The 72,089-nt window shown below is 40.2% G+C and overlaps 1 protein-coding gene across 1 annotated transcript; it reads left to right on the top strand.

Moving 5' to 3' along the window:
- The first annotated feature begins 35,683 nt into the window (after positions 1 to 35,683).
- On the top strand, positions 35,684 to 37,333 carry LOC107768148 (putative xyloglucan galactosyltransferase GT17). The gene has a single exon (XM_016587251.2). It carries the CDS (start codon positions 35,814 to 35,816, stop codon positions 37,218 to 37,220), a length of 1,407 nt encoding a protein of 468 aa, XP_016442737.1. The 5' UTR covers positions 35,684 to 35,813; the 3' UTR covers positions 37,221 to 37,333.
- Positions 37,334 to 72,089: the final 34,756 nt, after the last annotated feature.

Below are 72,089 nucleotides of genomic sequence, written 5' to 3' on the forward strand. Positions count from 1 at the left end.
CCCTCGGAGCTCCTCTGGATAGGGTGGGGTATGTGAAGTCTGAGATGGAATCTCACTATGAGACTCTCCCCGAGCCCTGGTAACTCATGGCGCTCGACTAGTAGTTTCGTCAGTCACGGATTTGCCCTTCTGGGCGGTTGTAGCCTTCTTAGGCATCACTGAAAACATAATATATCGTTAGGGAAATGAATCCTTATATCGCACGATCTAAGATAAGAAAGGAGGATAACATCCTATATGTCCTGTAGTCTCCTGTTTATAAATATGGTGCACAACAAACTCATAAACAAGACTATACTAGACACGGTTTATAGACAACCCTAGGACAGAACTGCTCTGATACCACTTTTGTCACGACCCAAACCGATGGGCTATGACGAGTGCCCGAGTCCTACCTATCGAACATCCCTAAACATGTGTCAAGATATAAACATGAATTAAGGGTAGGTCATGAATAATATCTGTCAATAAACTGCTGAATTACGTGAATAACATACATGAGGAAAACATGTCTAAAAGACATATATACATATACATGTGAAATACGGTAGGGCGAGCCGACAAGGCTTCTATAGACAACTACATATCCAAAACTGGAAGCCGACAAGGCCACATACTATCCAACTATACATGACTGTCTACAGACCTCTAATAGAGTGTACAATTGTATAAAGGATGGGACTGGGCCCCGTCGTACCCATATCTACATACCAAAAATAGCGTACCAAAACTAGTAACAGCTCCAGATCAAGTGGAGCACACCAACTCTCGCTGATCAAAGATCCTAAAAAGGGGGACCGTTAGCCTGTCTACCTGCACCTGCGGGCATGAAACGCAATGTCCCCAGGCAAAATGGATGTCAGTACGAATAATGTTCCTAGTATGTAAGGCATGATAATCAAGACATAAAAGACATAGAAGAAACATGGAGTAAAGGAATCCACCTGTAAGTCTAATAACTTTGTGAATCCTGAAATATTTATAAGTTCATGCATGTGCGTATAAATGTCGTATCATACATAGGTATATGTGTACATAACATCATCAAGCCTCTGAGGGCATCCCGTCATATCATCTCGGCCTCTGTGGGAGAAATCATCAACATATACCAACTGATCAGGTGGTGGTCCATATATAACGCCGTAACCTTTTCCATATCCCATATACATATAATATACGCGTATATAATGCCATCTGGTCATGGGTCAATGTACATGTATAAATAAATGAAATACATAAGAAGTACGTTAATAAGATTTCTTGGAATGTCATAAGATCAATATGTCTTCGAATAAACTTTATCAACTACGTATTTTTCTGAGACCCATGAACAAAAGATATAATAAGACCCATAGGGAAATCAAGAACATAGGCACCCCTAGTGCTTCTATGAATAGAGGCATTTATGAAAGTTGTGCGTTTACTCGTTTCGTTTATATCGTATGGATCATGCCAAAAGGAAAGAAGGGATAGCCTTAACATACCTTAAACATACCTTAACCGATTCTCTTGATAATCCCTCTAACACACGTCAATCGCGACAAAACACATAACGGCGAGATCGAAGTAGGGAAAAATCCATATGATATTCTTGAGAAAGGTTATACCGGGCTCTCTTAGAATTGCAAATTCCGTTGCTATTGTGTAATAAAATCTCGTATGAATTTGCTGAAACTTTCCTCCATTACATTGTAGATATAAGCATCTTCATTTTGTGAATTAGAGAGGTCTTTTATCCTAGTGGGTTTGGGCCCCGTTATGTGATGACGTAGCCACAAAATTCTCTAAATGTGCTAGCAAGTTACATGAATTAAGAGTCATTAATTGGTCTTTGAGTAAGACTCCATTTACTGCCACGTTGGGAGGCTTATCAAGCTTATTCAAAGCTTCTAATTACTTAATTAATCTCCCACTAAAAGTCAATAATTACCTAATTATCCATATAATTAAGAATTATCTCAAATTACTTATAACACTAATCACTTCTAATACACTCTATATACCTTACTATCTTGGTCATGTGGTACCTTGTATGACACTAGTCCATAAATACCGGGTATTATAGCGTGGACTGTATTTTATCCCAAATTGACAAACTTCAATGAATACTCATTCTTTGATCTGTTTACCCTCTATCTTCACGGTAATTACTTATCGCCTGTTATAAATAGCATAAATTCTTATAACCTCAAAAATAATCTCATTCCCGAGTCTACGTCGATTAACTTACGACAAAATTTTAACGTACGAAATGCGGTATGTAACCTATTGATACTTTAGTGATGTAATTTCCTGGTTTGAGCTATGATAGCATACTTTGCACATGCATACACCTTAGCATGTCACTTATACCAGTCCAAGAGTATAAAATTTGATATTTATTGATCATGTATATGTATTCTTGTATATCTGCTTTCTGCGTGATATGGATTGGACGGGTAGCACGTGAGTTGTCCGTGGAGAAGGGCGATTATGAACATGTGGCCACGCCGTGCGGATTGTGATTTATAGCATGTGACCACGTCATGGATTATGATTATGAACACAAGACCACACCGTGCCGATTATGATTATGAGCATGTGACCATGCCGTGCGAATTATGATTATGAGCACGTGACCATGCCGTGCGAATTATGATTATGAGCACGTGACCACGCAGTGCGGATTGTGATTATTAGCACCTGACTACGCCATGCGGTTCATATTTTAGCACGTTACTACGCCGTGTAACATGTGGATAAGGATCCATTCCCCTAGGGTCACCCTCTCATGTTTCTCTCTTGATGGTGTACATGCGGTTTGAGGAAAGCTGATCAGTGGTTTGGTTTGGTTATGGAAATTTTTAGGAAAAGCTACCAGTGTTTGATTTGGTTATTGCATTTCATTTTTACTTGAAATTTCCTTGGTTGCTTACCTGATTTATTTATATGTCTTCTTTATATGCTGGGTTGTCGACAGAACAGAGTACGTTAAGTTATCATGTGCACCAAGGTGGTTTTATCTATGATTCAAGATTTGATCATATTATCGTCCTGTACTTGTTAGATTTATGAACTGTACAGAAGATTAGCGAGTATCATTTATAATTCTTGCTTCTATTACCTCGCTGAGGTTAGTTATGGTACTTGCTGAGTACATGGGATCAGTTGTACTCATACTACACTCTGCACTTAATTGTGCAGATTCAGGTGCAGGACCGAACCACAGTAGCTGAGGCTTGTTGCTGAGTTTAGCTTTGTAGAGTCGAGGTAGAGCTGTATCTCGACTACCGTCATGGTGTGTCTTTTTATTTTAGTAATGTTATTTCCATTCAGACAACATAGTTATTTGTATTTCAAACTTGTACCTTAGTTAGAGTGCATGGCTCTGTATTTACCAGTTTTGGGGGATTTATTATATATCGACGCTATTATGTTATGTTGATGGTTTTAGACTTGTATTATTTTCGTCATTCCTGTTTTTCTGATTAGTTATTGTTATGTTTGGCTTGCCTAGCAAGTGTGTTAGGCGCCATCACGACCAATTGGTAGTTTTGGGTTGTTACTGGTTTTTGTGTGATGGATGGGGTTGTGTGCCACAACGTAGATATTATGAATTCTGGTGTTGGTTTTTTTTATATATTCTTTCTATGTTGTTCACGGATATCATTTCTTCCTCATTGATTTGAGCTACTGAAAAGGTTTTGGTTGTGTTATGCGAGAAATGTGATTATTGCTTTTGTTATTTGATCCTTTTACTATTTTTTGCCTTTATTCTTGTCATATTTACTTTTATATCTCTTGCTATTTCTATTACTTATTAACTGTATCGGTTTATATATGGTAGGTATCTTGTCATAGCCTCGTCACTACCTCATCGAGGTTAGGCTCGATACTCACTGAGTACATTGAGTTGATTGTACTCATACTGCACTACTGTACTTTTTGTGCAGATTCAGACATTGGTACTAGCGGAGTCCCGAGAGATGTTTAGCCATTACTAGTTAGGCGACCGAGGTAGAGCTATATACTGGTCCGCAGGACTTAGAGTCACCTTACAATTATCTCCATTACTGTTTATTTTATCATATAGTATTGTCTTTCTTGCAGAATTTGAATTTAGGACTCTTAGTAGCTCATGTACTATGTGACACCAAATCTTGGGGAATGGATTAGACAATGTTTGGTTTTAGACTTATTATGTATTTCTAAGCTTTCACTCTTTATATATATTAATATGTTGGTAACTATTAGCCTTGATTCTTAATATATTGTTAAGTGTTGGTTTGCCTAACAAGCTGTGTTAGACGCCATCACGACCCTTTTGGTTGGAATTTTGGGTCGTGACATGATGTTTGTTGGAATTAACTTATAGTACAAGATGGAGGTGAATTGTTGCCCTTTGTTTATTTTTTATTAATAGGCAACTAGTTTACCAATTAGTCGACTTAGAAACTAGAGATATGTAAAACAGATAAGGATGTAGAATAGAAAATGCAGAGAATCAAATAACACAAGATATTTTATATTGGTTCGAATTTAATATGAATCCTAGTCCAGTCCCCTTAGGTTGCAAGGGTGATCTCTCTTTAAAGCTCATTTGTGTTCTGAGTACAATTTCGTTGGCGGAAATCTTGTACACGCTAACTGATTTCTCATGCTAATAACTCTCGATTATTTTTATACAATGCCTCCCAATATTTCTCTCTTATTTCTCTCTCATTATTACACGGTAATTCAATTTGAAATACAATGTTTGTAAAGAATAGAACAAAGAGCTCGAGGTTGGTCAGAACAAACATTGTGAGCTTGTATGGGAGGCAGTGTCGGTCTCCAGTGGGTTGGTTTGAGCCGGGCGAGGCTAGGCTATTGGGTACAGACTTGGTTCAGGATGCCTTAGCAAAGGTTAAATTGATTCAAGATCGGTTCACACAGCCCAATCTAGATAGAAGAGTTATGCGGGTCGGAGTGTTCGCGACGTTGCATTCATGGTTGGGGAGCGGGTCTTGCTCCGAGTTTCGCTCATGAAGGGTGTTATGAGGTTCGGGAAGAAGGGCAAGTTGAGCCCTAGGTATATCGAACCTTTTGAGATTCTTGAGAGGATTGGAGAGGTGGCCTACAAGCTTGTACTGCCAAATAGTCTAGCTGGAGTTCATCCAGTATTTCATGTTTCTATGCTCTGGAAGTATCACAGTGATTCGTCTCATATGTTAGACTTCAGCTCAGTCCACTTGGACAAGGATTTGTCTTATGTTGAGGAGCCGGTGGCTATCTTGGACCGACAAATCTGGAAGTTCAGGTCAAAGTATATTGCTTTGGTAATGGTTCAATGGAGGGGTCATCCAGTTGAGGAGGCGACCTGGGAGACTGAGCATGACATGCGAAGTCATTATCCTCATCTATTCACCTCTTTAGGTATGTCCTTATGCACGTTTGAGGGCGAACATTTGTTTTAAGAGGGGGAGAATGTAACGACCCGATCGGCCGTTTTGTGTAATTGTGACCTGTTACCCCTTTTATTTCTTCACATATGTGAGTTTATGCTTTTATGACTTGCGAGGTTGATTAGTTTCGTTCCGGGAGGCTTTTAGGTTGATTTGGACACTTGATTCTAGACTTAGAAGCTTTAATTTGAAAATGTTGATCAAACATTGACTTTTGTAAAAACAACCTCGAAACTATGTTTTAGGACACCGATAGCTTCGTATCGTGATTTCGGACTTGGGCGTATGCCCGTAATTTATTTTGGAAGTCCGTAGGTTGATTTGTTTTGATTTGCCGAAATTTGGCAATTTTAAGTTGAAAGGTTTGACTGTCGGTTGAATTTTAGCTATTGAGATCGAAAATTTATTTTGGGACTTGGAATAGGTCTGTTATGGCATTTAGAACTTGTCTGCAAAATTTGGCATCATTCGGAGTTGAATCGATAGGAATCAGACGCGTAGTTGTAATTTTAGAAGTTCTTGAAATTCTGTTTGAAAATCATGTGTTTTAGAGTTCAATTCGTAGTTTTAGATGTTATCTTTGTGTTTTGATTGCGCAAGCGAGTTTGTATGATATTTTTAGACTTGTGTGAATGTTTGGTTTGGAGCCCCAAGGGCTCGAGTGAGTTTTGGATGCTTAACGGAGTGTTGCTGAAAATGTTAGAGTTGCTGGTTTTTGGCAGGCCTCTGATCTCACATTTGCGAGCTTTTTGTTCGCATTTGCCAAGTCAAGCCAAGCCTGCTGGGTTCGCATTTGCGAACCCAGTTTTCGCATTTGCGAAGTCTTCTGGGATGGGCTAGGATCGCAATTGCGATGATTGTGTTGCAATTCCGAGGGCAACAGTGATCGCAAATGCGATCCAACCTTCGCATTTGCGAAGAGGCCCTCAAGCTTTCAATGCCGCAATTGCGAACCCATGCCAAAATTGCGACATCTGCAACTGATCAAATAGTTGGGAGACGGGATTTTTGAGTTCATTCTCTCATTTTTGAACCCTAGACTTGGTAGGAGACGACTTGGATAGGGGATTTTCACCTACAAACCTTGGGTAAGTGATCCTAATCTATTTCTAATCATATTCCATCAACTTATCTTAGATTATAACATCAAAATCATGTGAATCAAAGTAGAAATTTATGAAACTTTGTCAAGTCTTTGAAAAATAAGAAATTAAGTTTTGAGAGTCGATTTGAACTCGGATTTGAAACTAATCACATATATGAACTCGTGGGGTCATGGGTTGACGGAATCTACCATTGTACTCGGGTTTCGACTGGGCTGGTCCCGGGTTGACTTTTGTTGACCTTTTGGGAAATGTGTAAAAATCTTAACTTTATCTATTGTAATTGAATTCCCTAGCATTGTTTGATGTTATTGAGTTGATTTTGGTTAGATTTGAGCCTTGTGGAGGCGGACTTTAAGGGAAAAGCTATTTCCGAGTTGTGAATTGGTATGAGGTAAGTGTCTTGCCTAACTTCGTGTGGGGGAACTACCCCTTAGGATTGGTTGTCATGACCCAAACCGATGGGCCGTGACGAGTGCCCGAGTCCTACCCGTCGAACACCCCTAAGCATACATCTAAGATATAAATATGAAATAGGGGTAGGTCATGCATAACATCTGTCAATAAACTCCTAAATCATGTGAATAACATACGTGAGGAAACATGCCCAAAAGACATATATACATATATATATGAGGAATACGGTAGGGCAGGTCGACAAGCCTGCTATGGACAACTATATATGAAAATAGAAGCCGACAAGTCCACATACTATCCAACTATACATGATTGTCTACAGACCTCTAATAGAGTGTACAATAGTATAAAGGACAGGACTGGGCACCGTCATACCCATATATGTATACAAAATATCGTACCAAAACCCAATAGCAACTCCAGATCAAATGGAGCACACCAACTCTCGCTGACAAGGATCCTAAGAAGGGGGACCATCAGCCTGTCTACCTGCACCTGTGGGCATGAAACGCAGGCCCCCAAGCAATAGGGGTGTTAGTACGAATAATGCACCGAGTATTAAGGCATAAAAATCAGTATATAAAAGACATGAAAGAAACATGGAGTAAAGGACTTAACCTGTGAGTCTGAATAACTCGGTGAATCATGAAACATTTATAATGTCATGCATATGCGTATAAATGTCATATCATGCATAAGTATGTGCGTACATAACATCATCAAGCCTTTAAGGGCATCCCATCATATCATCTCGGCCTCAGTGGGCAAATTCATCAACGTATGCCATATGGTCATGGGTCAATGTACATGTATAAATGAATGCAATGCATAAGAAGTAAGTCAATAAGATCTCTCGGAATGTCATAAGATCAATATGCCTTCAATTAATATCACAAAATAATCTTTATCAACTTAAATATTTTCTGAGACCCATGAATATATGGTATGATAGTAGGACATATAGGGAATAAATAACATAGGCAACCCTAGTACTTCTAAGAATAAAATCATTTGTGAAAGTTACCTGCTTGCTCGTTTCGTTGTATCATATGGATCATGCCAAAAGGAAAGAAGGAATAGCCTTAACATACCTCAAGTCATTAATGAAACTCAACAACAAGCTTATGACAACTAGCGCGCCAACCCTATAACAAAGAAATACATGTACAACTTAGACGGCGCTAGTATATCATGTATCTCAAACGATAACTCGATTCTAAAATAAAACGGGCAGTATTTCCCCTGATTTTACTGCTTCCTCAAGCCAACTATAGGCGAGATACAAACACATTATAATTAGGAACTCAAAAACAACCCAACTACAATTTGGGACCTTTAATACAACAAAAACCCCAAATATACCATAACACACCCAATCACCAAGTTATCAAGTAGCCTGAAACTGCAACGACGAGCGACCAGCCCACTACCCTACCACATCTGGCATTTCTCCACGCCCTTTATACTTCCAAACTCCATAAATCAGCAGCATGAGAGGCCAACACGAGTGGACTACAAAACAGTCCACTAATAGTGGAATAAATCGAACTCACGGCTTCCGATCACCGTCCCGTGAGTTTTAACTATTAGGAAAAAAATTTATCAACCTTATTTGATATTTAAAAGCTTATATATAGAAAGTAGGAATTTTATTAACTATTAAGTATCTTCCAAAACTCAAACTACAAAGAAAAAGAGAGGCGGTATAATGATTCTTACGTCGTAGGGATTGTTCTAATGTTATTGCTTCTTGATTTCATACCCGGGATGTTAATCCTTTTTGAAACCCTTGTAGAAAGCTTAAGGTTAAGTTTTAGGGTCTTATTTTGGTCATGGTCTGTGGAAAAATTAAGAAAGAGACAACATAAGGCATATATATATATATCCACTTTTGAAAAGTCAAATAGGTGCTAGCTTGGCACCCTAGCATTGTCCCATCTTCAAACGCATATATCTTTTTATCTGGATGTCGTATGAATGAACGGTTAAGAGTGTTGGAAACTAAACTCCAAGACCTTCAATTTGGTATATAATATGTCCCAAAAATACCTGATATAGCACATAAAATGTATTTCTCAAAAAGCTTTATTACAAGGCAAATCCTTAGTCAAGTTTTCCTCAAGTTAAATCCGATTTTTCCCAAACCTTATATTTTATATCCAAACATCATATATAGTCATATTATGACTTTAAACTCATTTAAATCATGATTATAAAGTCTCATATTCATTATACGTCACCTTGGGACACACATGGTGAAATAATCTTCCCCCTTTAGAAACATTCATCCTCGAATGTTAAACTCCCAGAGATCTATAGAAATTTTGGTAGAGTCTTCTCTGTAATGGTACTACTACCAACCTGTCACGCAGAAAACCCAACAATACAAAGCCACACAGGGCCACAATTATCAATAACACCAATGGCCTCACACGACCAATGACAGTAACTAACATAAGAACCCAGTATCATATACGTACATAAAGGCTGTGAGGTCTCAGTCCGATCCTCCCCCGGAAGCGGAAACAAGTGAGGATACCTAGACTTCATGTCTTCTTCAGCTTCCAATGTCATTTCCTCCACATTCTTGTTTCTCCAAAGTACTTTAACCGAAGCTACGTCCTTAGTTCTCAATCTTTGAACTTGTCTATCAAGTATAGCAATGGGAGCTTTCTCATATGATAGCTGCTCTGTGACTTGAACATCGTCAACTAGAATGACTCTAGAAGGATCTCCGATACACTTACAGAGCATAGACACATGAAATATTGGATGTACGAACTCCAAGTTGGAAGGCAAGTTTAACTCATATGCTACCTGGCCTACGCTGCGTATGATCTTATATGGTCCAATGTACCGAGGGATAAGCTTTCCTTTCTTACCGAATCTCATAACGCCTTTCATCGATGATACCTTTAGGAATACCCAATCGTCTACCTGAAACTCCAAGTCTCATTATCGATTATCTGCATAGGACTTCTAACGACTCTGAGCTGCTAATAGCCTTTCCCCTATAAGCTTAATATTCTCAACTGCCTGTTGTACCAAATTTGGTCCTACTAACTTAGTTTCCCCAACATCGAACCATCCGATAGGTGACCTACACATTCGTCCGTAAAGAGCTTCGTATGGAGCCATCTGAATGCTGGAATGATAGCTACTATTATATGCGAACTCAATAAGCGGAAGATGATCATCCTAGCTACCCCTGAAGTCTATCACACAAGCCCGTAGAATATCCTCAAGTGTCTGAATAGTACGTGAGGCATGACCGTCTGTCTGGGGATGAAATGCTATACTAAGACTTACCTGAGTCCCCAATTCCTTTTGGAAGGACCTCCAGAAATTAGCTGTAAACTGAGTACCTCTATTTGAGATAATAGATATAGGGACACCATGAAGTCGTACTATCTCCGTAATATAAAACCTTGCATAATCCTCTGATGAATACGTAGTCCTGACAGGCAGAAAATGGGCTGATTTTATAAGTCTATCAACAATCACCCATATAGAATCGAACTTACACTGGGTACGAGGTAAGCCTGAGATGAAATCCATATTAATTACTTCCCATTTCCAAGTCGGAATCTTTATAGCCTGCAATAATCCACCGGATTTTTGATGCTCAATCTTAACCTGCTGATAGTTAGGGCACTGAGCAACAAACTCCGCTATATCCTTTTTCATTCCGTCCCACCAATATATCTCCCTGATATCATGATACATCTCCGTCGCTCCTGGATGAACAGAATAACGAGAATAGTGAGTTTTTCCCATAACCTGCTGGCGCAACCCTGCCACATTAGGAACACATAATCGACCTTGATATCTGAGGACTCCATCTCCTGTAATCTCAAATGGTGTCTTCTCCTTTTGAGGGGCTGTATCTCTGTAGTGAGCTAGCACAAGATCCTCATACTGGCGTTACTTCACTTCAGTTACTAAAGAGGATGTTTCCGTGTCTTAAATAGTAACTCTGGTATAACCTGAATCCAGTAATCGAACTCCAAGACTAGCTAGATGATAAATGTCATTGGCTATCTCACTCTTCTCTAGATGTAAATATAATAGGATACCCATAGATCTACGGCTGAGGGCATCGGCTACTACATTCGCCTTCCCTGGATGGTATAAAATATCAATATCATAGTCTTTCAGTAGCTCCAACCATTGCCTCTAACGTTAATTCAATTCCTTTTGTTTGAAGACATACTGAAGGCTCTTATGATCCATATAGGTATCAACATGAATGCCATACAAATAGTGCCTCCACATCTTTAGTGCATGAATCACCGTGGCTAACTCTAAATCATAGGTCAGATAATTCTTCTTATATTTTCTTAGTTGTCTAGAAGCATACGCGAAAACCTTACCATGCTGCATCAATACACAACCCAATCCAACGCCCGAAGCATCACAATAGATATCATAACTATCGGTTCCCTCTAGGAGTGTCAAAACTGATGCTGAAGTCAATCTGTCTTTCAATGCTTGGAAACTCCGCTCACAAGCATCAGTCCACTGAAACCTAGTTGCCTTCTAAGTCAACTTTGTCAATGGTGCTGAAAGATAAGAAAAACCATCTACAAATCTCCTGTAATAACCTGCCAAAACTAGGAAGCTACGAACCTCCATCGGTGTCGTGTGTCTAGGACAAGTCTTCACTACCTCAATCTTCGGTGTATCCACCTGGATACCCTCACCTGAAATAATATGTCCAAGGAAAGCTACAGAATTCAACCAGAATTCACATTTAGAGAATTTTGCCTACAACTTCCTTTCTTGTAGAACTCTAAGCACAGTACGCAAATGATCTGCATGCTCAGCCTCTGAACGGGAATAAACCAAAATATCATCTATAAATACAATCCCAGACAGATCTAGAAAGGGTCTGAACAAATGGTTCATCAAGTCCATGAATACTACTGGGGCATTGGTCAAACCGAACGATATAACACGAAACTCAAAGTGCCCGTATCTGGTCATGAATGCTGTCTTTGGAATATCTTTCTCTTTAACCCTTATCTGATGGTACCCTGACCTCAAGTCTATCTTCGAGAAACACCTAGCACCCTGCAACTAATAAAATAAATCATCAATCTTTGGGAGCGGGTACTTATTCTTGATCGCCGCCTTATTCAACTGCTTGTAATCAATACACATCCGCAAGGAACCATCTTTCATTCTCACAAGTAACACATGTGCTCCCCACGGTGATGTACTGGGTTCTGATAAAGCCTTTTTCAAGCAAATCCCTTAGTTGTTCTTTCAACTCTCTCAGCTCTGCAGGTGCCATTCTATAAGGAGGAATAGATATCGGCTGAGTATCTGGTAATATGTCAATAGAAAACTCAATCTCCCGCTTTGGCGGAAGGCTAGAAGCTAATCGGGAAAAACATCGAGAAACTCATTAACCATCGGGATAGACTGAAGGGTTGGTGACTCTGCTTTCACATCCTGTACCCGAACTAAGTGATAAATATAGCCCTTTCTAATCATCTTCCTTGCCTTGAGATAGGAAATAAACCTACCTCTCGGTGATGCAGTATTACCTTTCCACTCTAGAACTGGTTCCCCTAGAAACTGGAACTGAACCATCTTTGATCTACGATCAACGTTAGCATAACAAGAAGTCAACCAGTCCATACCCATTATAACATCAAATTCTACCATATCTAACTCAATCAGGTCTGCTACTGTAGAACGACTATGAACTACAACTATACAATCTCTATATACCCGTCTAACTATCACTGGATCCCCAACAGGAGTAGACACCTCAAAAGGTTCAATCAACTTAGGTTCTATCCCAAACTTACTAGAAACCAACGGAGTGACGTACGATAAGGTGGAACCTAGATCAATCAATGCATATACAGCATATGAGAAGACTGATAATATACCTGTAACAACATCTGGTGACGACTCCTGATCCTGTCGACCCGCTAATACATAAATGCGGTTCTGAGGACCGCTCGAGCTAGATGCTTCACTTCTGCCTCTACCAAACTGGTGACTGTGAACCTTGCCTAGGGGGGCGTACTGATCATGACGAACCAGCTACAGATCCCGCTGGCTGAACTATACCCACCACCTCTTGTCGGACAATCTCTGATAACATGGCCTAGATAACCACAAGTATAACAAACACCCAACCCTACAAGGCACTGCCCGACATGTTGCTTATCACACTGAGCACATCGTGGTAAGGGCGGCCTCATCTGACTTGGCTCACCCCTATACTAAGAACTAGAGGCCCTGGAACTCTGACTGGGCCCTGAATATATGGAGCGATCAAACCTCCTACCGGCAAACTGAGAAGGTGCACTAAACGATGGCTGGGCCGGATACCTCGGGTATTTCTATCTCTGACCACCTCGAAACTCACCAGAAGGACCTGAAGATCTCGCTCTCTTACTCTGGCCCCTATCATGCTCACAATCGGCCCTCTACTTCTTCTTACGCTCCTTTACACCATGAGCGTATGCTTGAATACGAGAAATATTAATGCCTGGCTGAAGTGAGACCGACATACAGTCATTAAGAAGGTGCGGCTCCAACCCCATCACGAACCCATGAACCCGATCCTCCATCTTAGCTACAATAGTGGGAGCATATCTAGCCAAAGAATCAAACTGAAGGCTGTACTCCCGAACACTCATATTACCCTGTCGAAGGGCCAAGAATCTATCGACTCTAGTCCGTCTAAGCTCTGGTGGCAAATAATGATGAAGAAAAGCCCCTGTAAACTGCTTCCATACTACTGGAAGGGCATCCTCAACTCTGGACTGTCACGACCCAAACCGATGGGCCGCGACGGGCACCCGGTACTTTACTCAACCGAGTACCAACATAACATATCTTTCTTATTACATCATCATAGGTAAGTGGGCCAGAAGGGGCGTCATGAGATAAACAGAGTAAACATGAGGGAATTTCTCGACATAGAACGACCCAACATGATATAAAAACCTATACACGTGACATATGAGCCTTTAAGGCTAAAATAATCATTTATAAATTCAAAACATAGGCCGACAAGGCCATACAAATACCCGTACACATGACATCTGTCTACAAGTCTCTAAGAATACATAATTGTCATAAAGGTCGGGACAGAGCCCCGCCATACCAATCAATACATGTCCTAATAATACTGATCAAATAGCAACTCCGGAGCAAATGGAGCGCACCAACATCTTCCGCTGAGCTGATAGCCTACTTGGAGGGTTCTCAACCTGTCTATCGGGACCTATGGGCATAAAACGCAGCGTCCCCAGGCAAAAGGGACGTCATTACAAATAATGTACCGAGTATGTAAGGAATGAACATCAGTAAATAATAGACATGAGAAACATGGAGTAAAAGACTGAACATGTAAGTCTGAATAACTCTATGAATCAATAATATTTACAATGCCATGCATATGCATACAAATGTCATACCATGCATAGGTATATGCGGACATAACATCATCAAGCCTCTGAGGGCATCCCATCATATCATCTCGGCCACTGTGGGCAAATCATCAACGTATACCAGCTGATCAGGTGGTGGTGCGTATATAACGCCGTAACCGTTTCCCATATCCCATATACATATATACGCGTATATAACGCTATCTAGTCATGGGTCAATGTACATGTATAAATGCATGAGAAATACATTAATAAGATTTCTCGGAATGTCATAAAAATCAATATGCCTTTCGGATAAACTTTATCATATACGTATTTTCCTGAGACCCATGAACAGATGATGTAATAATAATTCACATGGGGAATCAAGAATATAGACACCCCTAGTATTTCTATGAATAGAGTCATTTATGCAAGTTGCGTATTTTGCTCGTTTCATTTATATTATTTGGAGCATGCTAAAAATAAAGAAGGGATAGCCTTAACATACCTGAGCCGATTCTCTTGACAATCCCTTTAACACACGTCTTGTGCAAAAATACATGACGGCGGATTGAAGTAGGAAAAAATCTGTATGATATTCTTAAAAAAGATTGTACCGTGCTCTCTTAGAATGGAAAATCCCGTTGCTATTACGTAGTATAACTTCATACTAACTCCTTTGTTGAAGATCCGATTCTTGAAGATTTTGGTGAATTTGATCAAACTCTTATATGGCTTTCCTTGCTAGAACAGTAACGCTTCCATTCCTATCTTTATGAATTGTTAAAGATGCTTATAAAATCTCATGTTACTTTGAATTGTGAAGATCTTTCGTTGCTTATGTTGATATATGCAGATGCATATTAGAAGGTCTCATGTAGTTTATGTTGGTTATTCATGACTTCTTAAGGTTGAGATGTTTTATGACTTCTTAAGGTTATTCATGACTTCTTAAGGTGGAGAATCTCACGTGGCTTAACCACATACCTTGAATCCTTAGTCTTTGCCACATAATCCATAAGATTTAAGAGTCATAAAGCTTGGGTGGCTTGTTTCCACGTGGGGTTCTTCAATTATCCAAGAATTTTAATTAATCTCCCACTAAAAATCATTAATTGCCCAATTATCCGCATAATTAAGAATTATCTCGACTTACTTAAAATACCACTCACTTTTAATACACTTTATACACCTTACTATCATGGCCATGTGTTACCTTGTATGGTACTAGTCCATAAATACCGGGTATTTTAGCTCGGGTCGTATTTTATCCAAAATGCCAAACTTCGACGAAATTTATTTTCTTCGATTTGCTTACCCGCTCACCTTCACGAATTTACTTATCCCTTGTTTGAAATAGCATAGTACTTATAATCCCAAAATAATCTCATTCCCAAACTTACGTCGATTAACTTACGACGAAACTTTAACGTACAAAAATGCGGTGTGTAACATCTCATTTCCGAGCTTTCACCAATTTATTTATGGCATACTTTCACATATAAAAACAAATATGGGGGTGTAACATTATTCCCCCCTTTGGAACATTCATCCTCGAATGTTGACTGATGCACTTATCATTCTCATAACCCATAGCTCTTGCGAATACTGTAGTACTCCTTTGCCATTTAGGAAACTTTTCTGTGAATGAATCCCAAAGGCCAGGGCATTCCCCCATTTAGGCCTCTTTCTCACAGCACGACTCGTGGTCGTAATCCTTCCAATCTTGTAATTGTTGCTACCTTTTATCATCCAGCATGTACGACTCTGACTTTATAAGTGTGCCTATGCGACTCCTCTCTCCTTCTTCCTCCAGCTTTTAGCCATTCTTTAGACCTCACTTTGTAAACATCTACAGAGCTCAATAAGATGTTCTTCTGGGCATCTATAAGTATATCAAAGTTCTTCGCTCGGTACTTTGTTGAACTTACAAATATTGCTATATCTTATTTCCTAGATCCGTTTATCCATCCGTATGACTTTACTGCTCTAGGTAGGTCATACTATACCATAACTCTTACTTCGATTAATCGTTACTGAGGTCTGCTACCAAACTCCAGGTTACTCTCGTTGCTTATCCTATATGCATAAAGCTAAGTCTTTTAACACTTCTTCATTACTGTTCATGTTAAGACTGATGGCCTAATCTCGTCTCGTACTTTGTATCTTTTATCCATCCATTGTCGATTCACCTGAATGTTGATCTTACAATCTTCCATTGATAACTTGACACTTCTTACGTAATACATTGCCGCTAGGGCTTATGTTGCATCGAGGAATATTTGAAGTGATTTTCCTGATCCACTTAGGGGGGATACTGTACTTCCATAGTCGTATTTTATAGTATCCCAATGCGATTCACCTTACATGGGTATTTTAATCCCGTACAATTCATGAAATCCTCTTCAAGTCATTACTCAATCGAAGGCCCAAACGTCATCCTTTATCTATCACAATCACACCCTCATTCTACTACCAGGGCAGCATTCCATCTCTTCTAAATGCTACTAGTCTTAAACTCCTGTGAGTTCATTCAGGCTAGACTAAGCTTTCTATATCTTAGAGAAACCATCATCTCTCTTGTTTTCACTGGCTTAATCCCGAGGACTTATCCATACTTGCCCTTTCTTATCCTTACTCCTATCTTCCTAAAACCTTGCCGTTTTATTATACTTTAGCTTACGACCTATACATATCTATTTATATTGTTCGCAACCTTCCTTCAACTTGCTTGCACCATAGATTTCCTTGTGTTATTCTGGAACATCAAGCAAGATATCACATCATTTCTAACTCTTCTTTACTCTCGTAACTGGACCTCTCGATACCTAGAAATCATCGACTGGAAGATATGTCACTGACGACACCGCTATCATTCCTGGATACTGAATCCCCGTGCTTCTAGCCTTCTATCCGCAGTACGGGCTATTCCCAACCTTCTGCATTTAAGTATCTCGTACGTTGTTCACTTTTACCTTACTTACTTTAAAATCTCGCATCACATCTTCTATCTCTTTCATGACCTCCCTTTCACATAGGTATAATTTATATCCACAACTTGAAGCTCTATTATAATACTTGCACCTCTGGTGCATACACAATCTGGTGGGAGCTTCATACTGACTTCTTATGAGGCTGGTACTCTTCTAACTGGCTTTCTCGTAGAGCTGTTATGGAATACGGTTGTTGTAATATCTCTCTTGTACCTCTGATATTAAGGGTGATTCTGCAATGTTTTCAATCACGATTTCTATAATTTTCTGGGTCCAATAATCAGACTCCTGATTTACTTGGTTGATGTAACTCTTTAGTTTCCTCTTCCTTCTGATCAGCCTTTATATAGACTTAAGCTATCTTCCGATCTGCGGCTCCTGGGATTAGTTATTACTTTAGCCTTTCATGGGTGCTATGGACAATCCATGACACAATCTTCTAACAATTCAATCCTTTGTCTATGCCCTGGGCTCAATTCTTTCTTTTACTTATACCGGAGTCTTCTACGGCTGTATGATTGTCACATATATGCTGCATGGATAATACTCCGAAATCTTACGTGCATTCATAACGTAACTCACTCTGGATCACTGATCGAATAATTCCTTTCGTTCCTTCTCCACTTCCTTTAAATGTAAGCAATTACTTTTCCTGGTCATTTTGCCACTTGTTGCATGTATACTTGGCTTATCTTAGTTCCCATGCATGCCGAAATATTCGTGCAACTCATATGATCTCGAATATTACTTTTGATTTTTCTTCCCATTCCTTAGCCACTGTAGGTGCCACTTCCTTATAGAGTGCATACAATGTTTATGTGAGACTGTTGTTACAAGACCATTTCCTCCTTAGTTTACTGAGCTTAGGTTGAAGCCTTCTTACTTACTTCCTCAGCGAGTCTTTCATTGTAGTACTTAGGGAAGACCCTCTGAATTTTGTAAAGCTGCGAGCTTATTACGTCGTATACCCAATAGAATTTTTGATGTCCTTCCTAGCCTATAATTATCCATAGTTACTTACTTCCACGCCCTTGTGCTTGTAGGGTTGCGTCTGGGCTGGTATTTTGACTGTCTTCTCAGTGATACTCTCTTTTATTTTCGTAATACTCATACGGTACATTTAACTACCTCAACTCTTATCTGAATATTTCTCAAGGATCACGATTTCATTATCTACGATACTGGATGTGCTATGTTGGGGTTCACTATGTTTATCTTGTACGATCTGCTGATTTGTCTGCATCCTCTTGTCTAGCCATAACTAGACTCTTCCTGAATTAATTACTAACTGCTTGTTGGTCCATTCTCATATCTCTATTCCATGTAATCCCTCTTGGGTTATTCCCTTTGTCTTAACTTACGTCTCGCACTGGCTCCTTATCTATCAATAACATCTCGGGGAAGAACCCTTACTTCCCCTCATTGACGTTGTGCTTGTATAATGTTCTAGAATCATAGCATATTTGTAGGATTTGGGTAAGTGCAAGCTCACTTCTTTTTCATTTTCATCACATTCTTCCTTTACCATTCCATAATTACTAAAACCACTTAATTCTGACTTAATTCCACATCACTCCATATTCCCCCCTTTAGGGGAGCACTAAGATTTAGTGTTAAGATGATCTACGTATAGATGTTTTATCTTCTCATCTTTGGCATATTTTCACATCATCGATGATCCTTACTCGCCTCGCGGTAATCCTTCTGTACCAAGGATAACAAAATTCCTCGCTCGCGAGGGTGACACTTAGTGTAACCGGCACATACAGTCCCTTAAGCTTAACTTTACTCACCTTGCTTGCTTTGGGGAAGCGTCTTCCTGAATGACCTTTAAAGGGTATTCTTCTATCCTCCATTCTATTATCGTCGGGACGCAATCTCTGAAATTCTCATGATGTCGACTATTATTCAGTCCCTAGTTCATGTTTAGTTTACCTTGTTCATCAGTCCATACTGATTTCTATTACTCTGGGGTCTAACTTTTTCTTTTGATAGTCACGTTAGAGTCACAAACTTATTTCTCGAAATGAGGATATGACTTTATAGCCTATACTCTTTTGTTGTCTCAAGGCCTGTCACCTTTCGTCTTTTCCTTCACTCGACTATAGACTCTGTAATACTGTCATCTTTTGATCTACCGTTGTCATCCATTTATCACATCTTACTCATAATGCTTCATTAACTCTTTTCTTATTTCCCGCTAACATTTATGTCTATCACTTTATTCTGAAAACTCTAACAAGACATTCTTTTATTCTTAGCTCCCCTTTGCTCCATCCAGTGGCTCTTCGGGTTGCTTAACGTTCTCGCTCTACTAGGGATGCGAGCCACACTAAGGTAATATTTATCCCTTCCAGGCTTTCAGTGCCTATCTTCTGAAAAATAATATTTGATCATGCTAGTGTTCACATCTAATTGTAATATTCTATAGTGCACCATCTGGGTGCCTCACAAGGAGATCTATCAACACCTTTGTAATATCTTTCAGAAATGTCAACTAACACAAACAATCCATTCACCATTTTGGGTTACCCTAACCCAGCCGAATCCTGATATCCCGTCCTTTTCGTAAACTACACCTGTTAGCCCCTAATAGGGTATAACTGAGATGGGTGTGGCCAATTATACATACCACTGTTACTGTTGAAGGTAACTCAAAAGGCTTATATTTCTGTTCATGAATGGTAAATAATGATAATCTTCACTAGCTGGGTACCTCGTACCCTCCTTCATCTTGCTTCTTTTACTTGTTGAAACTTGTATCTATCTTCCGAATCTCTCATTGCATTTCACCATGGGGGTGGATAGATATTCCTGCCTAAAGGCTCCTTATCAAAAGGCTTACACGTCTTAGTACACCCATGATTTGCTGAAGACCTTACATTTATCCATCATAAGCATCATGAAAAATCGAGTTCCTCTGACTCAACTCTTCCACAGCTATATCTCTTACCAACCGTCTTTCTGGATGTAGGCATTGTCGTATAATGAATAAAATAGAAGCTAGGAGTTTGAATTCTTATAAGTGAGCTCTACCACACGATCTAGAGTAAGAAGAAAGAGTGACAGTCCTAAATGCCCTGTAGCCTCCTGCTTATAAGTGTGGTGCATAACACACCCATAAATAAGACTCTACTAGACACGGCTTGTAGACTCCCTAGGACAGAACTACTCTGATACCACTTTTGTCACGACCCAAACCGATGGGCCGCGATGGGCACAAGGTACTTTACTCAACCGAGTACCAACATAACATATCTTTCTTATTACATCATCATAGGTAAGTTGGCCAGAAGGGGCATCATAAGATAAACAGAGTAAACATGAGGGAATTACCTGACATAGAACGACCCAACCTGATATAAAAACCCATACACGTGACATACGGGTCTATAAGGACAACATGATCAACATGATCATTTATAAACTCAAAACATAGGCCGACAAGGCCATACAAATACCCGTACACATGCCATCTGCCTACAAGCCTCTAAGAATACATAATTGTAATAGAGGTCAGGACAGAGCCCCGCCATACCAATCAATACATGTCCTAATAATACTGACCAAATAGCAACTTCGGAGCAAATGGAGCGCACCAACATCTTCCGTTGAGCTGATAGCCTACTTGGAGGGCTCTCAACCTGTCTATCGTGACCTACGGGCATAAAACGCAGCGTCCCCAGGCAAAAGGAACGTCAGTACAAATAATGTACCGAGTATGTAAGGAATGAACATCAGTAAATAATAGACATGAGAAACATGGAGTAAAAGACTGAACATGTAAGTCTGAATAACTCTGTGAATCAATAATATTTACAATGCCATGCATATGCGTACAAATGTCATACCATGCATAGGTATATGCGGACATAACATCATCAAGCCTCTGAGGGCATCCCATCATATCATCTCGGCCACTGTGGGCAAATCATCAACGTATACCAGCTGATCAGGTGGTGGTGCATATATAACGCCGTAACCTTTTCCTATATTCCATATACATATAATATACGTATATAACGCCATCTAGTCATGGGTCAATGTACATGTATAAATGCATGAGAAATACGTTAATAAGATTTCTCGGAATGTCATAAAAATCAATATGCCTTTCGGATAAACTTTATCAAATACGTATTTTCCTGAGACCCATGAACAGATGATGTAATAATAATTCACATGGGGAATCAAGAATATAGACACCCCTAGTATTTCTATGAATAGAGTCATTTATGCAAGTTGCGTATTTTGCTCGTTTCATTTATATTATTTGGAGCATGCTAAAAATAAAGAAGGGATAGCCTTAACATACCTGAGCCGATTCTCTTGACAATCCCTTTAACACACGTCTTGTGCAAAAATACATGACGGCGGATTGAAGTAGGAAAAAATTCGTATGATATTCTTGAAAAAGATTGTACCGTGCTCTCTTAGAATGGAAAATCCCGTTGCTATTACGTAGTATAACTTCATACTAACTCCTTTGTTGAAGATCCGATTCTTGAAGATTTTGGTGAATTTGATCAAACTCTTGTATGGCTTTCCTTGCTAGAACAGTAACATTTCCATTCCTATCTTTATGAATTGTTAAAGATGCTTATAAAATCTCACGTTACTTTGAATTGTGAAGATCTTTCGTTTCTTATGTTGATATATGCAGATGCATATTAGAAGGTCTCATGTAATTTACGTTGGTTATTCATGACTTCTTAAGGTTGAGATGTTTTATGACTTCTTAAGTTTATTCATGACTTCTTAAGGTGGAGAATCTCACGTGGCTTAACCACATGCCTTGAATCCTTAGTCTTTGCCACATAATCCATAAGATTTAAGAGTCATAAAGCTTGGGTGGCTTGTTGCCACGTGGGGTTCTTCAATTATCCAAGAATTTTAATTAATCTCCCACTAAAAATCATTAATTGCCCAATTATTCGCATAATTAAGAATTATCTCGACTTACTTAAAATACCACTCACTTTTAATACACTTTATACACCTTACTATCATGGCCATGTGATACCTTGTATGGTACTAGTACATAAATACCGGGTATTTTAGTTCGGATCGTATTTTATCCAAAATGCCAAACTTCGACGAAATTTACTTTCTTCGATTTGCTTACCTTCTCACCTTCACGAATTTACTTATCCCTTGTTTGAAATAGCATAATACTTATAATCCCAAAATAATCTCATTCCCGAACTTACGTCGATTAACTTACGATGAAACTTTAATGTACAAAAATGCGGGATGTAACATCTTATTTTCGAGCTTTCACCAATTTATTTATGGCGTACTTTCAGAAATATGGGGGTGTAACATGGATAACTCACAAGACTCGTACCAATTAACTGCAACATCTCAAAGTTTATAGGAAGCTAGCTCAACTGACTTAGTCGCAGTGGCCTTCATTACCCTCAAAGTCCTCTTCATCCTATCGATAAATACCTGAGGGTCCTCGTTTGGATCTGCTCCAGTGAATACCGGAGGTTCCAAATTAATGAAATCACTAACCCTCGCACTAATGGCCATATTTGCATGACCAATACCTACCCCGAGCCTGTATGGCCACTAATCGAGTCAATAGCTGAATAACATCTTTCATCTCCTGACCCGGTGCATCTGGCTAAGGAGCTGGCGGTGCTGGGGCGGGCGTTGGAGCTGGTGCCCCTCAGATCTCCTCTAGAGAGGGCAGGGTATGTGAAGTTTGAGATGGAGTCTCACTCTGAGACTCTCCCCGAGCCCTGGTAACTCGTGGCGCTCGACTCGTAGTCTCATCAGTGACGGACTTGCCCTTCTGGGCAGTAGTAGCCTTCTTAGGCATCGATGAAAACATAACATATCATTAGGAAAATGAATCCTTATATCGCATGAAAAATAGGCCCCCAAGCAATAGGGGCATTAGTACGAATAATCTATTGAGTATGTAAGGCATAAAAATCAGTATAAAAAAGACATGAAAGAAACATGGAGTAAAGAACTTAACCTGTGAGTTTGGATAACTCGGTGAATCATGAAACATTTATAATGTCATGCATATGTGTATAAATGTCATATCATGCATAGGTATGTGCGTACATAACATCATCAAGCCTTTGAGGGCAACCCATCATATAATCTCGGCCGCAATTGGCAAATTCATCAACGTATACCAACTTATCAGGTGGTGGTACGTATATAACACTGTAACCTTTCCCCATACCCCATATACATAAAATATATGCGTATATAACGCCATCTGGTCATGGGTCAATGTACATGTATAAATGAATGCAATGCATAAGAAGTAAGTCAATGAAATCTCTCAGAATGTCATAAGATCAATATGGCTTCGGTTAATATCACGAAATAATCTTTATCAACTTAAATATTTTTCGAGACCCATGAACAGACGATATGTTAGTAGGACATATGGGGAATCAAGAACATAGGCAACCCTAGTACTTCTAAGAATAGAATCATTTGTGAAAGTTGTGTGCTTGCTCGTTTCGTTGTACAATATGGATCATGCCAAAAGGAAAGAAGGGATAGCCTTAACATACCTCAAGTCATCAATGCAACTCAACAACAAGCTTATGACAACTAGCGCACCAACCCTATAACAAAGAAATACATGTACAACTTAGATGGAGCTAGTATATCACGTATCTCAAATGGTAACTCGATTCTAAAATAAAACGGGCAACATTTCCCCTGATTTTACTTCTCCCTCAAGCCTACTATAGGAGAGATACAAACACAATACAATCAGGAACTCAAAAACAACCTAACTACTATTCAGGACCTTTAATATAACAAAAACCCAAAATATACCATAACACACCCAATCAACAAGTTATCAAGTAGCCTGAAACTGCAACGACGAGCGACCAACCCACTACCCTATCACATATGGTGTTTCTACATGCCCTTTATCCTTACAAACTCCATAAATCAACAGCACAAGAGGACAACATGAGTGGACTACAAAACAGTCCACTAAAAGTGGTAAAGCAAACTCACGGCTTCCAATCACCGTCCCATGAGTTCTAACTAATAGGAAACGAATTTATCAAACTTACTTGATATTTAAAAGCTTAAATACAGAAAGTAGGCATTTTCTTAACTACGAAGTACCTTCCAAAACTCAAACTACAAATAAAAAGAGAGGCGGTATAATGATACTTATGTCGTAGGGATCGTTCTAATGTTATTGCTTCTTGATTTCGTACCCAGGATGTTAATCCTTTTTGAAACCCTTGTAGAAACCTTAAGGGTAAGTTTTAAGGTCTTATTTTAGTCGTGGTATGTGGAAAAATGAAGAAAGAGATGACATGCATACATATATATATATATATATATATATATATATATATATATATATATATATATATATATATATATATATATTATATCAACTTTTGAAAAGTCAAAGAGGTGCTAGCTTGGCACCCTAACATTGGCCCATCTTCAGACGCTTATATCTTTTTATCTGGACGTCGTATGAATGAATGATTAAGAGTGCTGGAAACTAAATTCCAAGACCTTAAATTTGGTATAAAATATGTCCCAAAAAGACCTCATATATCACACGAAATATATTGCTCAAAAGGTTTCGTTACAAGGCAAATCCTTAGTCGGTTTTTGCGCAACTTAAATCCGATTTTTTCAAACTTTATATTTTATATACAAATATCATATATAGTCATATTATGACTTTACACTTATTTAAATAATGATTATCAAGTCTCATATTCATTATACGTCACCTTGGGACGCACAGGGTGTAATATTGGTATTGTTTGATTTAATTGTGCTAAGTGAAATCCGTGTACGCAAGGTGACGAGTGGGTACTCTTGTTGTACGTAGTATTTGACCGGTTTTGTCTACTTAGACTATTTCCATGCTTTAATTGAAATTCCATATTATGTTATAGATTCTCATAGTTAAATCATCCTTAATTGTGTTAGACTATCCTTAAATTCTTTAGTTGAATTATTTAGTAATTGTCCTACATCTTACTTGCTAAATTTCTCCCATGATTTAGTTGAACTTGTTGCCCCTTTATTGTCACATGTTATCTCTTCATTGTTAATTATCATTGTTGAATTAATTATTCGTGTTCCCCGTTATTTGTTGAATTTCGTTATTTGATACTCATTGTTGAAGATTGTTTCCTTTATTGTGAGCTAGTCTTATCTAATATTGTGGTTACACGTTGTTTCCCATTATTGAGTTATTTTATGTTGAGGTTGTGGAAGTTGTTAATACGTTGAGGCGATGTTGGTTAGTGTTGAAACATCTACCATATTGAGCATTTTCCATTAATTATTGTTGTTGATATTCTCATATACGTTGTGTTGGAGCCGTGGGCTATTGTTGTGGAAATATTGCTATTGTTGTTGTTGGCAAGTTGTGATATGTGGGCACTTGTGGTGCGATGTTATTATTGTGATATGATGTTGATGCACATGTGGCGGTATAAGGCTTGGGTTGATGTGCATGCAGCGGTATAAGGTGGGACTTATGTGCGTGTTGCTTGTAGGGGAACTACGTGAAGTCACACAGCGTCATAAGGTGGGCTAAAGTGTGTGTAGCTATTTCGGGAAAACTATTTTCAAAACCTATTTTCAAATATAATGCTCACGCGGCGGCATACGGAAAGATTATGATTGAAATTGAGGAAGGTGAATACGAGGCGGTACCTCGGTTGTTATTCTTGATTATATGAGGCGGTACCTTGGTTTTGATTTCATTATACACGAGGCGGTACCTCGTTGTTATTCTTGTTGTTATTTCACGTTGCAAAGTGTTTTGGTGGAGAATTATATTTGTTGTTTCATCCTTTAGTGTTCTATAAAATTGTTGTCCGTACATGGTCATTATAGTCCTTTTGTTGTATCTTTCATGCTATTTCTACCATTGATTTTCCCGGTTTTAGATCATGTTATCATCTTGTTCCGTATTAGTTGCTTTTTCACTTCCCATTTTATATCCGTATTTCATTTTATATTGTCTATTTCATATCCCAGTAGGTGTCTTGACCTGGCCTCATCACTAATCTACTGAGGTTAGACTTGATACTTGCTGGGTACCATTGTGGTGTACTCATACTATGCTTCTGCACATCTTTTTGTGCAGATTCAGGTACGTTTGCTCGTATCGGTAGATAGAGAGTTTCTCTAGCTGCTTTTACCGGAGACTTTAAGGTATGTCTGCTCGGCGTCCGCAGGCCTCGGAGTCACCTTCCCTTATTTTTCATTATTGTTGTATTTCCTTTTCGGAAAGTGATGTAGTAGGACTCTAGTAGCATTCTATAGAGCTTATGAGTCAGTTCCACCAGTTTTGGGATGTGAAATTATGGGATCCTATTTACATACGGTTTTTATCTATTATTTAGACGCTTTCAGTATCTTTCACTTATATATTTGTTCAGTGGTTACTATTTGTTAGGTTTACCTAGTCGTAGAGACTAGGTGTCATCACGACATGCTTCATAGGGAATTTGGGGTCGTGACACTTTTAAAGCTAAAAATCACATTTTCTTTAAAATTTCACATATAAAATTTCCGAAAAATGACACCGACCAGGCACGCAACTCATGAATCATCAAAGTGAGCTATGAAAAGTCTCGAAACATAGAAAAGGGAGCTAGTACTCAAAATGACCTATCTGGTCATTACATTCTCCACCTCTAAAAGAAACACTCATCCTTGAATTGACATAAAAATGTACCTCGACTGGCAAAAAGGTGCGGGTATCTACTCTAATATCGGACTCGGACTCCCATGTAGCCTCCTCAATCAGCTGATCTCTTCAATGCACTTTAAAAGAAGGAAAACTCTTAGATTTCAACTGTCTACATGCCGGTCTAGAATAGCCACCGGCTCTTCCTCATAGGTCAAATTCTCATCAAGTTGCATCGTGCTGAAGTCTAAAATATATGACTTATCTTCATGGTGCTTCCGAAGCATGGAGACGTGAAATACCAAATGTACCCCCTCTAGGCTAAGAGGCAATGTAAGCCTATAAGCAACCTCCCCAACTCTCTCTGAAATCTCAAATGGGCCAATAAACCTCGGGCTCAACTTGCCCTTTTTCCAAATTCACATCACGCCCTTCATAGGTGACACTCGGAGAAGAACCTTTCTCACCTTCCATGTAAGCCACATCTCGAACTTTCCGGTCCACATAACTCTTTTGCTTGGACTGAGCTATACGAAGCCGCTCCTGAATCACTTTCACCTTTTTCAAAAGAATCTCGGACCAAATTTGTGCCCAACTATCTAGCCTCATCAGGCTCAAACCAACCAATGGGCGAAAAACATCGACTCCCATATAAGGCCTTATACAGAGCCATCTGGATGTCGACTGATAGTTGTTGTTGTAAGCGAACTCTGCTAGAGGTAGAAACTCCACTGACCCCCGAAATCCATAGAGCATGCTCGTAACATTAACATGTCTCCCAAAATCTGAATGGTGCACTCGGACTGTTCATCCATCTGAGGATGAAATGCGATACTCAGCTCAACCCGCGTGCACAACTCATGCTGTACAACTCTCCAAAAGTGTGAAGTGAACTGCGCGCTCTGGTCTGAAATGATAGAAATAGGCACACTGTACCGGTGGATAATCTCCCGGATGTAAATCTGAGCCAACCACTCTGAAGAATAGGATGTCATCACCGGAATGAAGTGTGCGGACTCAGTCAACCGGCCCACAATGACCCAAACAACATCATACTTCCTCAAGGTCCATGGTAAGCCTACCACAAAGTCCATAGTGATGTGCTCCCATTTCAACTCCGGTATCACCAATTTATGAGTCAAGCCACCCGGTTTCTGATGTTCATTCTTCACTTGTTGAAAGTTCAAACACTGGAGACATGTTCAACAATGTCTTTCTTCATCTTTCGACAACAATACTGCTGCTTCAAGTCATGATACATCTTCGTGACACATGGATGAATGGAATACCGTGAACTGTGAACCTCCTCAAGGATAAACTCTCTCAACCCATCAACATTCAGAACACAAATCCAGCCCCGAAACTGCATAATACCATCATCCCCAATCTTAACCTCCTTAGCACCATCTCGCTACACTGTGTCTTTCAACACTAACAAGTGAGGATTATCAAACTGGAGAGCCTTGATACGCTCCAACAACGATGAATGTGCCATAACACAAGCAAGCACCCTACTTGGCTTCGAAACACCCAACCTCACAAACCGGTTGGCCAAATTCTGAACTTCCATGTTTAATGGCCTCTCCACTGCCGGTAAAAATGCCAAACTAACCATGCTCTCTACCATCCTGTTCAAAGCATCGGCCACCATATTGCCCTTTCCAGGATGATATAATATGGTGATATCATAGTCTTTCAATAACTCTAACCATCTTTGCTGCCTCGAATTAAGGTCCTTCTGTTTGAACAGATGTTGGAGACTCCAATAGTCGGTATAGACCTCACATGGAACGCCGTAGAGATAGTGCCTCCAAATTTTGAGCATGTGAACAATGGATGCCAACTTTAAATCATGCACATGGTAATTCTTCTCATGAATTGTCAAGTGACGAGACGCGTAGTCAATCACCATACCATCCTGCATCAATACCGTGTCAAGTCCAATACGCGATGCATCATAATACACAATCTAAGATCCCAAACTTGTAGGCAACACCAACCTGGGGGTGTAGTCAAGGAAGTCTTGATCTTCTGAAAGCCCACCTCACACTCATCGGGCCATCTGAAAAGAGAACCCTTCTAGATCAACTTGGTCAATGGGGCTGAGATAGATGAAAACCCCTCCACAAACTGGCGATAGTAACCCACCAAACCTAAGAAGCTCCGAATATCTATAGTTAAAGTAGGTCTAGGCCAATTCTGAACTATCTCAATCTTCTTAGGATCTACCTTGATACCCTCGGAAGACACAACATGACCCAAAAAGGCAACTGGGTCTAACTAGAACTTACACTTCGAAAACTTCGCATATAGCTAACGATCCTTCAAAGTCTGAAGTACGATCCACAGGTGTTGCTCATGCTCCTCTCTATTGCGAGAGTAAACTAGAATATCATCAATGAATATAAACACGAAGGAATCCTAAAAGTCGTCTTAGGGACATCCGATGCCCTAATCTTCACTTGATGGTAGCCGGATCTCAAATCAATCTTGAAAAACACTTTGGCACCCTGAAGCTGGTGAAATAAATCATCAATACTAACCAACAAATAGTTGTTCTTGATAGTGACCTTGTTCAACTATTGATAATCTATGCACATCCTCATCGATCCGTCCTTTTTCTTAACAAACAACACCGGCGCACCCAAGGTGAATCACTAGGTCTAATGAATCTTTTGTCAAGCAAATCCTGCAACTGATACTTCAATTCTTTCAACTCAGCTGGAGCCATAAGGTATGGTGGAATAGAAATAGACTGAGTGCCCAAAATGAAATCAATGAAAAATTCGATGTCCTTGTCGGGTGGTATGCCCGACAAATCTGTAGGAAACACCTCTGGAAACTCACTCACAACTAGTACTGAATTCATAGAAGGAACCTCCGCAGTAGAATCACGGATATAAGACAAATACGCCAAACATGCCTTCTCAACCATACGCTGAGCCTTCAAATATGAATCCACCCTGCTAGTGGAGTGACCGCAGGTCCCTCTCCACTCTAATCTAGGCAATCCTTGCATTGCTAAAGTCACAGTCTTGGCATGGCAATCCAATTTAGCCTGATACGGGGACAACCAATCCATACCAAGAATGACCTCAAAATCCACCATATTCAGAAACAAAAGTTCAACTACAGTATCAAAACCATTAATAGTAACAACACAAGACCGATACACCTATCAACTACTATGGAGTCTCCAACCGGTGTAGACACAGAAACATGAACATCAAGAGAATAACGAGGCATACTCAAATGTGAAGCAAAATATGAAGACACATGGGAATATGTAGAACCTGGATCAAACAACACGAAAGCATCTCTATGACATACTGAGATAATACCTATAATAACTGCATCAGATGACTCTACCTCAGGTCTAGCTGGAAATGCATAACAATGGGGTTGAGCCCCACCAACTTATCATCCACCTCTGGGACGACCACTTGCTGACTGACCTCCACCTCTAACTTATCATCCCGCCTTTAGCTAGCTGTGCGGGTGGTGGAGCCCTTGGTGCCAGAACCATGGCACGAGTACCCTGCTATGGCATACTGCTTTGTGACCTGGGGCAAAGCTTTGCAACGTGCCTCAGATCCCCATATGTATAACAAGCCCTTGGCTGACATAACTGCTGACCCTGGAACAGTCTTTGTCGACCTGAATAACCATCTCGGTAACTCTGTATCGGAGGTGTACTAACCGAAGCTGGAGGTGCACTGTATGCTAGCTGCTCAGAACAAGGTCCATAAGTACTGTGGCTTCCTGAAGCACCATGGGTGACCTGTAGAGCTGACTAAACCGGCCTGATAGGATGGCCTCTACCAAAATAACCCTTGCCTCCAGACGAGGCACCACTGAATCCTCCAAAATGACGGGGCCTCTTTCTAAAGGTCGTTTCCCTAGTCTGGCCTCTGATGGGCTCGATCCTCCTGGAGAATTAAATCAGCTGGTTTTATTTCTCAATCTTTCTGAATTTTTCCTACGAAACCAAGGTCGAAAAGATTGAAAATATCAGTCATTCACAGCCACTAATGAAAGATTCCTCAAAAATTTAAGGATTAGTAATCCTTTTTAGAAATCGAATAGATTCGGTATTATACATATTTTTGATCTGAATGCCATCTTTCAACCCATTTTTTGGAAATTCTGTTTCTGATAATTGAACACCATTATAAGTACATTTAATATGCATTTCTCTATTCCATTCCTGCAAATCTTCAGACCATTCGGGAAGTTGCAAGAATAACATATGCCCGATATTTTTGGCTATCTCCACTACCCAAGTAAAAGAAATCTCATCCTCGGTCTCTCTAGCCATCTGAAGCCTGATGCCATAGGTAAGACCATCTATGAACCTCCGCACCTTCTGCTTCTCAGTAGGGATCAAGTTAGCTACATGGCAAGACAAATCCACAAATCTAGTCTCATACTGAGTAACGATCATGCTAGCCTACAAAGGCGCTCGAAATGACTACGGAACTCCTCTCTATGAGTGAATGGGATGAACTTCTCCAAGAAAAACTGTAAGAACTGAGCCCATGTGAGTGGAGGTGAACCCACTGGATTGCCCTGCACATATACCTTTCACACCTCTTGGCAGAACCATCCATCTGAAATAACGTAAAATCAACTCCGTTGGACTCTACTATACCCATGTTGCGCAAGATCTCATGGAAATGGTCCAGGAAGTCCTAGAGGTCCCCAGAAGGTGCAACACTAAAGTGATGGGGATACAACTTGGTGAACCTGTCCAACCTCTTCAGCTCGTCAGCTGATATAACGGGTCTCTCCCCGGGTTGTGTAGCAACAATAGGCAGAACCACCCCAACTAGTAGAACTGTTGGGGTCTGATAATTGTGAGCCATCTGCTCTAGAGTACGAGTAGCAGGAGTCTAGGCTCCTCCCTGACCTGAGAAATGACTGGTGCCACAGGAAACACACCGACCTAATCCATACTCTCGATAAGACCAACCATGTGGAACAAGGTGTCCTGAAGCACTAGGGTAGCGAAGAGCAACTTTGGGACCTAAGCTGGTCCTACTGTCTTTGTCGGAATAGGGATCTCATCCTCTCGCTCTACCTGAGACTCGATAACGGGTGCCGCTGCGCGTGCTCTAAGTTGAACTCTGCCTCTACCACTGTCCCTACCTCGGCCCCGACCCCTACCCCTAGTAGTGGCTGCAATTTGGGGCTCCGGCTCCTAATCCGCTATGGATGTTGTACGTGTCCTCACCATTTGTGAGAGAATAAGAGAAGAATGATTCAAAATCAGTGATAGAACAAAGTTGCATGATAGAGAAAGAAAGAAAGTGAAGTTTTTTAAAGCCTTATAGCCTCTAGAAGATAAGTAAAGATGTCTCCATATCGATCCTCAAGACTCTACTAAGCTTGCTCATGCCTTTTGAGACCTATGCAACCTAGTGCTATGATACTAACTTGTCACGATCCAAAATTCTAATTAATCGGGATCGTGATGGCGCCTAACACCGCTTGCTAGGCAAGCTAACACACAATAGATAAATAGGAAGAACTGCTATAAAAGACTGACAATAGAATAATAACATAATGTAAAGGCAATTCCGAGATAAGCATATTAAGACTAAATCCAACATCTAGCATAAACCATCTTAAGATGTAGAGTCACAAGTACATGAGCTTCTAGTTTATACTAAATATAATATTTTGAAAGAAGTACAACATTGTCCGGGAAATGGAAATAGTAAAATAGAAATAGGAAAGTGACTCTAAGGCCTGCAAACGAAAAGTAGCTCTACCTTAAATCACCATCTGGTAATCGCTAAGTACCTCTCGGGACTCCACTGGTACCAATATCCGAATCTGCACAAGAAATGCAGAAGTGTGTATGAGTACAACTGACCCAATGTACTCAGTATGTGCCAAGCCTAACCTCGCCGAGGTAGTAACAAGGCTAAGACAAGACACCTATGATAAACATATGCAGTTATATATCAAAATTAACGAAATAACAAGTAAAAGATCAAATATAACAACGGGATAGGGACATATGAAAGAGACAACAATCGAAAATATCACGTAAAGTGTCACTAAGTACACCTCTTTCCAAGTAAATAATAAAGACACAAGCCAAGTCCACATTTCAAATATCAAAGTAAAGAGCAATGAAATCAACCAAATCACACGGCATCACCCTTCGTGCTTTTACTCTCATCCTCACATAATAATAATAAAGGAAGTATACGGCATCACCCTTCGTGCTTTTACTCTCATCCTCGCATGCAAAATAATATAAAAGCCAGTGCACGACATCATCTTTCGTATTTTTACTATCTTTCTCATAGAATAAAATAAAAGCAATTGCACAGCATCATCCTTCGTGCTTTATCCTCACGTTTACTAAAGCAAATAGACTCGGTTCTACCTTATTTCTCTCAAATTAAGGTTAATCAAGACACTTACCTCTTCCTGAACACAATCAACAATCCAACACGACTTTTCCTTTAGAACAAGCCTCCAAACCAATTAAATCTAGTCAAATATCATTCAAACAATTCAAAATAAGTTTTAGAAACTACCCACAAATGAAAAAGGTTCAATCTTTATCACAATTGAAAAAGTCAACAAAAAGTTAACCCGAGCCCACGTGATCGAAATCCAAAATTACCATTCACCTCCCGAGCCCGGATATGTGATTTGTTTCGAAATCCGACCCCAATTTGAGGTTTAAATCTTAATTTTATAAAATCCCTAAATCCTACCCAAAACCTCCAATTTCTACTTTGAAATTCATAGATTTGATGATAAAATTCATGAAAAAGTAATTGAAATTGATTAAAAATAAGTTAAAGTTACTAACCTATGAGTTTTGGAAGAACTTGCCCTAAACAATAGCCTCTATGGAGTCTAGGATTCAAAAATGGTGTAAAATGAGCTAAGTTCCGAAATTTTCAACTTTTACCCAGCTGTAGATGTCGCAATTGCGAACTCTTGTTCGCAATTGCGACGTTCGCAAAAGCAAACCACTGTTCGCGAAAGCAAACAACTTCTGAGCCCATCAATTGTCGCATTTGCGAAAAGCCCACCTATCGCAAAAGCGATACTGCCTTCGCATTTGCGAAGGCTGTCCAACCCAGTCTCCGGTCGCAATTGCGACCCGTCCATCGCAAATGCGATACACCCCACATCGCAAATGTGGCCATTTCTTCGCAAAAGCGAAGTACCTGCCCCCCAGTCCCATATCGCAAATGTGAGCCTTACATCGCAAATGCGAGGCTCGTAATTTCGAACTGGTCTTCGCAAATGCGAGACCTGAAGGCAATTCACACCAGCAGTGCATCGGCAGTTCAAAACTTCTCACAACACATCGAAACTCATATGAGTCCCCCGAGCTCCAATCCAAGCATTCACACAAGTGTAACAATATCATACAAACTTGCTCGCTAACTCAAATCATCAAATATCAAGAATGGATCATTAAAACTCAAGATTTTCAACTTCAAAACTCATTTTTCCAACTTTTAACATAATGCGGCGAAACGGCCTCGGGTCACCGAGGACCCTAACCAAATATGCGTACAAGTCCAAAAACATCATACGAACCTACCGAAATCGTCAAAACACCGATCCGAGGTCATTTACCAAAAACGTTAACCGTGGTCAACTCTAATCACATTTAATACCAAAAATCACATTTTCTTTAAAGTTTCACATATAAACTTTTCGAAAAACGACACGGATCACGCACGCAAGTCATGATTCATCAAAGTGCGCTATGAAAAGTCTCGAAGCATAAAAAATGGAGATAGTACCCAAAATGATATCGGGTCGTTACTGATAGCTGGGCGGATCTTCAAGCACGACATGATCTTCCTTTGATAGCTTGATCGATAATCCAACCGGAATTTTCAGCTTGATGATCTTCTGCTGATTTGGACTTTCCTTCTTTGGGGCTTATGAATTGCTTCCTTAAATGATTTTCTATTAGGCATGATCTTTGGCTGATTTGAACCTTCCTTCTTTGAGCATTATGGATTGTCTTCCTCTCTTGACGCCTTATTTTGCTTCTGGAATATTATTTGAACTTGGATACTTGCAATAAGAGTAATGTTATTTTTCATCATCGAAACTTGATCTAACATTAACTATATTCAGTCTATAATATGTAAAATTTAGGTTATGTAACATAAAATATATATTTTCTATCCTTAATATATATACATATATAGCGATATTTTCTAATATTTGAGAATCTATGGCCAAAATAAGTTTTTTTAATAGTTTTGAATTATACAACCAAATAATTGTAGAACATAACTTAGTATAGTCTAAATGGAAACAGTACCGTTTCTCTCATATTTAAAATAATGAACCTAATTAATGACCCATTATAGCCATAATGAATGCTAGGATCCCTGACTGAACACCAATTGATAGATATATCCAGTGAATGCATAGGACACTTTAATGAACAAAAGTTTGCCGAGGATAGACGATTTCTATAATAATGAAAATTTCAATTTTCTGAACCACTTTTAATAAGTAGTACTACTATTTCTGCCAATCTTATCTTAGCAATCATTTTAAACGAGTGTCTTTGAGATATAGGGAGTACATGAAAAGATATGGCTTGATACACTCAAAGAATTCATTGCATTGAAACTATTCCAAGTTTCGAAAATATGGAGTATGGTATATCGTTAGTTATTCCTCTCAATTAAATGGTATCTGAATTTAAACAATTAATACTGTGTGACTATATATTTCATTTTTAATCACTTGTCCTTTTACTCTGTTCTTCATCATTCGCTCTCCTTAGAGAATTCTCCATCATGTGGCGAAAAATTCATTTCAAAATTTTTACAAAGGAGAAAGATGAAGAATACGGATTAAGAAAGAAAGAATTTACTTCTCTGAAAGAAATTCAACCCCATTTGAAAATCCTTGTTCTTTTTACAACTTCCTTCATGATTTGGTTTCTTTTTCTCCTAGTTTTTTCACCCAAAAGAATATCGAATCCCATCCGAGGATTCCTCTCAACTCATTCTCCAGCAGAATGCAGAGACAATTACTCTGTCTATATTTACAACCTGCCTTCCAAATTTAATTTTGATCTGTTGGAAGATTGTAGCAGTTTGAATATCTACACAGATATGTGCCCTCATGTTACAAATAATGGCATGGGAAAGCCACTCCCTGAAATGGGCTCTAGCAGCTGGTACACCACTCATCAACTCATCGGTGAATTAATCGTTCATGCTCGAATCGAAAACCACCCCTGTCGTACAGAGAATGCAGAGAAAGCGACTCTGTTTTATGTACCTTTCTACGGGGGGCTCCATGCCTCGAGCAAATTTCGCGAGCCAAATTACACGATTCGTGATGCATTGGCTGTTGAATTGGTGGAGTATATAGAAGAGCAGAAGTGGTGGAAGAGGAATAATGGGAGAGACCGTTTCATGGCTTTTGGAAGAACTGCTTGGGATTTCATGAGGACTGATGAAGTTCCTGATTTTGGTGCAAACAAGTTATTGAACATGTCCCCTGTGCAGAATATGTCTGTTCTTTTGGTGGAAAGACACCCTTGGGAAGGCCATAATCAACATGGCATTCCTTACCCCTCCTACTTCCATCCCTCTGCATTGTCTGAGATGATTGAATGGCAAGATCGTGTGAGTTATATGGATAGGCCTCATTTGTTTTCGTTTGTTGGGGCTCCCCGGACAGGAAAGAAAAAAGTTGTCACAAGGGACAGAGTCATAAAACAGTGCGAGGAGTCAAGTAAGTGCTTGATCTTGAAATGTGGCAAGGGACCAAGTAAGTGTCACAAGCCTAGACAAGTTCTTAACGTGATGATGAGGTCCAATTTTTGCTTGCAAGTGTTGGGCGATTCATATACTCGACGCTCAACTTTTGATTCCATACTTACTGGATGTATTCCGGTCTTCTTTTCTAACCATACCGCATATTCGCAATACCAATGGTTTTTACCTTCTGATCCTACCACATATTCCGTTTACATTGATTTAGAACGAAACCATAGCATAGGAATAGAGGAAGAGCTTCTCAAAATTCCAATGGAAGAAGTAGAAAGAAAGAGGAGGACTGTCATAGAATTGATCCCAAAATTAACGTATGCAAACCCTAATTCTACTTCATATGGATTTAGGGATGCTGTTGATGTCGCCCTTAAAGCACTGTCCGATCACGTTAGCTCATTGTTAAAAGCTACCTCTTGAGTAGATGTACTCCCAATAGTATGTTTGGAATATTGTATTTCATTTTGAGTAAGACATTCTTTACACTAGTCATTCAAAATATATTTACACCTAAGTCTTCCAAAAATTTGGGATTTGTAATGTTGAAAATAAGAGAGATAAGTAAATGTGACCTAATGATATAAAATTTTCTCACACCGTCGATGATGTATATAATTTAAATTCTTTAATTGTTTTGGACAATTCTTCAACTTTTGTGTTGTAGTATATGGATAATTAGCTCATGAGTAGTTCTTTGTATACAGGTTGGATATTTAAGCTAGTTCTTTGTATACAAGTTGGATATTTAAGAAGTTACATGCACATTGAGAAATCTCAAATAAACAATACAATACAATTTCCGTATGTTTATGCGTACATTAGTGTGCTACCATAATGGTCACTCCTAACTAATTATCGTGTGCAACACAACTTGATTACCTTTCATACAGAACTTTTGTGGTAAAATTGTGATATTTTTTTTCCCCCCTTACTTATGTCCAGAGGGTAAGTTCATTAAATAGGGGACTAGTTTTATTTTAAATCTCACTTAACAAACATAACCTAAACTCTTTGGATAATTTCAGAGTATGTTTTACTTCATAACACTAACCTACCTTGTAGTTTATAATAATACGTGCACCTCCCTTGTTTTGAGACAATTATTTTAATATATTCATTATTAATGTAAAATATTACAATCTGACTATTTTAACCTTTTCTAATATTAAACTCTTATAATTAATCAATTTTATGAATATTAGAGGAGTGATTCATCCATTCCCTCTGGAAAACCAAATTCCAAAGAAACCCATCTTGTTTCTGAACTCGAAGATTTTCAAACCAGAATTGGCTTTTGGAAATAATTCAAGGGAAAAAAGGTAATGAAATTACCAACAAATTTTACCAGTCCCGGTAAAAATGGAACTCTTTTTGTTGGTAATCGGGGGCGGAGCTAGCCCTTTCGATACGGTTCGGTTGAATCCAGTAATTTTTGTTCAAATTTTGTATTTATCTTAAAAAGTCATTGAATTATGTCAAATTGTCAATTTAAAACCCAGTAACTTAAAAAAATTTGAATAATGAATCCATAAGTTTTAAATCCTGGCTCTGCCTCTATTGGTAATCCCGGCTTCTTTTCGTGTCAAATAAATATATAATGAAGATGCACATCTCCATACTATCTTAGCATGCAAATAGGATTGAGGGCTGTCCCCGACTATCATGCAACAGTTTATAATCATAACATATATCACAACGATGTATAATCATAACGTCTCAACAAGTATTCCAAAGCCTCATCATACACAAAACGAATCCGGATCCCCATAAAGGAATAACATCAATACAGCTGCTTAATGATGTATACAGAATCCACAAGCAGGGCGAGTCTACATACACAACTTGGGTACTTATAATCTCGACTCAGAGGTGTGTATAGTTCACGGGCGATTCAAGCATATGCGGGCCCTAAAACCAAAATTTAATATGAGGCCTAAATTTATAAAAGAAAGTTATAAGATATGTTTTATTTGAAATCTATTCTTCTAACTTTAGATACAAAGTTGTTAATAATCTTTTTTATAATTAATTTTCTCTAATTATTTCTATTCAATTGATAATATAGCCAACGATCATTTAATCTTTCTTGCGATATTGTTGATTTTACATAAGATTTTATAGACCAATAGAAGTATAGAACTATTGGAAGCATAAAGGTATTGTTGAATACTTGAACTAATGAAATCTTGGAGAAAGAAGGTGAGTAAGAATATTAAAGAGAAAGACAGAAAATATGTAAGGATTTCTGAAATATGAAAAGATTGGGGGAAAAAAAAGATTGACTTGGACATATTAAGAAAGGTAGAGTAAATTTTTTATATGTTATCTAATGAAAGAGTAAAATTGAAACGTTGAGAAAACTATTCATCTACACATTTTTAAGTATGTCAAATTATTACTTTATTTATATATCTAAAGTGTTCTCTTTCCTTTTATATTAAAAACTCTACTTTTTTCATTAAAAGTATTAAATATTATTTTTTAAATACCTAAACGTATTATTTTTTAAAAATGGGGCCCCTCAAATTTGGGGGCCTAAGGCACAAGCCTTACTACTCTTCATGTTAGAGCCGACCCTGGTATAGTTATATAAAAAATATAAAAAAATAATTAGGAGTGGGCGTAGTTTGGGAAAATCCGAAATTCAAGCTAAAGTTTAATTTTTCTAGATTTTTGGTTTGGATTTTCGGATTATTGGATTTCGGATATAATTTTTAAAACTTTTGGATTTCGGATTCGATGTCGTATGTGGTACTTCGAAGTTTTTGATATCCGAAAATTCAAAAATTTTATACTTTATATTTAGTCCATTGTCCATGTACAAATAACAATAAGTTCAATACCCTGTCCATTAGCAATTATCCCATATATTCAATACTAATTACTAAGTTACTGTTAGAATGCTTTCTATTTGGACATAATTTTACTATTGCTAATTCTTATCGGCCTTATATATTAATGTCTCTGTTGCATTTTCTTGATGACGATTTCATTATTTGAATAATTTATTTGAATGATCGCAGTGAGAATACGGAATTTTTTAGACAATTTAACATGAATATTTTATTTGGATGTTCATTATTGTAAAAAGAAGAAACATCTCAACTTTTAGGTGCAAAACCGAAAATTTAAAATATCCAAACCGATTAATTCGAAACCAAACTTAAAAAATCCGATCCAATCTGAGCTTAATTAGATTGGATTTGGATTGTCATTTTTTCAATCCGAGAACCGAAAGTCCAAATCGAATTTTTTATATCCAATTTGAACTGCCCGAACGTCCCTAGAAATAATATAAAAAATGAGCAATAACTTGGAAACAAAAAGCTTGGTAGGTACATTGATCAAGGAAGAGTGCTGGAGGGCTATGAAAGCAAGGGGGTGCGAGTTCGATTCTCGCTTCTAACAGCTCTCTTTTAAACAGGAAAACAATTGTTTTTTTCAAATATTATCCACTTCTGTTTTACCACCTTCTTCTTACTTCTTTTATTTATTTGAGTCACTATAGGAAAGGCAGAAAAAGAAAATCTCCTTCTAAAGAAAGGACTCTAAAGTTCGACCCCTTCTGAAGAGGGATAGTTTCTCCAAAACGGTAAAATTCACCAATTATTTTTCGTCGGTTGCATTATTTGTCGCAGTCTTACAGCGTACATAATATTACTACTTTGAGTTTTTTCATTAGCTTTTTTCATCGCCGTGTTCAAATAATTGTATACGATGTGATTGGTAGAAATATAATCTTAATAAATATAAATACCTACGAACTCAAAATCAGTGGCGGACCCAGAATTTTGTGCATGCAGGTTCAATCTTAGAAATACATAATTTTAGTCGTAAAATAGTAGTTGTCAAGTGTGTTCAAATAAAATATTTATACAAAATTTATGCAATTTTAATCGCAATTTATACATATATACAGTATTATTTTTTAACGAAACGGGTTCAATTGAACCCGCTTTCCACCATGTGGGTCCGCCACTGCTCAAAATCCTGGATTAGTCATTGTCTGCAAGTGTGCTATGTATCCAATACCTAGTAACAAAAGAATAATGTTAATATGTTGTTATACTTCTGTATACGGTCGAAATAGATTTCGGTCTTCCTACGTTCGATCGAATTCGAATGGTAAGCAACCGGAGTGGGATTTTGGGATGAGTTCCGAAGACATTACAAACGAGCCTCGAATCCGAAGGCTGATCGAGGAGTCGGCTCGATACTTTTATCGAGCCCGTGACCAAATCGATTCGCAAGTCATTGCTTCGAGGTCGGAAATGCGCTACGCCCACCCCGGAGGTCAAACTCAAGCCAAAACCGAGGGCTCGACCCAATAACGAGTTCGAGCCAGTATCGAGCTCACAGAAAAGAGCCGTTATAACCGCACTAAGGGAGAGAATCTTGGCGGGAATCGAGGAAGAGACAATTCATCATGGGTCCTCCACTATATGCTTTATTTTATTACAAATAAAGTAGGATCCCTCTATTATAAAAGCGGGGAATCTTTGTAAGCATAGGGACACCGAATACACTGTAACAAAAGATCACTTCTTATATTGAAAGATATTTCCTTGTGCTTGTTTTACTTTATCTTATTCATTCTTTTTGCTCACTATTTCCATTCTCATAGTCAAGAATACACATATTTCTATCTCTCTATACGATTTGTATCAAATTGTATCACATATCCTTAGAACCATACACAAATTTAACGTTATCTGATTTTTCGGGTAAATAGTTTGGTGCCCACCGTGGGGCTAAGGATAACAGTGATTGTTTGATATAAACGTACACACCAGTTTACAACTTCGAATCAGCAATGGCTTTACCTATCGACCACGAAGCCGGCCTTCAAGATGAAACCAACAACTTGGTACCCGGGGCCGGAAGGCCACTTGACGATGGCACTGAGGCTCGAATCGAAGTACCCGAGATTCGAGCCGAAGTACCGTTAGATGTCAATTCGCAAGTGGCTCTTGAGGCGAACCAACGTTCCGAACCGGAAAAAAGCATTTAGGGCGGTACTCGATCCGTAGCTCGAGACACCCATAACGTGGGGGAAATCAGAGCCAGCTTACATATGATCTTTGAGATGTTACAAGCCCAACAAGCAGCGATAGCTCAGTTGCAGAGCCAAACTCATATACAAAGCAGGCCAGATCCCAATCCGCTTTGAGAAATCACCCCCAGAACGGAGCCCGCCATAGTGAAATCAAACGAGCAAGAATCGGGGACCACTCCCGAAATTACTAAATTGCTCGAGGAACTTACAAAACGAGTCGAAGCCAACGACAAGAGAGTGGAAACATACAATGCCAGGGTCGATCAAATCCTGGGAGCTCCACCAATGATAAAAGGGCTGGATTCAAAAAAATTCATACAAAAGCCTTTTCCCTCGAGTGCGGCTCCAAAACCAATCCCCAAAAAATTTCGTATGCCCGAACTTCCCAAATATAACGATACAACCGATCCTAACGAACATGTCACCTCTTACATATGTGCCATCAAAGGTAACGATTTGGAGGACGATGAGATCGAATACGTGTTGTTGAAAAAGTTCAGGGAGACCCTCTCAAAGGGAGCGATGATCTTTTATCATAATTTGCCGCCAAATTCCATCGATTCTTTTGCCATGTTAGCAGATTCGTTCGTAAAGGCACATGCTGGTGCTATAAAGGTTGCAACAAGGAAATCAGACCTCTTCAAAGTAAAGCAAAGGGGTAATGAAATGCTGAGGGAATTCGTATCCCGATTTCAAATGGAATGCATGGAATTGCCACCGGTCACAGACGATTGGGCCATCCAAGCTTTCACCCAAGGGTTGAACGAGCAAAGTTCGATAGCATCACGTCGGCTGAAGCAAAATTTGATCGAGTATCCAGCAATAACTTGGGCAGATATACACAACCGATATCAGTCGAAAATTAGGGTCGAAGATGACCAGTTGGGAGCTCCGTCTGGATCCATGCATCAGAACAGAACAACTACTAAAAACCAAAGGGAGATCGACAGAGAACAAAGGTCGAACAGAGACCGATATTAATCGTACGTCGCAGAACGGATGAACAACGGTTCAACATGCAATACCGCTCGGAACAATCGAAGGATTGATCGAGGGCAAAATTCTCGGGGACTTATGAGCAAGAGAGGCTTCGATAAATATGCCGATCCTATAGAAGCACCTCGGTTATCGGAATATAACTTCAGCATTGATGCATCCGCCATCGTGTCGGCTATCGGACGCATCAAAGAAACTAAATGGCCTCAACCCATGCAGACCGATCCTGCCCAAAGGAATCCCAATCAAATGTGCGAATATCATGGCACCCATGGCCACAGGACGGAAGATTGCAGGCAACTAAGAGAAGAAGTAGCCCGATTATTTAACAAAGGCCACCTTCGGGAATATTTGAGCGATAGGGCGAGGAACTATTTTAAAAATAGGGATTTCGGCAAGCAAAACGGGCAGGAATAGCCACAGCACGTCATTCACATGATCATCGACGGTGCCGATACCCCTCAGGGACCAGTGCTTAAACGCACTAAAACATCGATTGTGAGAGAAAAACGATCTCGAACTCAAGATTACACACCCATAGGAACTTTGTCCTTCAATGATGAAGATGCAGAAGGGGTTGTACAACCTCATAATGATACACTGGTAATATCCGTACTCATGAATAAAACTAAAGTTAAGTGTGTGTTGATTGATCCAGGTAGGTCGGCCAACATCATCAGATTGAAGGTCGTAAAGCAGCTCGACCTGCGGGACCAGATCGTACCAGCAACCCTGGTTCTAAACGGATTCAATATGGCATGTGAAACCACTAAAGGCGAGATAATTCTACCAATAAACGTGGCTGGAACCATCCAGGAAACAAAGTTTCATGTAATCGAAGGCGACATGAGGTACAACGCCCTTTTCGGAAGATTATGGATCCACAACATGAGAGCTGTACCTTCGACCCTACACCAGGTCCTCAAATTCCCAACATCGAGAGGAGTCAAAACAGTGTACGGAGAATAACCAACCGCAAAAAAAATGTTCGTCGTCGAGGAAGCGAAACCAATATCCTCGCCTTCGTCAGTAAAGGGATCGGGCTCAGAAGGAGAACAAGACACCAAATAGCAATCACAGACATCGGCTTTGACCCAACCAGATAACCAAATGATCGAAAATGATGATGATCAGAGGGTCCCTCGATCCTTCGTGATTCCCGATGACTCCGACGCCACCAAATCAACAATTGAGGAATTGGAGCAAGTCACACTAATCGAGCACTAGCCCGAACGAAAGGTATACCTGGGAACGAGGTTGAGCTCCGAACTCAGGAAGAAACTTGTTCAATTTCTTATTGATAATATTGATTGTTTTGCCTGGTCCTATTTAGATATAACAGGGATTCCAACGGACATAACGACGCATCGGCTAAGCTTGGACCCTAAGTTCAGATCGGTGAAGCAAAAGAGAAGACCCCAGTCCAAGGTAAAACACGCATTCGTAAAAGACGAGGTAACCAAACTTCTCAAGATAGGGTCCATTCGGGAGGTGAAATATCATGAATGGTTAGCCAATATAGTTGTAGTGCCTAAAAAATGAAACAAACTTAGAATGTGCGTGGACTATAAGGATTTAAAAAAAGCATGCCCCAAAGATTCTTTTCCGCTACCCAACATCGATCGCATGATCGATGCCACAATCGGTCACGAGATCCTCACTTTTCTCGATGCCTATTCCGGGTATAATCAAATCCGGATGAACCCAGAGGACCAGGAAAGACTTCATTTGTCACCAAATATGGAATGTATTGTTATAATGTGATGCCCTTCGGGCTAAAAAATGCGGGGGCTACTTACCAACGCCTAGTGAATAAAATATTCGAAGAACAAATAGGTAAATCAATGGAAGTTTATATTGATGACATGCTAGTTTAGTCCCTGCGCGCAAAGGACCATTTGACCCATTTGCAGGAAATGTTCGAGATTTTGAGGAAATACAACATAAAGCTCAACTCCGAAAAATGTGCTTTCGGGGTTGGTTCGGGCAAGTTCCTCGGCTTCATGGTGTCAAATCGGGGAATTAAGATTAACCCCGATAAAATCAAGGCCATCAAAGAAATCACCATCGTGGATAGCGTAAAAGCTGTGCAAAGGCTAACGGGATGAATTGCGGCCCTAGGCCGATTCATTTCGAGATCATCAGATCGAAGTCACAAATGTTTCTCCCTACTCAAAAAGAAGAACGATTTTTCTTGGACCCCGGAATGCCAACAGGCATTGAAGGAACTGAAATAATATATGTCGAGCCCGCCACTACTTCACACTCCAAAAGCAGACGAACAACTTTGCTTATACTTAGCAGTATCAGAAATCGCTGTAAGCGGTGTCCTAGTTCGGGAAGAGCAAGGTACGCAATTTCCCATTTATTATATAAGTCGAACCTTAGGAGAAGCAGAAGTTAGATATCCACACCTAGAAAAATTGGCACTTGCACTGATAAGTGCCTTTAGAAAGTTACGACCATACTTTCAATGTCACCCCATATGCGTATTAACAACTTACCCACTTCGTAGTATTTTGCACAAGCCCGAACTATTAGGCCGATTGGCCAAATGGGCCTCGAACTCAGTGGGTACGATATCGAATATCAACCCCGTACGGCCATCAAGTCACAAATTTTAGCAGACTTCATGACCGATTTCACGCCAACCCTCATACCCGAAGTTGAAAAAGAATTCCTGCTGAAATCGGGTACGTCCGCGAGGGTATGGACCCTTTTTACCGACGGGGCCTCGAACGTAAAAGGGTCCGGGTTGGGCATAGTTTTAAAGCCACCCACAGGTAACACTATTAGGCAATCTATTAAAACTACCAGGTTGACTAACAACGAGGCCGAGTATGAGGCCATGATTGCAGGTCTCGAGCTAGCTAAAAACTTGGGAGCAGAAGTCATTGAAGCCAAATGTGACTCTCTGTTGGTGGTAAGTAAAGTAAACAAAACCTTCGAAGTTAGAGAGGATAGAATGCAAAGGTATTTGGACAAACTACATGTCACTTTGCACCATTTCAAACAATGGACTTTACAGCACGTTCCACGAGAGCAAAACAGTAAGGCTGATGCACTTGCAAATTTGGGATCATCGGTCGAGGAAGGTGAGTTGAGCTCGGGGACTGTCGTTCAACTCTCGAGATCCGTGATCGAAGAAGGTCACGCCGAGATAAATTCTACAAGCTTAACCTGGGATTGGAGAAATAAGTATATTGAATACTTAAAAGATGGAAAGCTCCCATCGGACCCTAAAGATTCAAGAGCCCTACGGACTAAAGCTGCTTGATTCACGGTGCCTTCAGATGGAACATTATACCGAAGGACATTCGATGGACCATTGGCAGTATGCTTGGGTCCAGGAGATACCGATTACATCTTACGCGAGGTGCACGAGGGTACTTGTAAAAATCACTCCGGTGCCGATACATTAGTCCTAAAAATAATCAGGGCAGAGTATTATTGGATCGATATGGGCAAAGATACGAAGGAATTTGTTCGAAAATGTGACAAATGTCAAAGGTTTGCACAAATGATACATCAACCCGGAGAGCAACTTCACTCGGTCCTATCCCCATGGCCATTCATGAAGTGGGTAATGGATATCGTCGGCCCTCTCCCATCGACCCCAGGTAAAGCCAAATTTATCTTATTTATGATTGACTATTTCTCTAAATGGGTTGAAGCATAGGCATTCGAGAAAGTAAGAGAGAAAGAAGTTATAGACTTTATCTGGGATCATATCATATGCCGATTCGGGATACCCGCCAAAATAGTATGTGACAATGGGAAACAATTTGTAGGCAGCAAAGTGACGAAATTCTTCGAAGACCACATAATAAGAAGGATATTATCAACACCGTATCACCCCAGTGGGAACGGACATGCCGAATCAACGAACAAAACCATCATTCAGAACCTAAAGGAGAGGCTGAACGACGCTAAAGGAAAGTGGAGAGAAATCCTACACGAAGTCCTTTGGGCATATCGAACGACGTCGAAATCCAGTACGGAGGCGACCCCATTCTCCTTAGTATATGGGTCCGAAGCATTGATACCAGTCGAAGTTGGCAAACCCAGTACCAGATTTTGATACACAACGGAAGAATCAAATAACGAGGCTATGAACACTAGCCTCGAATTATCAGACGAAAGACGAGAAGCTGCTCTCGTCCAATTGGCCGCCCAAAAGCAGCGAATCGAAAGATATTATAATCGAAGAACCAAGCTCCGCCATTTCAAGCCCGGGGACTTAGTACTAAGGAAAGTCACCATCAATACACGAAATCCGAACGAAGAAAAACTAGGACCAAATTGGGAAGGACCATATCAGGTTCTCGAGAACATCGGAAAGGGATCATACAAGCTCGGCATTGTAAACGGCAAACACCTATCAAGCAATTGGAATGGGTCACGTCTAAAACGATACTACTGCTAAGGTATGACCCTTCCATATTCATTTACATTTCAAAACTGACCCCTGCAGAAGTTCGAGCAGGAGCTAAGATGGATCCTTCGCCATAGATCTGAAAGCACGCATTGCACTCTTTTTTCTTTGGACCGGTTTTATCCTAAATGGGTTTTTCGGCAAGGTTTTTAACGAGGCAATCAAAGATCGTGCTGCACTTACAACAGTATCTGAGGCCTCCTTACAATCGACCTCGAATACTGGGGGGGCATTAGCCTTCAAATATATCAAGTTCTGATGCAAGAAAGTTATTTCACAACAACGGGGTTCCAATAGGAAACGTTGTAAGAGCCAAATGGTCAAAACGAACCATGCTCATGTAGTTGGCCCGAACCCAGGCGCGAAACATGAATACATGTATAGTGACTTACAAAGAAAGTTGTCCTCTTTACCGACATCTTATATCCGAGAAAAATTCCTTTATTTGGAGATTTATTACACAAACAGAGTTAAGATAAATTCGACTACTAAGCCTACGGGCTACTTTATTTCGAGTTCGAGCAAGCAGTCACTCGACCATTACGCCTACGGGCAACTTTATCCCGAGTCGAATCATTCACTCGACTACTAAGCCCACGGGCTACTTTATTTCGAGTTCGAGCAAGCACTCACTCGACCATTATGCCTACGGGCTATATTACTTCGAGTTCGAATCATTCACTCGAATACTAAGCGCACGAGCTACTTTATTTCGAGTTCGAGCAAGCACTCACTCGACCATTATGCCTACGGGCTACATTACTTCGAGTTCGAATCATTCACTCGACTACTAAGCCCACGGGCGACTTTATTTCGAGTTCGAGCAAGCACTCACTCGACCATTACGCCTACAGGCTACTTTTTATTTCAAGGTCGAGCAAGTATTCACTCAACCATTACGCTTACGGGCTACTTTCATTTCGAGGTTCGAGCAAGCACTCACTCGACCATTATACCTACGAGCCACTTTATCCCGAGTTCAAATCATTCACTCGACTACTAAGCCCACGGGCTACTTTTATTTCGAGTTCGAGCAAGCACTCACTCGACTATTATGCCTACGGGCTACATTACTTCGAGTTCGAATCATTCACTCGACTACTAAGACTACGGGCTACTTTCATTTCGAGTTTGAGCAGGCACTCATCCGACCATTACGCTTACGGGCTACATTACTTCGAGTTCGAATCATTCACTCGACTACTAAGCCTACGGGCTACTTTCATTTTGAGTTTGAGAAAGCACTCACTCGAACATTACGCCTACGGGCCACTTTATCCCGAGTCGGATCGTTCGCTCGACTACTAAGCCCACGGGCTACTTTATTTCAAGTTCGAGCAAGAACTCACTCGACCATTACGCCTACGGGCCACTTTATCCCGAGTCAGATCGTTCACTCGACTACTAAGCCCACGGGCTACTTTATTTCGAGTTCGAGCAAGCACTCACTCGACCATTATGCCTACGGGCTACATTAGTTCGAGTTCGAATCATTAACTCGACTAATAAGCCTAAGGGCTACATCACTTTAAATTTGAATAAGCACTCGCTCGATTATAGAGGCTATGAAATCCAGAATTTGATTAAGTTGTTTAAATCTTTGTGAAAACATTTTTAAGGCATGTATAAAATCTTCACAAAACAGAAGCAAGTCGGCAAAGTTGTCTATATGCAAAATTGTCTACATGATTGATTACAAACGTAAAAACTAAGGACTAAGCTTCTTGGTCATCCTCAGGAGCGGTTTCTTCTCTATTGGGCTCCCCCATTCTCGGATCCGCTTTTGCTACCATCATCATCATCATCATCGCCATCAGAAGCCAAGGCTTCAACTTCAGCTTTGAGCTCTTTAGCCTTTTTTATCTCTTCAACCAGGTCGAAACCTCGAGCGTGTATCTCCTCGAGGGTCTCCCTCCGAGACCGAGACTTAGCAAGTTCGGCAACCCAATGTGCTCGAGTGTCGGCAGTATCCGGCGCCTCTCTTGCCTCCATCTAAGCAGCCTCGGCATCAGCCCGATACACGGCAATGGACTTGTCCGCCATGACTTTCGACGACTCAACCTCCACCTTGGCCTCAGCAAGCCGTGTTTCAAGCTCCTCGATCCTCTTAGCCTGAGCCGAACCCTTTTGCTTGAAGCTTCGAAGCTGAACATCGGCCGATAATAATTTGGCCAAGATGGTTTCTTTTTCCGTAGCCAGGCGGTCTGTAGTCTCCTTCCACCGATTATATTCAACCTTGATGTGATCGACTTCTTCCTGAAGTAACCCGATCTTTTCAACCTTTTGCTGCAGTTGAGATAACGAATGGTTAACCTCCACAGTTGAGTCAAACCCATACTCTAACAGAACGAGGCTCACCTGCTTATCTAGTTCGGCTTCTTCTTCACGAGCCTTAGCCAAATCTTCTTGGAGGTCCTTTATAGCCTCGTCCTTTTGGATGCAAAGAAGTCACAGGGCATCTCTCTCCCCCGAGACCTTCTGAAGCTCGACCTCACACTGGCTGAGGTCGACTCGAAACCTACTAATAGCCTACACAGTAGGGAAAAAACACAAGTCAAGTTTGGAAAAGAACGAAGAAACCAAGTACAGTAAAATCATTACCCGAGAAATGAAATGTTGGGCCTCTTCTAGAAGAAGAGAAGCGTCACCAATGTCGGAGGCATTATCGACTCCAGTAAAGCAATCCCGAAAAGGGTCCCCTACACTAGAGCCTCCGCCCATATCGAGGGTCTTCAATTCTCGACCTGCTTTTAACGCCTCATCAGAAAAGGTTGGAAGAGAAGGCAAATGACCCACTGTCATAGTCCCAAGAGAATCGCTCGGTACGCTCTGATCGAGACTCGAGGTACCGGAACCGACCCCGACCGATACAACCACCATCGGCTTAGAAGCTCTGGCGACCTCGATAGCTTTCACAGATCGGATCATTAAAGTCGAGGCATCATCTTTTTCTTTTTCTTCTTCTTCTCTCAGTCGTTGGACCGAGTCCATCGAAAGAGCGATTGCCTTCCTCCTCACCCTTCGAGTTTTGGGCTCGGGGTCCTCTGACTGAGAGGCAACTTTTTGCTTTTTATCTTTCCCCGGTTCCGGGACTGGGGACTTGGTTCCTTCTTCACCACTCGAAGGCCTCAAAACGGTATCCTTGGTTACACCTACATGAAAGGAAAATCGATAACGAATGGAGCATAAACAACATTTCGAAGAACACGAGAAGTAACCCTTACCATGATTCTTGGCCTCCCATCTACCTTTTGCCAAATCACGCCAAGCGCGTTCGGCATAAGAGAAAGTCGAGGCCAACTTCCGAACCCAATCCTCGAGGTCGGGTACCGCTTGTGGCATCCAAGGGGCAGCTGTATATCAGAGAAAGACATCAGATAAAATCAAAAAAGGATAATAAAAGCAACATCTTATGAAACCCACTTACGGTCAAAATTCTATTCCTCGGGGAACGGCATCTTCTCTTCCGGAATGAGGTCACGGGTCCTCACTCGGATATAATGGCCCATCCAACCCCGATCCTTGTCTTTGTCGATGCTCGACATCAAAGCCTTCGATGCTCGACGATGAAGCCTAATTAGTCCTCAAAAGATTTGAGGCCGATACAATCGTATGAGGTGATTCAGGAAATATCCAGCCCCCGGCCTTGTTGGAGAAGAAGCGAAGTAAGGTTACTATACGCCATAAAGAGGGATGAATTTGACCAAGGGTGACCTGATAGCTTTTGCAAAAATCAATGATCACCGGGTCGACGGGACCCAACGTGGAGGGATAAGTGTAAACACTTAAAAACCCCTCTACATGGGTGATGACGCTCTCTTCGGGGGAGGGAATTTGCAACACAACCTTGGAACCCCAGTTGCAGTCTTTCCTTACAGCCTCGAGATAGCCCTCCGTTATCGAGCACATGTACATCGACACATGCTTATATCGACCCAGAACAGATGAAGGATTCTCAATATTAAAATCGATCTTCAGAGTACATGGGCCGGGAACATACTCATAGGTAGGCGGCTCTACTGGCGCCTTATCGCCGGACGGCCATGAAGAAGAAGCTTTCTCCTTCTGAGGTACAGTTTTTGAAGTTTTGGCCATTATATGAGAGAAAGAAAGGCAAAAAAAGATGAAAAGTTGATGACACCAAATGCTGGTGTAGATGGCTCTGCAAGCGGTGAAATAGAGAGAAAGGGTAAGAAAATTTGGAAGAGTGAAGACATAAAAGTGGTAAATGTTAGATGGAGGGGTTATTTATAGGCTTGCATCGTGGATCAGGGGTGGCCGACCACCGTCTGACATGCATTAAATACCTGAAAGACTAAATTGATGGGACAACTATCACATACGTTATGATCGAGCCCTGTGAAAATGTTAGCTTATTACCCGATCGAACCGTCGAAGATCATATCGATTCTCACCACATCCTTCCTGAGATACGAGGGGACTATCTGTATACGGTCGAAATAGATTTCGGCCTATCCTACGTTCGATCGAGTTCGAATGGTAAGCAACCGGAGTGGGATTTTAGGATGAGTTCTGATCGAGGAGTCGGCTCAATACTTTTATCGAGCCCGTGACCAAATCGATCCGCAAGTCATTGCTTCGAGGTCGGAAATGCGCTACGCCCACCCCGGAGGTCAAACTCAAGCCAAAACCGAGGGCTCGACCCAATAACGAGTTCGAGCCAGTATCGAGCTCACAGAAAAGAGCCGTTACAACCGCACTAAGGGAGAGAATCTTGGCGGGAATCGAGGAAGAGACAATTCATCATGGGTCCTCCATTATATGCTTTATTTTATTATAAATAAAGTAGGATCCCTCTATTATAAAAGCGGGGAATCTTTGTAAGCATAGGGACGCCGAATACACTATAACAAAAGATCACTTCTCATATTGAAAGATATCTCCTTGTGCTTGTTTTACTTTATCTTATTCATTCTTTTTTCTCACTATTTTCATTCTCATAGTCAAGAATACATATATTTCTATATCTCTATATGATTTGTATTAAATTGTATTACATATCCTTAGAACCATACACAAATTTAATGTTATCTGATTTTTCGGGTAAACAACTTTTTTTTTTGCTGTATAAGATATATTTTGTATATAAAAACTAACAGTTACAGAAAGTGACCCTTCTCTTCGATACTTGATTTGAAGGATCATTTGCATAGTAGTCATATACAAATGAAGGCGGGGAGATAAAACATGGTAGTACAATAGAAGTATTATTTTTTATTTTTTTGGAACCCAAGGAAAACTCGCAGCCGCTACAGCTTCTGCCACAACCTTTGACCTTCAGGTGAGCACTCTGTGCACACTGGGTAAAACCCCCACTGTGTAATAGCCTGAAAATTACACAGAGGATGTAAACCGCACTAGGCAAGCCCTGTGCGACAGGATCAGACTCAGAAGGCATTGAGGGTGGATCGAATTCTTGTTGCCCGTGTGCAGTGGCGGAGCCATAATTTTCGTTATGGGGTGTCAAAATATATAAAAGTGAATATACCAGAAAATTAAAGGGAGTCAATACATAGTATGTATACATATAATTTATTTTTTTACCTATCTACACAGTGTATTTTTCCCGCGAAAGGGTGTCATTTGATACCCCTTCCTATAAGGTGGCTCCGCCACTGCCCGTGTGGACAACACCCCTCCAAACCAACTGGGCCGTCCCTTCTGGACAATAGAAGTATTATTAGTACTACCATATTTAGCAAAAATATCCGCCACAGTATTGACCTCTCTGAAGATGTATTGTTATGCTGTTAGAACATGCAAATTATTCCTTTTTCCCCTTCGCATGTTTCTGGGTATTAAAAAGATATATTATGTAGTAGCTATTGAAACTACCGTCTTAAATCATGTCATAGTTCATATACAACTGAATAGGAATAGGTTTACTTTGCCTCCTCCCTATTCCTGTCCATTTTTCTTCTAAGAACTTTTCTTATATGGTGCAAGTTGGGTTGCTTAATATGCAGACCCTAGAAATTGTTTGTGTAGGTAAACTATAAGGTTTACTGTTAACTGTTATGACCCGAAATTCCACCTTAAGAATCGTGATGGCACTTAATCTCTAAATTAGGTAAGTCGGTCACTTAACATTATTTAAAACAATAAAGCATGATATAACAAAAACATAATTTAACATAAATGCGGAAATAAGTGTCACGACCCATGATCACTAATAAAAAAAGGGAGAAAATCGATTGCCAAAACCGACCGATATTGGTCGGTAATTGGAAAAAATCGACCGAAAACTGACAGATTCGTGGTGGTCGGTAATCGTATGATCGGAAGAGCAAACCGACCGACTTCGATCGGTCAATTAAATTCCAAAAAATAATTGCCAAAAAAATCGACCGAGGTCGGTCGGTATTTTTAATAATGTAATTAAAAAATGCAAAATCTGGGAATCGAACCGGGGTCTGTATTGTGTCAAGATACTATTATACCACTAGACCATTGGTGCATTTTATTTTAAGATTGTCTTTTATTTTATTTATACTCTTTAATTATATTTTCGCGCGAAAATAACCAAATGATGACGGTCGATTTTATTAAAAAATAAAATTACCAATTTTTTAAAATGACCAGCCGAAATAACCGACCGATTTCGGTCGATTTTTTGAATATTAATTTTAATTTATTTTAAATGAAAAACTGACCAAAGTTGGTCGGTTTCTTGAAAAATAAATTTCGCAGGACGCAAAAATAATTTTCCGAATTTTTGCGCCAAACAAACTGACCAAAGTTGGTCGGTTTCGTAAAAAAATAATTGAAAAAAATATATTATTTTTAGGCCGGTATTTTGACTGACCGAAGCCGGTCAGTTGACCGCTGTCGGTTTTGGCCGAATTTCTAGTAGGGGATCCCGCCTTAGGCATCATGATGACACCTAATCTCTAAGACTAGGTAAGCCGATTACTTACAACAGTTAAGCCAGTTTAACAATGATATTTTAAAAGCAGAGTTTAATATAAATATCGAAATAAAGGTGAAACAAGCCTACGCGACAATAATCACAATAACCTCTCAATACTAGGTAATACAGAGTCACGAACTCTAGAGGAATACATAAAAATATCTCAAAATTCAAAAATGCAATACTGTTCAGATAACGAATTGATAGTACAATAAAAAGAAAAAGGACTCCAAGGGACTACGACGACCCAACAACTCTACCTTGAATCCTCGCGATCTAGAAGCTAACACTGCCTGAGTTCGTTATCTCCAATACCTGGATCTGTACAAAAATGTGCATAAGTGTAGTATGAGTACGCCACGGTCGGTACCCAATAAGTATCAAGACTAATCTCAGTGGAGTAGTGACGAGGTATAAGTCAAGACACCTACTAGTCATAATAACCTGTGTAGTATATAAGTATAAAGCTAATAATGGAAGTAAGAATCGGTAAATGGCAACAAGGAATAAACATATGATATAAACAGTAAAGTAATCTGAACACCGTTAAGGCACCAGTAAAATCAAATAAGGAAAACAATTGACAACCAACTAATCAAGCCATTCTAACACAAGTCTCACAACCACATTACTCTGGAATACTTCATCTCAAAATCACAAGTCATGAGTCCCAAATCACAAATTATATGCTCATGGCACCTCGTGCCTACATTATCAATCACGACCGCACGGATAACTCACATGCCAATATCTCAATCCGGCGGGCATGATCACATGCTCACTCTCATAATGGAAGCAGATAATACAAGAATACATGGACATGATCAATGAATGTCAAGTTTCATACTCCTGAACCGGTGTAAACGGCATATAACAGTGTATGCTTGTGCAAGTGTACTATTACAGTTCAAGTCAACAAGTAATATCAAAGACATCGAGTAGCTCATTGAAAGCAACACAACAAGTCACGTAAGGTGCATGATACACAAGGAAAATCGCACCATCACACGAATATCATCAATATTATACCCCCAGACCATCACATATCATCCCTAACATAGCCATTCTTATCTCTCCGTATTGATAATAACACAATAGCCACCCGTATCAATCCGCATAATAGCTTCCCGTATCGCTCCACTCAAACAATAACACAATAGCCACTCGTATCACTCCGTCCAGGCAACAACAGTGAGATACCACCCATATGCTCCGCATAACCATAATCAATCCATACAACAAATCACATGTGCTAACATCACAACAACACGACATATCAAATCGTACCACAAATGCCCATAGGCCACAACCCTTTCCAAAACAAAAATACCAATATCACCATAACACATAGCCCACGGCTTAAACACAATGTGCACAAGAATCTTAATAGCAACAAAATAAAATGGGAAAAAATAACTCAACAATGAACAATACTCCCTTAAACGATAACTTCAACTAAAATAGGTTAGTGGCTTTCAATAACTTCGACTTCAATTAATTGCCTAAGAATAAACTCAATAATGAAGGTATTTCCATAGAATGACAACTTCGAATTCTAATGTATGACATAAGCTAGCAATGAAAGAGATGTCATGAACTAGAAACTAAGTCTAAATGCATGAGAGTAACCCGACAACGAAAGTACATCATGTAACAACAATTCAATTAAGAATAACTCAATAATAAAGGACGTCACATTACAATAAAAGAGGTAACAACTTCAAATAAAGCATATAAGAGTAAACTTGGCAAGTAAAGGATATGACATGTGCTAACAACTTCAAATAACGCATATGAGAGTAAACTTGACAAATAAAAGATATAACATGTGCTAACAACTTCAAATAAATATATGAAAGAATCATAAGAGTTTAAACCGGTCAATTCCCGCATATAAGCCCGAGTACGCACTTGTCACCTCGCATACACGTCTTTCACATAATTCAAATAATACAATCAACCCAAATCCTAAGGGGTAGTTCCCCCACACAAAGTTTGGCAAGATACTTATCTTAAAGAAACTAAATCAATACTTTAAATAGACCTCTCAGTGTGAAATAACCTCCGGACGGCTCGAATCTAGCCAAAATAACTTAATATCATAAATAAAAGCCATAGGAAATAATTCCGGATAATAAAGTTTCGATCTTTAATGAAAACAAAAAAATTCACCCAAAAACGTCAACCCCAGGATCATACCTCGGAATCCGATAAAACTCACAAAATCCGTATACCCATTCCGATACGATTCCAACCATACCAAAATTATCCAGTTTCGACATCAAATAGGCCTTCAAAGTGTCAGTTTTGGTTTTTCGAAAGTTTTTACAAAAATCTCCAATTTCTCCAATTCAAATCACTAAGTAAATGATTAAAACAAATATGGAATCATGAAATATAATCAAATTCGAGTCAAGAATACTTACCCTAATCCAAATAGTGAAAATTCCCACCAAAATCGCCCAAAAACGAGCTCTACAACTCAAAATATGATAAAAATAAACAAACCCATGATATATATGAAGCTGCCGAGGGATCCCGCATTTGCGGACCAAGAAACGCACCTGCGAGCTCGCATCTGCGAGAAATAGCTCGCATATGCGATAACAACTTATCAGGCAAGGATCCGCATCTGCGTAAAGGTAGTCGCACCTGCGACAACGCAGAAGCGCACAAATAATTGCATAAGCGGGAAATCGCCCTGAGCCTCAAGCACGCATCTGCGACCCACTCTCCGCAGATGTGATATTGCACTGCGGTCATCTACTCGCAGAAGCGGAAAGCCTGACCATGCAAAATCTTGCAGAAGCGACACAAATTCACGCAAAAGCAATTCCGCACCTGCGCAGATGCGAAACACTAGACCAGGCATGCCCAAAAACATGGAAATAATCCAGAACTCATCTGAAACACACCCAGGGCCCCGTCCAATCATACCAAAAAGTTCCATAACATAACGCGGACCCGCTCGAGGCCTCAAATGACATCAAACAACATCAAAACTACAAATCGCACCTCAATTCAAGCCTAAGGAACTAATGAACTTTCAACTTCTACAACTCGCGCTGAATCATATCAAATCAACTCGGAATAACCTCAAATTTTGCATGCAAGTCCCAAATGACACAATGAAGCTATACCAACTCCAGGAATCGTAAATCCAAACCCGATATCAACAAAGTCAACTCCTAGTCAAACCTCTCAACCTTCCAAACTTTCAACTTTCCAATTTTTGCCAAAATGCTTCAAATCAACCCGTGGACCTCCAAATCCAAATCCGGACATACGCCTACGTCCAAAATCACCATACGAAGCTTTTGGAATTATCAAAATACCATTCCAGAGTCGTCTACACAAAAATCAAACTCCGATCAACTCTTACCACTTAAGCTTCTAAAATGAGAACCATCTTTCCATATCAACTCCGTAATGCATGAAAACCGAAAGAACCATACATGCAAGTCTTAATATACAATACGAAGCTACTTGAGACCTTAAACCACCGAACAGAATGCTAAACCTCAAAATGACTGGTCGAGTCATTACAATAGGACTAATACAGGCCAAAGCGACAATACTCAATATAACTTCCAAGAACTAGGTAGTAAAAAGTCACAAGCTCTAACTGAATACACGAGAATATCTTTAAAATATAATAATTTCTGAAATACATAAATAGTAAAAATGAGATAAGAGGGTGACTCAGAGGCCTGCGGTCGGATCGTGCAGGGATACCTTGAAGTCTCCGGTGTATGACCAGGTACAAGTCGTTTGATACTCACTAGACAAATAACCTATGCAATGAATATATCAAAGAAAAATGATAATTGAAATATAACTGAAAACAATAATCAATATCCCTTTAGAACATGTAATAACAACTCAGTGTAGTAAAACCCATCTTTGATCACAAAACATCAAATAGAGGCAAGGCATGTGATGAAATATCAAATACAACCATTAACTCAGGTAAGTACAAAACGTAAGCTTTCAGAAAATAAGAATGGAAAATCGACCACGTCTCAACACAATCACAACAACAAGAAGACACCCCGAAATATCACGTAACATCACCAAAATGCCACCTTTATTACACCACATGTGAACATAAAAATGATATGTCACCCTTATTTCGGCACATGCGTATATAGCCAAACTTATTTTGCCACGTGGGAAACCCGAGATAACGCCACCCTTATTTCGCCCCACGCGCATAACAATAGACAAAATCGCACAGCAAAAACCTCGTGCTGACACCCCAATTGATCCGCTCAACATGTCCATAAGTGCCACGGTGCCACGAAACAATAATGGCAAGTTCCACAATATCACAACAATGGTACCAAAGTTATTGTCACGACCCAAAATCCATTAAAGGTCGTGATGGCGCCGGACACCGCTGTCAGGCAAGCCAAAAATAAATACTTAATTTGGTTCTCATTTTAAATATTTTAGAAATCATATTTTTCTTCAATTAAACAGTAAAAGATGGAATCTACAGTGTAAATAATAATATTTTACAATAATTTCAATACAGAACAACCTAAATCACTACAAACCCGGTGTCACAAGTGCATGAGCCTCAACTAAAAATGCAAAATAAAATACAATATCTGTCCGGAATACAAATTCGGACAGGAGAAATATAAATATTCTGAAGGAGAATCTGCTGGCTGCAGACTCGTAACGTGGAATCCAGCTCACCTAAGTCCCCGCAATAACCGCGCCTCTGCGCCCACAAGGTCACTAGACATATATGCACCTGCACAAAAATATGCAGCAAGTGTAGTATGAGTACGTAAATCAACGTGTACCCAGTAAGTATCCCGCCTAACCTCGAAGAAGTAGTGATGAGGGGTCGACTTCGACACTTACTATAGGCTATAAATAAAATATCAATGATATAATTAGGCATGGATTATGTAGAACGGCTGTAAGCTCAATATCATGAAATAAGTAAATAATTCTTTTGTTCATAAGAAATTTTCAAATTTTATTTTCGTCATTTAACATTTTTGTATCTCGGGCCAATGAAAGCAATATCAATTGTTATAAATTCCAAAAACATATCATGCGCAAATCATGCCGAGGTCGTACGGCCCGATCCAATATAATATTTAAACTGTGCACTGCCGAGGGTCGAATGACACGAACCATAGATGTATCTATTTAACCTGCCGAGGCGTTCGGCCCGCTCCACAAAAGAGAAAATATAATTTAAAACAACCAAATTCAAGATTTATTAAGGCAACTATTCAAGAAATGCAAATTCTCATTTACGGTCAAGAAGAATGGAGTTTAGCCTTTTAAAGTTCCTTTACCAAGTTCGATATGATTAAAGCAGTTTAAATTAACAAGTAGGATGCAAGCATCGCAATTATAACATGATCTGGGTCCTAGACTACCCGGACATAAGCATATTAGTAGCTACGCACGGACTCTCGTCACCTCGTGCGTACGTAGCCCCCACAAATAGAAACACATATTGAATTATTTCATCTATGGGGTTAATTCCCTCTTACAAGGTTAGAAAGGAGACTTACCTCACTCCGAAATTCCATAACCGGCTCCAAAGCCTTTCCAACAACTCAAACCAATGCCCATCTCTTCAAAACTAGTCAATAAAGGTGCAAGTCCATAAATATATACTCTAACACTCATAACAATTCAATTCACAACAATTTCCAACTCCGCTCAAAAAGTTGATAAAAATCACCCTCGGGCCCACGTGCCCGGATTTCGAATTTTTTTGAAAATAACTATTACCCATGACCTCACAAACTCAAATATATAATTTATTTTCAATTCCATACCCAAAATCATGGTCAAAATCCAAAAATCCCAATTTATAGGTTTTTCTTCAAAATCCCACAATTTCAATCAATTTTCATGTTTAAATCCTTATACAACCTATGTATTTGAATTATAATAAGTGGGAATTACTCACCTTGTGTTTCTTGGTGAAAATTCCCCTTTGAAGCTCTCCAAAAATCGCCCAAACCAAGAGAAAATGAAAGAAAATGGGCCAAATCCCATTCTTAAAGAACCCTTCTGCCCAGCGACTTCTCGCACCTGCGGTCACTTGGCCGCTTCTGCAGTTCCGCAGGTGCAGAAAATATTCCGCTTTTGCGGAGATGCCCCCAGCTGCCCGCTTCCGCTTCTGCGCCTTTCCTTATGCATCCGCGCCTTTGCAGGTGCGGACATTCCCTCGCACCTACGCTCCTGCCCGGCTCGCCTAGCATTGCTCCTGCAACCCTCATGGCCGCTTTTGCGGCTCCTCACCTGCGGCCCTAACCTCGCAGGTGCGGTTACACCAGAAGGCAGCAGCCTCAGCATTTCTTCCAAGTCCAAACTCGATCCGTTAACCATCCAAAATCCATCCGAGGCCCTCGGGACCCCAACCAATGATACCAACACGTCCCAAAACACATTACGAACTTAGTCGAGCCTTTAAATATTATGGAACAATGCTAAGAATACGAATCACCCTCCAATTCAAACTTAATAAACTTTGAAACTTCAAACTTCTTCCTTCGATGCCGAAACCTATCAAATCACGTCCGATTGACCTCAAAATTTGCACACAAGTAGTACCCGTATACACGCTCGTCACATCATGTACACGTCACTTATCACATTACAGAAATTAATAATTAGGACTAGCACCTAAGGGATATTTCCCCACATAAGGTTAGGCAATATACTTACCTCAAAGAAGTTAAATCAATACTCTAAGAATCCCTTCCCGCGTGAAACAACCTTCGGACGGCTCGAATCTAGAAAAATAATTTAATATCATAAATAAAAGCCATAGGAAACTATTCAGAATAATAAAGTTTCGATCTTTATTGAAAATCAAAAAGTCAACTCAAAAGTTAACCCTAGGCCTGCACCCTTGAACCCAACAAAACTCAGAGATGTAGAACACCCATTCCGATACGAGTCCAACCATACCAATATCGTCCAATTCCGACCTCAAATCGACCTCAAATCGACCTCCAAATCATTAATTTATGTTCTAGAAACATTTTCACTAAGATCCCTAATTTCTACAACTAGATTCATCAATTAAACACTAAAATCGAGGTTGGAATCATGAAATAATGACAAATCCAAGCCAAAATACTTACCCCAATCCAAATCATGAAAATCTCCTCCAAAATCGCCTAAAACCGAGCTCTCTAAGTCAAAATGTGATAAATGAAATTAAACCCTCGTCCAAGTTATATCTTGTTCAGCCTTTTCGCTTCTACTGTCCAGTAGTCGCATCTGCGACGCTGCATCTGCGAAAATATTCTTGGAGATGCGGATTCCACTTAAGTCCCACAATTATGCTTTTGTGATTGCGTTTCTCCGTACACATGACCGCATTTGTAGAACTCCCAGAGCTCGACCAAACACCGCATAGACGGCCCGTTGTCCGCTTCTGTGGACTCACACCTACGGACCAAATGTCGCAAGTGCGAAAGCACCAGATCTAAGCACTCCAAACAACCTTAAATTATCTAAAACTCACCCGAGGCCCCCGAGACCCTGTCCAAGAACACCAACCAATCCCAAAACTCATGCCAAACCATATCAAATCAACTTGGAATGATCTCAAATTTTACATGCAAGTCCCAAATGACACAACGGACCTATACCAACTTTTGAAACCGCAATCCAAACCCAATATCAACAAAGTCAACCATAGATCAAACCTATCAACCTTCAAAACCTTCAACTTTCCAACTTTTGCCAATTCAAGCCCAAAAAACTAGGAACCTCAAAATCCACATCAGGACATACGCCTAAGTCAAAAATCACTATATAAAGCTATTGGAATCATCGAAATACCATTCCGGAGTCGTCTACATAAAAGTCAAACTCCGGTCAACTCTTACAACTTAAGCCTCCAACCAAGGGACTAAGTGTCCCAAATCAATCCAAAGCTCTCTCGAAATCACACCAATCAACCCTGCAAGTCACGTAACCATAAATAACCATATGTAAAGCATCAAACAGGTAAAACAAAGCTAAAATATTCAAAACGACCGTCCGAGTCGTTACATTCTCCCCCTCTTAAATAAGTGTTCGTCCTTGAACGAGTATAGAGACATACCTGAAGTGAAAAAGAGGTGAGGATATTGGCTCCACATATCATGCTCTGACTCCCAAGTCACCTCCTTGACCAATTGACCTCTCCACCGAACCTTCACCAATGCAATGTTCTTTGATATCAACTTCCGGACCTACCTGTCCAAAATAGCCACCGGCTCCTCAACATAGGTCAAATCTTTGCCCAATTGCACTGAGGTGAAATCTAATACATGTGACAAATCACCATAATACTTCCGGAGTATGAAAACATGGAATACCGGCTGAACGCCCGATAAGTTGGGTGGCAATGCAAGTCTGTAAGATACCTCACACACTCTCTCAAGAATCTCAAAAGGGCCAATATACCGAGGGCTCAACTTGCCCTTCTTCCTAAATATCATCACACCCTTCATGGGTGAAACTCTGAGTAGAACCCTATCACCCATCATGAATGCCACATCACGAACCCTCAAATAGGCATAACTCTTCTGTTGTCGTACGAAGTTGCTCCTGAATCAGCTTTACCTTCTTCAAAGCATCACAGACCAAGTCAGTGCCCAACAACCTAGCCTCCCTAAGCTCAAACCAACCAACCAGAGAACGACATTGCCTCTCATATAAGGCTTTGTAAGGATCCATCTGGATGCTCGACTGATAGCTATTATTGTAGGCGAACTCTGTGAGCGATAGAAACTGATCCCATGAACCCTCGAAATCAATGACACATGCACGTAAGATCTCCTCCAAAATATGAATAGTTCGCTCGGACTATCCGTCCATCTGGGGATGATTAGCTCGACCTGTGTGTCAAACTCTCGCTGCAAGGCTCTGTAAAAATGCAATGTGAATTGCATGCCCCGATTCGAGATAATAGACACCAGCACACCATGAAGGCAAACAATCTGCCGAATATAAATCCAAGCCATCTGCTCTGAGGAGTAGGTAGTCATGACTGTAATGAAGTGTGCAGACTTGGTCAGTCTATCCACAGTAACCCACACAATGTCGAATCTCCTCAAGGTCCGTGGATTCCAACTACAAAATCTATAGTGATACGCTCCCACTTTCACTCCAGAATATCAAGCCTCTGAAGCAAACCACCCGGTCTCTGATGCTCGTACTTCACGTGATGATAGTTCAAATACTGAGCAACATAAACAACAATATCCTTCTTCATCCTCCGCCACTAATAGTTCTACCTCAAGTCCTGGTATATCTTCGTGGCACCCGGATGTATGGAATACCGCAAACTATGGGCCTCCTCAAGTATCAACTCATGCAACCCATCCACATTCGGAACACAGATCCAACCCTGCTTCCTCAACACTTTATCATCACCAATAGTCACCTCCTTGGCATCATTGTGATGTACCGCGTCCTTAAGGACAAGAAAGTGGGGATCATCATACTGATGTGCCTTGGAGACAAGCAAGTGGGGAATAAGAACCTGACTAGGTTTCGAAACATCAAACCTCACAAACCTATTGGCCAAAGCCTGACATCCAAAGCTAACAGTCTCTCCCAAACTAAAATAAAAGCAAGACTACCCATGCTCTCAGCCTTCCAACTCAAAGCATCGGCCACCACATTGGCCTTCCGGGGATGATAAAAAATGGTGATATCATAGTATTTTAATAGCTCTAACAACCTATGTTGCCTCAAGTTCAGATCTTGCTTGAATAAGTGGTGTAAACTCCTGTGATCCGTGAACACCCCATAAGACACATAGAGATAGTGCCTCCAAATCTTCACCATGTGAACAATGACTGCCAACTCCAAGTCATGCACTGTGTATTTATTCTCATAGGGCTTTAACTAACGTGAAGCATAAGCAATCACTCTACCCTCCTGCTTCAACATACAACCAATGCCAATCCGCGAAGCATAATAATAGACTGTATAAGAACCCGATGATGAAGGCAAAACCAGAACTGGAGCTGTAGTCAAGGCAATCTTAAGCTTCTGAAAGATCTCCTCACACTCGTCAGACCACCTAAATGGGGAAAAATTCTGGGTCAATCTAGTCAAAGTGTAAGGACCCGTAAAAATTTTAACCAAAAACCCGGGGTTTCGTGGTGCCAAGATAGATTCTTGCGTTACTATAGTAAAACATCTTTGCGGCGAGCTTGCTCGCCGCGGTTCGGACTTTTTGGATTGAACAGTACCCTACAGACTTAGAGGAAAATGTTTACCAGATGAACGCATTTCTGCGGCCCATTATGCGGCCGCATAATCACTCTGCGGACCGTATAATGGCCGCAGAGTGAAGCAGAAAGTTTGGCCAATCTGAGGTTAGTTTTGCGGTTGATTATGCAACCGCATAATCACTATGTGGACCGTATATTAGTCGCATAATTCCTCTTGGGTTTCTACGGAGGGACTTCTGCGGTGCATTATGCGACCGCAGAACAAGTATGTGGACCGCATAATGGTCGCATATCTGGGCCGAAAGTTTAGGCCCCTGAGGGCCATTTCTGCGGTCACTTTGCGGACCGCATAACCATTATGCGGTCGCATATGCGACCGTACACCTATGTCGGGGCACCCCTTTTCTTAATTTAAAACTCGACCCCTATTCCGTTAAAACACCCCTTTAGTCTATTTTGAAGCTCATTTATGATATTTCTAGAGTGAGAGAGAGGGTTCTAGATGGAGGGCCTAATTTTTTATCAAATTGATCTTCAACCATCACTCAAAGCTTTGGAAATATTCAAGTAGAGTACCAAATTCTTCATCCTACAAGGTAAGGCTTCATCACCCCAACTCTTAATTTCAAACATAGCTATAATGGGGTACTAGGGTGATACTTCATGGGTATGAGGGTGGTTTATCTTGCATGCATATGTGATAAAGAGTGTGGGAAAAAAATGAGTTAGAACCATGAACGTTTTCCTAATTCTGGATCCAATTTGTATATTGCTAAAATAGATTGAGGTTGCTAAGGGTTCCAAATAATTGTAGAGTCTAAAGAAGCGCAACTGAGGTATGTATGGCTAATTCTCTTTTTCTTAGAATCGAACTCCTGGTGTCCGAATAATTGGTGTAAGTTCTGACTTGATCATACCAAAATTGTTTGCCGTAGTGTGTTGGGTTGAAAGATTCATGTTCCCTAATTGTTTTAGATGTTTACCATGTCATCATGCTACTTGAGAATGTTATTATGATTTTCCAAATTCCTTCCCTTATAAGTGCAATGCCTTATGTGATGGTAGTTATCGACATAGATGATGATGTTATTTGAACGGATAAAAAGGGAAAAGACTTGAATTGTAAAATGTTCCCAAGTTCCAAGAACTACTTAATAAACGAGGCTGTTTGTGCCATGTAATGAAAGATGGGAAAGAAATGTGAATTGAGTGAACAATTGAAAGAGGTTATGTCTCAAGTGAGATGGCTTAGCCGATCGGGCCGAGATCGGACGCCATGCTGTACACATGGAGGCATTTGTGTTGGAATTATTGATTTACATGGTGGATATGGATATGTCTCACTTGAGATGGCTTAGCCGGTCGGGCCGAGACCGGACTCCATATAAAAAAACACGGTGGCATTGTGAGTTGTGTCTTTGGCTCTAAAGATTATTAATCTAAAAAGATGGAAAGATTGAATTGGAAACTATGTGATCCTTACTTGGTGTTTTCTTTGTATTTCTATGAAGTACTTATTGATTATTATGACTTCCTTCTCTTTGTTTCACTGTTCATTCTACTAAGATTGGTGTTTGCCTTACATACTAGTACTATTCGACAGTACTAACGTCCCTTTTGCCGAGGGTGCTATATCTTTGAATGGATGTAGGTGGTTCCATCGCAGATAGTGGTGCTCTCTTTCTCTCCTCACAGCAGTCTTGGTGAGCCCCATTTCTCCCAGGGGTCATGTAGTCCTCCTTTTGTATAATTTTTCATATTTTGAGGTATAGCCGGGGCCTTGTTGCCGGCATTGTCATGTTGCTCTTTTGTACCCTTAGAGGGCTCCGTAGACGTTTATGTGGGTCATGTATGTATGTTGGGGTGGTCGTTGGATCGAGTTGTATTTTGGAAATGCAACTATGGCATAATGTATATAAGGAAAAATGAACTAGCAACGTTTATATATTTATATAACTGATCTCTCCCCTGTTTTACAAATGGTGATGCGATCCCTTTTTGGATTATGAATGAGTCGGGTAGGAAAGGTTTAATAGGCTTGCTCGACCGGGTTCACTCGGTTGAGCACCGGTCGCGCTCCTTGAGGTTGGGGCGTAATACAAAGGTGATGCAATGGATGAGAAACCCTCCACGAAACGATGATAATACCCAGTCAATCCAAGGAAGCTCCGAATCTCAGTAGTAGAAGACGGTATGGGCCAACTCTGAATTGCCTCAACCTTCTTCGGATCCACCTTAATCCCCTTACTGGATACCATGTGGCACAAGAATGCAACTGAATCAAGCCAAAATTCTCTAAATTCTCACTTAGTGAATTTAGCATATAGCTTCTTCTCCCTTAAAGTCTGGAGCACGATCCTCAATTGATGCTCATGATCCTCCCGGCTGCGAGAATACACCAATAAATCATCAATGAATATAATGTAGAAGGAATCAAGATACGGCTGGAACGCGCTGTTCATCAAGTGCATAAAGGCTCCTAGGGCATTGGTCAGCCCAAAAGACATCACCAGAAACTCATAGTGACCATAACGGGTCTTGAAAGCCGTCATAAAAAATATTTGAAGCCCGGATCTTCAACTAATGGTACCCCAATCTCAAGTTAATCTTCGAGAATACCTTAGCACCCTGAAGCTGATCGAACAAATCATCAATGTGCGGTAGTGGGTACTTGTTCTTGATTGTAACCTTGTTAAGCTGCTTGTAGTCAATACACATCCTCATTGAGCCGTCTTTCTTCTTCACAAATAGAACTGGAGCATCCCAAAGGGAGACATTCGGTCTGATGAAACCATTATCAAGCAACTTCTGAAGTTGTTCCTTTAATTCCTTCAGCTCCATTGGTACCATGCGATATGATGGAATAGAGATGGGATGAGTGCCCGTCACCAAGTCAATATCAAAATCAATATCCCTATCGGGTGGCATGCCTAGTAGGTCTGCTCGAAACACGTCTGGAAACTCTCTCACTACCGAAACTGACTCAATAGTAGGAGTATCAGCATTGACATCACTCACAAAGGCTAAATATTCCAAGCACCCCTTCTCAACAATCCATTGTGCCTTCAAAAAGGACACCACCCTATTAGCAACATGACCCAATATACCTCTCTACTCTAACCTCAGTATTCCCGGCATGGCCAATGTCATGGTCTTAGCGTGACAATCCAAAATAACATGATTTGGTGACAACCAATCCATGCCCAAAATCACGTAAAAATCCACCATATTAAGTAGCAGAAGATCAACCATGGTCTCATTACCCCCGATAGTGACCAAACACGACCGATAGACACGATCTACCATAATGAATCCCCAACAGGCATAGAAACATAAACATGGGTATCTAAAGAATCACGAGACATATCTAAATATGAAGCAAAATAGGGTGACACATACGAATAAATGGAACAAGGTCAAATAAAACTGATGCATCGCTATGACAGAACGGAACAATACCTATGATGATAGCGTCTGATGCCACAGTTTCAGTCCTACCAGGAAAAGCATAACAACGGGACTGGCCTCACCTTCTAGGATGACCTCTACCCGTCTGTCCTGCACCCCTAGCTGGCTGTGCAGGTGGAGTAGCAACTGGAGCAGCAACCATAGCCTGTGTATCCTGTGGAGATCCACCCCTCCTAAGTCAAGGACAATCCTTCATAATGTGCCTAGTATCGCCACACTCAAAACAACCTCTCTGCAAGCATGGCTGCTGGTACTGAGTTTGACCCAGTTGACTAGAGTAGCCGCTATAGGAACCCCGTGTAGAAGGTGCCCTGAAAGATCGTTATCCCATATGAGTAACATGAGGTCCCTGACTAGCTAGAGCACCACGAGTAACCTGAAGAGCAGAGTGAACTGATCGACTGATAAAACCTCTTCCATGATGCATCTTGCCCCCGGAGTAGGAGCCCCCAAAATCTTCAAGAACCACGAGGCCTCTTAGCCTCCCTATCCTCCCTCTCCTGACCACGAATACTCTCTAACCTCCTAGCGATATCCACAACCTGATGGAATGGAGTATCAGTCTTCCTCTCTCGTGCCATCCCAAATCTGAGGCTGTAGGTGAGCCCCTCGATAATTCTGCGGAATCTCTCTCTAATTGTAGAAACCAAAGCAAGTGTATGACGGGATAACTTACTGAACCTCCTAGCGTACTCAGACACGGTCATAGTCCCCTAGCACAATTGCTCGAATTTTGTGTGCAACGCATCCTTGAAGGTCTGTGGAATGAACTCCTTCAAAAATAGATCAGAAAATTGAGCCCAAGTAAGTGGTGTTATGCCAACTGGCCTACTCTCCTCATAAGCCTGCCACCATCTGTATGCTGACCCCGTAAGCTGGATAGTAGTAAGATCAACCCCACTAACCTCAACTATGCCCATAGTGCACAGAATACAATGACACTGATCCAGAAAACCTTGTGCATCCTCAGAAGATGCAACGTTGAAAGTAGGGGGGAAATACTTCTTCAACCTCTCAAGAATCTTCTGCTCCTCCTCGGATGCCACTGGCCTGACCTTAAGCTAAACCGCAATCACGGGATGTACCGGCATAACACCCGAAACCTGATCAACATGGGCCTGCTGCTCTAGAGTACGGGCAGCGGGAGTCTGAGCTCCTCCTCAAGCCTGAGAAGTAGCTGGTGCAACTGTGATCAATCCTGCCTGAGCCAAGGTACCGAACATGCTCGAGAAATGTGCCAAAGTCTCCTGATGCCCATGGGTAGTAACATGCATCTCAGGTGCATGCTCCCCAACCGGAGCTACTGGTGGCTCCTCAGCTACTCCTCTGATAGGTGCTCTAGCTGTAGTACGTTCCCCTCTTCGGCCACTACCTCGGCCCCGGGCTCTCACGGCTCTAGTAGGGGACACAGGTGTCTGCTCAACTAATTCACTAGTACGTGTCCTCATCACCTATGAGAGAATAGAAAGACAAAAGCTCATGCTCCGAAATTAATAAAGCCACCCTTATATGCTGCATGTGCACATAAAAATGATAAGCCACCTTATTTCGCCACATGCGCAAATAGCCACCCTTATTTCACAAAGTGGGCAACCCGAGATAACTCCACCCTTATTTCGCCCCACGCGCACAACAATAGACAAAATCATACAGCAAAAACCTCGTGCTGATACCCTAATCGATCCGCTCAACATGTCCTTAAGTTCCACGTTGCCACGAAACAATAATGCCAAGTTTCACAATATCACAACAATGGTACCAAAGTTTCATTAAAGTATAAGTTCACAACTTTCAACAACCATGCATGAGGACATAACAAAATATCATAGAACGGAGGGGTGTTCAACAAATAAAGCATGACTTAGGCTAAGTCAATGAAATGATCATGATCAAATAGTCATAAAGTGCTTTCACAAGTTTCATATAAAGTTCATTGTCACATTACGGAATATTAATAGCCTACGGTCTATTCCGGTCAAAACCACACGTAGTACTCGTATACACGCTCGTCACATCATGTACACGTCACTTATCACATCATAAATGATTAACACCTATGGGGTATTTTTTTCACACAATGTTAGGCAAGATACTTACCTCAAAGAAGCTAAATCAATACTCTAAGAAGCCCTCCAGCGTGAAACAACCTCTAGACGACTCGAATATAGCCAAAATAATCTAATATCATAAATAAAATTCATAGAAAATGATTCCGAATAATAAAACTTTGATATTTTTAAGAAGTCAATCCCGGGTTGGCACCTTAGAACCCGACAAAATACATAAATTCTGACACCCGTTCCGATACCAGTCCAACTATACAAATATCATCCAATTCCGACCTCAAATCGGTCTCCAAATCATCATTTTATGTTCTAGAAATATTTTTACTAAGATCTCCAATTTCTAAAACTAGATTCATCAATCAAACATCAAAGTCAAGGTTAGAATCATGAAATAATAACAAATCCGACTAAAAAACACTTACCCCAATCATAATCGTGAAAATCTCCTACAAAATTGCCCAAAACCTAGCACTCTAAATCAAAATGTGATAAATGGAATTAAACCCTCATATAAGTTATATTCCTCCCATCCTTTTCGCTTCTGTGGTCCAGCAATCGCTTCTACGATGCCTTATATGCGGAAATATCTTCGCAGATGCGGACTCCACTTAAGTCCTATAATTCTGCTTTTGCGAACCAATAGCCGCACTTGCGGCGCCTCTCATGCGGACCAAAGATCGCTTCTATGATCGTGCTTCTGCGCACACATGACTGCATCTGCGAAATTCCTAGAGCTCGATCTAACACCACATCTGCGACACGTTGTCTGCTTCTCCAGACTCGCACCAGATCTGATCACCCCAAACAAACTCAAATGATCTGAAGCTCATCCGAAACTCACCCGAGGCCCCCGGGACCCGGTCCAAGTACACTAACCAATCCCAAAACATAACACGAACCTACTTGAGGCTTCAAATCACAACTAACAATATTAATACGAATCACACCTCAATTCAAGCCTAATGAACTAATGAACTTTCAACATCCCAAAACTCATGCCGAACCATATCAAATCAACTTAGAATGACCTAAAATTTTACATGCAAGTCCCAAATGACACAGTGGACCTATACCAAGTCCCGTAACCGCAATTCAAAACCGACATCAACAACGTCAACTGTCGGTCAAACCTATCAACCTTCCAAACCTTAAACTTTCCAACTTTTGCTAATTCATGTAAAAAACAACATAGGAACCTCCAAATATACATCCGGACATATGCCTACGTCTAAAATTACCGTATAAAGCTATTGGAATCATCGAAATACCATTCCGGAGTTGTCTACATAAAAGTCAAACTCCGGTCAACTATTACAACTTAAGCCTCCAGCCAATGGACTAAGTGTCCCAAATCAATCCAAAACTCTCCCAAAATCACACCAATCAACCCCGCAAGTCACGTAACCATAAATACCCATATGTAAAGAATCAAATTCGGCTATGTCTTGATAAAACAGCGTCACCCGACTTCTTTATGAAATTTGACATATATATTTTTGCTATTATTATTATTATTATTATTATTATTATTATTATTATTATTATTACTACTATTACTATTATTACTATTACTATTATTGTTATTGTTATTATCATTATTATTATTTTGCATTTTATAAAGTCAAAGGTTTCTATATCAAATAATTACTTTTTGTCTCACTCAAGAGTCAATCAAATGGATAGATACACAACAAAATTGGAGAGAAGGCTTTGGAAGGAAGTGCAGAAAGCATGGAAGAGGAATTGAAAAGTGAGGTGTATTCGGCTAACACTACATATATTTAGCATGTTTTTGCCGCATATCTTGTGCATGTTGGTGGGGTTTGTATTCTTCTTGGGATATTTTTGAGCTAATTACATAATTATGTATAAGAAGTGTTTTGAATGAAAGTTGATGGTAGGCTAGGAACTCACATTTTTAGTCGCACCCTACTCACTGTACTTTAATTGCGTTTGAGCCTAGTTGATAGTACTTTGTACTTATTACGTGTATTATGCCTTGTTAGAGATGATTACGAGTTAAGAAGCAAATTTGGAGCTAAATTGGATGATTTGGAGCTTTGAAGTCTGAGTAAGAGCCCAAGAAATTGAACCAAAAATGTGTTCAGGGT

Source organism: Nicotiana tabacum, chromosome 12 (genome assembly GCF_000715075.1).
Source record: "Nicotiana tabacum cultivar K326 chromosome 12, ASM71507v2, whole genome shotgun sequence".
Taxonomy (NCBI): domain Eukaryota; kingdom Viridiplantae; phylum Streptophyta; class Magnoliopsida; order Solanales; family Solanaceae; genus Nicotiana; species Nicotiana tabacum.

Coding starts and splice junctions, on each gene's coding strand:
- LOC107768148 (XM_016587251.2), top strand. CDS start 35,814: ATGTGGCGAAAAATTCATTTCAAAATTTTTACAAAGGAGAAAGATGAA.